Here is a 60948-nt window from a genome sequence, read left to right as displayed (position 1 = left end):
CTATATGATTGTGGTATAATAATTACTTTCGAATACCTCGAGAAACAAACAATACACATGCATGTATTAGAAATTTATTTTTTAATATCAATTTCTTACTCATCTTTTCTTAAACTATCACATATGAAATAAAATATTACCCTTCCCCGCATTTTCGGCGCTTCAATGTGCGTGTGGCATAGGGACTAGGTACGATCGTTCGGGGATCCGGCCCTCGCGGCTGGGTTCATTGGTCTGTTCGCGTGGGTGCCCTGTCCCCGGCCTTGCACGTACGCACCAGGGTTTTATGAGTGAAACCCACACATCCCCTTTGTGCGTGTCCTCTGCCGCGGGGAGGACACGGGTAAAGTCCGCTTGCCGTTCGGCTTCCTAGTTTCTCTTCGGCCATGTACACCCACACGGGCACGGCCGGAGGCACCACCGTGCCGCATGTCAGGGTCGTCATGGCTTCATTGTCGTCTCGTCCTCAGATTAATGGTGTAACAAGAGGGCGTCGTACCGGGTTTTAAGCAGTACTGTCGGTGTAAAGAATAGTAGGGTTTCTTAGCGGGCGGACCCACGCCGGTAAGATATCAGCAGGTGCTGCATGTCACGTTTTGTCCAGAACAGTGGTCATCCCGCACGACCAGACAGTAACCACGCGATCAGCCAGCGACCACACACCTAGAATCTTCGACCAAGCTCTGTGACCAGTCCCTAGTCGCAGGAGCAAACCCCACGACCAGTATCCTCTGGTCGCGGGGCAGGTATGTGTCTAAACAGTCTAATCACAATAAATACTTTTTTCACTTGAGTATTTCACTTTCCTAGGTCCTCTTTCTGGTCATCCACGGCGTGGTTGGCACATAGCTGCCGTGTCTCGTCCCGTAGCATTAAATACTACGAGACAGCCTGACAGGCGTAGCAGGAGGTCTTTTGCAGGTGAGCAGACGACACGTGGGGACGGGACGGGACAGGACAGTCTGAGCGACCGGGATGACGCAGACGGTGGAGAGATGGGACAGGCTCTGTAGCGCAGTAGAGCAAATGTGATACGTCTACTCTTAGTAATGATGGGCCTAGGTAGGAAGCTCTAGCTAGGCCTAGGTCTATATCTTGACTCACGTATAAATCATCTCTTCCTCTGATATATAAAGGGAGGAGTGTCAGGTTTGTAGAAGAAGACGAAAAAAAGGGACCCGAAGAGGAAAGAGGCCAGGAAGAAGTTTGTACAAGAACATCATCTGTAACCAACTTAAATCAAAGAAGAGAATACACAGTATGTAGGGTTATTACCCTAATGAGGGTCTGAAACTGGATAATTTCCGGTGTTCTTAGTTGCACATACATAAACAGATTCAACAGACACTATCCCGAATAAAGATCACACACCCACTGTCTGACATACCTCGAAATCACTATCGGGGATTTACTCTCGACAAGTACCTAGTTCACCGGAAAGTTTTAGTTGCCGAAGTAAGGGTCTATTTGTTTCACTTAAAGATTATGAAAAATAACTTGTAAATTATGAATTATAAGCACAATCTGTATAAGCTGATGAAATATGTATTGCTAGAATGTTACAATTTGATGACTAGATTGTTAAAAGTTAAATTGTACTATCTAACTATTTATTTTAACTTAAAGATTATTATCATAATCCACAATATGCAAGCTCTATTTGTCTCACTGAAAATTATGAAAAACAACTTATAAATTATAGATTATAAGAAATTGAATTACATAATCTGTATAAACTGGTGGGACATAGATTGCTACAATCTAAGAACTAAATTATTAAAAATTAAATTATACAATCTGTTTATTTACTTTAGCTTAAAAATTATGATCATAATCTATAATCTACTTAGCTGAAACAAACAACCTAATAAGCGCTAGCAGAGTACGATCACATAGGGTCGTCTTTCATCAGGATAATTTTTCACACGGAGTGTTGCTTATTACTGTAAGTCGTTTCTTGTAAAGGTAACAAATAGAACCAGCGATAGCCTTAGGCCTTGCTAGTTTCTTTCTAGACGAAGATAAACTAGCAGAAGCTCGTTTTTTTTCAAAAAAAAGAGATAAACTAGCAGAAAGGGCCAAGCCAACCTGGAACTGAGCCTGTCACGTGATCCCGATACAACAGAAACCTAGGTTGGTGGTGGTTACGCCAGAACAAACAAATCACCAAAAAAAAAAAAAAAACCCGTGCCGTGTCCGCTGCCCATGTTCCCCGGGCATGGCAGCGTCATCACCGTGGACGATGCCTGCCTGGGCCCTGCGCCATCCTCGGCCTGGTGCTTAAGCTCAGCCCCACCTGATAACACCCTGCCAGCCGCTCCGATCTCCTCAGAGATTTGGATTTTGTTCTCTTCCTCCTCTCCTCTCGTCTCTCTCTCTCTCTCTCGCTGCACGATCTGCAGAGGTCACGCAACGCCGCCCCCACGACTCGCGACGAGCGGTTGTAACCGGAGCAGCAAGAGCAGTTACTCTGTCCCCTCCTGGACTCCGATCGCCGGTACAGAACGCGATCGATTTGACGGGTGTAACACGTCGTGTCAAGGACACCTCCACATGATCTGATCTCGGCCATAGAACTGTCTGTGCCGTACGTTGCTTTCCTCGGATCTCTAAAGAACGAACGCTCACCAGCTCGTGATCGTGTGTGGACGTCATAATACAGCGATCGAGACGCCGCAACCTTTTCTTTTCTTCAGTAAATGCTCCTGAGTACCAATTAGTGCTGCTGCTGCTGCTAGAGTACTTTGTACTGATGCTAGATATCCTTGGTCTCTCTCACCGAAGAATCTTTGTGGGGGGATTTCGCGTACCCGCGATCATTTTCCCTGGATTTCCTGATGGAAATCCAAATCCTGCCTAGTGCGTGACTACTGATCAGAGAAAACCATTATTGCCCACCTAACAATGCCATCTCGCTTTTTTGGCGACGCCTTTTTGTTTGAAGAATCTGTACCTCCAATCTTGGTGTAATCCGCGGCTGGCCCTACTGTAAGGGTGGCTCAAATCTTTGGCTGCAGTGCAGCAGGGGCCACTCATAAGTCATAACCAAGTTCTTCAAACCCCTTTCTCTGTGGTACACGCATGTCATCCTTTTAGTGCTACAGTGGTAATTGAGCTGGTAGGCTATACCTCGTTGCCTCCGATGCTCAGCTGGCTCCATTGCAGCAGCATGCATTTCTTTGAATTAAAAAGCCACAAGAGATAGTGTGATATGAAGGCAACAAGGTCGCTGTGGGTGCAGATTGTTTTAATAGATTCACAATCGATCAGCCGGTCAAAAGTTTCGAGGGTCAAGTGGAGATCTGTAAACCTTTTTTTTCCTTAGGTCAAACGGCGAGATCTTAAAGCAAAGCAAAGCAAAGCAAAGGTTTTGATGGTGCAGTGCACCTTTATGTGAAACTTTTGGCTCCTCTGACTGTTCATTATCATGTTTTGATGCTGGCTTGACATGTGCCGTCAGGGCCCTTTTGGGGAACAATATCAATAGAAAGGTCTCTAAAGGATCTTTTTTTTACTCTCCATTTCATACGCCATTAGTTCCTATTTAGCATGCGGATCCAAAGGTAGTCCGGGTAGGTTTAGGATTACCCTAGATTTTAGACTATTTCTATTCTAGTTTTCACAATTTTCAAACTTATTTGTTGATTTTTTGATGTTGAGAACTTTTAATATATTTATATTGTACTTTTTAGTAAATTTCATACTTGTATATTGGATTTGAAAGTTTAGAGCTTTTTTTCATGTAGAGATTCATCATTTTCTATTTTGGGAGGAGTAATGCATTTTTTGGCAACAAATTAAGGACCAGGAATCAACAGCACAGGCTAGCATTACTTGTTACCACAGGAGTATATACCACTTGAACAGGCTATAAATCCTTTCCAGGACCTTGAAATAAAAGTGTGTATTTAGTTTCAAGTTATTGAAGACATGAAATGAGATATGATTCTTTTTCGAGGAAAAAAAAGCGGACAAACTAGTCACATTCCATCGATTATGTGATCAGTCAATGTGACTAGTATAAAATTTGATCAGTCAATGTCAGCGCAATATATCTGAGTAGTATGCTTCTTTATCCCCCGCGTTTATATACAAAGAGTTCATTAAATTTTTTATACTGTTTCAAGTAGTTTTTAAATCAAAAGGCTTGCTTATTTCAGTGTTGATTCTTAACGGCTCAATCATTATCCATACATGAAAATTTCAAAACCGGTACTGATACATTTTCAGTCGTGGTTATTATTCAACTAGTATTGATAAGACAACACTTGTAACTAGTTTTGTAGTGTCTTCACTCAAAAAAAATGAAAATAAAAACTAAAATAGAACACGTATTCAGGATTCATAGGCTTACAAGAAGTCAAGACGAATATTTCAAAAAAAAAAAAGGCTAAGAGGGATGTTCCACTGCTTCATGGTCCCACTATTTGGTCCACGCGCACCGTCAACAGGAAACTGACTAACTGAGCGACTATAGGGCAATACGACATATTCCCAAGCCCCATTCCCCACACGGGAATTAATGAAGGATCGATCGATGTCACGAACCATATATGCGTCAATGCGCCTGCACGCAGATCCTCTGATACGCCCCGTGACCGAATTGAAGGCAACGCATCATCATCATCAGCAGCAGCATCAGCTAGCACACGTACAGATACAGCACGGCGACAAGATTGTCCGGCGCTAGCGCCGCTCGAATCGCAACCGGCGCCGCATGTCGCTCGACTTGCAACCGGCGCAAGATCGATTCCACTTGGCGCGTGCGCGCCCCGAGCCCAGCCCCGCTCCGGCCGGCCTGCTCCATCTGCGTTTGTTGCCGCCGTTCCTCCGCCTCGAGTTGAATTATTCACACGGCCAGAGCTTTAAATTCAAGATGCTGCTACGACCGCCTGCGACGGACAAGGCTGCATGCATGCATGCATGCATGCGTCGTACGAGTAGCTGTAGCCTGTAGGTGTCTCTCAGCGCGCGTACAGCGCCGAGCGTGAGCCTGAGCCGGCCAGCGTACGTCTACAGAAGATCTTGTGGGGGCTGAGCTGACGATGCGCGATCGATCGAGACTGTTATTGTCCCTGCATGCATGCAATGCTGTGTTGGGCTGCGTATGATCTAGTAACAGGGTAACATACGAAACAGTAATGTTCAGATGACCCTATTTTTCTAGATCACCGTTCAGCCCAACCGGCCGGACAAATCCAGAGATCCGTATTCAAACAAGCTTTAAATGAACCTCCATCGTACATGCATATACCAGCTCCTTTTGTGTATGTACCTACTATACTTATATTTTGTGTCGTCGAATTTAGTCGGGCTAGTCATTGACGGAATCCGATTTAGCCTATAGTACACGGGTACACCGTCAGAACCAAATGAATACAACAGTAGCAGTCAATAGGGGAACAAAAAGAAACCATGCAGGCGCACAGCGGGAACAACAACGGGAACAAGCCAAAAGGGCTCACCTCTGTCTATCAATAGTTTTGCCTCCGATGCTGTACTCGATCTGCGGAAATAATTAATCAGTTGCTGTTTTAGGTTCATACAAAGAGCAAAGAATAAGTTAACAGTAAAAATGGCTTAATCACAAGCTCTACACAACATCTGATTGAAAGCAGCTTTTCTAATGTCAGATTATTTGGAAGTTACACTTTTCGCAAAAAAAAGAAAGATTATCTAGAAATTGAAACCCCTCTCTCTCAATCTCTCTATAATTAGAAGGGAGTACCCCAAGGTTTAAAGAAACAAGCAAAAGAAAAGAAAAAGATGGCCAAGGAACAACATAAACTATTCTCTACTAAAAAGGCAACCTAAGTGCCGTGCCCCCACAAAATCCCAAGAGATAGCCTCCTCTTTGATCCGACTGACAACACCATTTGCTAGTAGCGTAATTGTTATATCTCAAAATGTTGATCACATAATTAATTATTTATAATCATCATGATATTATATTTATACGTATTTGTTTAATAACTTAAGTTTAAACACGACTAAAAAGTACTTGAAGATAATTTAGAGCCCTTTAGAAATACACTAAATGCCTTAGAGATGAAGAAGAATAGAAAAAGGGAATATAATCAAGTTTTTATTACAAGACTATCCTCGCAATATACCGGGATTCCCCACGGTCTAACCGCCGGGGGGCAGCCACGTAGGCTTGCCACGTGAACTTTCCGCAGTCTGACCGATATTTCTCGCGATCTGATCGCCACAGTGTAGAGATTCCACTTAAGCAAGTCGACCAACTCTCTCTCACGCACTTTCTCACACTCTCACTCTCACTCACTCCTTCACCCACAACAAGAGAGAGACCACCTCGATGCCCACGACGACCGAAGATCGACGGAGGGGACTTCCTCGAGCTTATCCCTTTCACCCTCGTCATCGGTGAGGTTTCCACGCGAGTTCATCCAACTCAAGCTCCAAACCACCCTGGAGCCTGATCTCAAAATCGGAGCTTCCCCGAAGTGATCCCCTCCAATAGAAAGGTTCCTTACACTAAGGTGAGCCATCCCCTACCTTTTTTTTTCATTTCCAAGCTCGAGTTGATCCCCATGTCGTATAGACCCAAGTTAAACCTAGTCTAGGGCTTATCCATGGGGTATTTTGAGTTTAGCTCGATGAATGTTGTCCAAATCACTTTAGAAGTACTCCACTAGTCCTATAGAGCATTTTGGTAACCTTCATTGTCGAAGGCTTCACCGGAGCCTTCGCCGGCGGCCTCGCAAAGTGGTGCCGGTAAGATATCGTGGTTTGGTCGCCAATAGGACCGGTCTGACCGCTAGAGGCTAAAATCTTATGCACGCTGGCGGTCTGACCGTCACTTCAACATCGATCTGACCACCAGCCACTTAAAGCTATATGCACTTAGGTTGCCTTATCCAGGGTTTCAAACTTCGAAACCTAATCATTTCGTAGTCTTTTGTAAATATTTTTGAAACGCGATGCTCTATTAATTTACCATTAAATATATTATTATTAATCACTAAAATCACACACATATATATACCTAAAAGAATCATATTCGTTACTACAATCTGCCTAAATGTGCTTCCCTCAGATGTTGAAGTGTGAGATTGTAGAATTTGAACCTAAAATGCACCACTAAATAAGATCTTAGTGCACCAACATTGTAAGCTGTTACACTTGTGATGTAATATACTCCCACAATTATCCAAGTGAGATGAGCAGCATTAAATCTCCTTGATCTTCTTTCTCCATGTACATTATTCACGGATATGGTAAGGCAGAGGAACGAGGTGGCACCATTATACATGCCTTATTCGACGGCACATCTTAACATTATCTAGAGGATTATTGAGCTGCAGGGGTAGCTGACACCCTCCTCTCAGCGTTGATTTGTTGGAGTTTCATGCACACGAATAATAGAAGGAAAAACAAGTATTCACCATCATGTCCCTCCTCTTCTCCTCCTCCTCTTCAGCGTGCAGCTTGCCTGCTTCTCCAGCTTTACCTGCGTCAAGGTGGTGGCGGCACGAAGAATGCTAAGATTGCATCGTCCTAGCACCACGAGAGTTGTGTGCGCACTAGAGTAGCATGGCACGTTGAATTATGGCGGCGGCGAGGCACCGCCCATGTATATGTACACGTTGAAATACACGATGGGACGATACATTCAGATAGGTAGGATAAAGGTCATTTCGAGCACGAGATTTTTTTTTTCAACTCATACTTGAGTTGAATTGTTTTCAGTGAAATTCATGTAGAACTTTCTACCGAATCCCTGGATTCCTTACAGACTTTGGTACGCAGCTGCCACTACGGGCACAAACACGTAAGTGGATCTAAAAGGCTAAAATTCTCTTTCGTTGACCCAACCATGCGAACACTCCATCTGCAGGATCAAACCAACGAAGCTGTTGGGTCATACAGCAGGATCGATTCCACGTGCTGACTTTTTAAATCCTCCATATCTAGCTACCCGCGAAAAAGAAACCGTCAGGGTCGCCGCGCGAATCAAATCGAATCGGTTCAATTCAATTCAACCCAACCAAATTGGTGTTTCTTATTCTAGCAACCTCAACGGTTAAGAGTAACTAGCAGTCGACTTGATGCATACTAGTACTGTACATTTGTTTTATACACGCAAAATCAATTTAGCAAATATTAGACGTGCAGGTGTGGAAGATAAATAATAGAAAATTGAATGTATTTTTGAAATATATAGAAGACAAATATAAATATATTTTTGGAACGAGAAACTGTGTTTTACTTTGGATGGTGACCGTTTGATAAACTCGAGTGAACGATAAAGATCGATCAGATCTGTTATAACTCGTGTATTTTATAGAAATATAGATAAATCTGATTTTTTTAATGATAGACACATAAGATTAAATTGCAACTATATTTGTCCGCTTAAACTTGTCAAGTGTGGCTTGATATAAAAAAGTTAGCTAATAAATTTTTAGCTATAAGTATTATAAAATTAGTAAACATATTGGGTATATGACATGTGAGAAAAAGATAATAAAATATGATTTATTATAATTGTAACAGTTAATCAAATAGTTATTTAAAAATCTATAGTATGACTAGACGTGACAATGTTATGCTAAAACTAAGCATGTCCTGAATCTTTTGGAAACCAGGAAAGTCAGGAGAAAAGAAACGAAAATGATGAAAAGCGGGGAGGATGAACCGAAGAAGGGGAGCGTGGTGTGGAGAGATTCCCCGACAGCAAAATCTAGAGGAAAAGCAATTCCCGTGCCGCGCGAGCTACCCTCCCCCACACCCCCGGTGGGACCCGCACACGGGCGCGTGGGGCCCACGCGCGCGCTCGTCCTCCTCTCCTCCTCCTCCTTCTCCACAGTCCGGAGTTCCTCTCCCTCCGGCTCGCTCACACTCCGGACACTTATACCTCCCCCTGTCCTGCAGCCGTTAGCGGATTGCCTCCTCGTCTTCCTCTCACTCCTGAGTCTTTTTTCTTGGTGGTGTCACCTGTGGCGTTTCGTTTATAAGAGCCGGCAATCCCCTTTCTTACCACGAGTAGAAGTTCTTGCTGCTGCTGCTGCGCTGGTTGGGGAGAAAAGGGGAGACACTGAAACAGAGGAGGAGAGAGATGGAAGTAGGAGGGGTGGAGGTGGAGGAGGGGGTGATGAGGGTGCTGCTGGTGGACGACTCCCCCGTGGACAGGAGGGTGGTGCAGCTGCTGCTCAACAGCAACTCCTGCGCCGGCTCATTCCACGGTCAGCTTAATTTCTGAGCTCATAGCTCGTCTTTCTTCTCCCACTCACTCTCAGTGGAAACTCGAATGGTACTTCTGCTTCTGCTGTGTACTGGCTCGCCTTCCGTCCGTTCATTCTTTCATTTGTTCCGTTTCTGCTGCCTTTTCTGATTTTTTTTTAAAACGAAGCCTTTTTCTGAAACATTATTGTATGAAAAGCTTGTGTAATTGCAAGCCATCTTTCTTCTTCTTCTTCGTAGAGCTAGCGCAGTGAGCATGACACTGCTATCTGTTCTTCTCCTAAACTCTGCCCTGCAATTTGTCATTGTCCCATGCTCTTTCCCAGTCTAAACGGAGAGGCTTTCCCAAAGTTTTGATCGCCTGAATTCTTCCATGCCGCTGCTACTCTGCTGGAACCTAACTAGCTCAATTTTCACCCAGTTATCGCCGTCGACAGCGCGAAGAAGGCGATGGAATTCCTCGGGCTGAAGGAGGGCAAGGTAAAAATATTTTCTCACCAGTCATCGCCAGTTTCACATCATCTGTCACCGGTGTGAAGAAGAATGCAGATGGAGTTTACTGCAATTAGCAGCAAGCAAGCAAACCCGGCATCGCGTGGTGGCTACTCCACACAGCGAGTTGCATGGGCTCCTGCGCCACCTGTCGGCGAGACGCCGGCCCGGCCGTACCGTACCGTACGACGCGCGCATGCGCGCGTGAGGGCTTCTGTTCTCTCTTTTGGAAGGAAAAGGTCACCACTTTTCATGGTGGCTCAAAGGGGAAAAAATAACATTGCAGGCTTACAGCAGCGTGATAAAAGCTGTCCAGTTTAGTACTGCTACTACCGTAATAAAATGCATTAGTAGAGATTTAGAGGAAGCTTGCGTTAGTGGCATGGTTAAAAACGATATGATTTCTCATGCCCGGTAAAAGCTCAACACAGCATGAGAGTAGGGACAGTAGGGAGTCTATAGTACGGACTCCAATGGAATCCTGTTTCTCTATTTTTTTCTCCCTATATTTTCCCTTGATTTCTGTGTTTGGAACAGTTTCTTAACATAATTGGGCTAAGTTTAACAATTAAAATTTGCAGGAGCAGGCCATCGACATGGTGCTCACCGACTACTGCATGCCAGAGATGACCGGCTATGACCTGCTCAAGGCCATCAAGGTACACACAGGCAGACCAATCACTGCATTTTTGGCGTGTGTTGCTTCATTTGCTCACTTCATGTCTAACTACACTCTGCAAATTTCCTGGATGTTTTCAGGCGCTGAACCCCCTGAAGCCGATACCGGTGATCGTCATGTCGTCAGAAAACGAGCCCCAGCGGATCAGCAGGTGAGCCTCCGTCGTTTTTCTTTTGTCAGTACCAGTTTTTGTGCAAAGTTGATGCAGTTAATTAAAAAGGTGAAGCTGCCTTCGCTCTGAATGCCTGCTGAAACATTTTGGTTAAAGCCCTTGAAAAGCTCACTGAATATATCACAGTGCTTCTGTAAACTGCCTGTAGACTACATTCCAGTACCTGGCTTTCTCCCATTATGAGCAGTCCGTTAAAAATGAGAAAGATTTCGTCTTTGTATGCGCATTCATGCAGAATCTTGACCTTGGATTGTGCAACAGAGTCCTGCAGATGATATTAACGAGTTTAAACTCTTTGCTGCTGAGCACAGATGCTTGAACGCTGGTGCCGAAGACTACATCGTGAAGCCCTTCCAGAGCAAGGACGTGCAGCGCCTCAGGAACTGCTCCAACGCGAGGCCCAAGGACTCCGCGGGGTGCGAGACCGTGTGCAAGAGGAAGCCGACGCCGCCCTCCGCCCACGCCGCCGTCGGCGCCGCGTCGCCGTCTGGACGGCGAGCGCACTTCACCGGGGTTGCCATGGCACGTCACTGCCCTTCCACCACAGCTCAGATGTTTCGTTCATCGCGGCATAAGATTGTTTGCTGATCCGGTTCGGTTGTTGTTGTTGTTGTTTTCTTTTCAGGTCCTGCACTCGTCGAGCGTGGAGCTCTCTCAGTACTTCCCGCTCCTCTTCAAGCTCGGCCTGCTGGTGTACGCCGTCCTGTGCCTGGGCGAGCTCCTGCACAGATGGTCATCAGGCGGCGGCTGCTCACTCTCCCTGTGGTGTGCCTGAGCAGCAGCAACGTTGCAGTGCAGTCCAGGGCAGGAGACTGATCAAGGCTCTTCTTCTGCAGCTTCTGCTGCACTAGGCAGTGACCCCTTCATCCTCTATGTTTCTTCAGCAGCCAATGGAGATTTAGCGATTAGGTAGATTGTTTGCTTTGAGATTCTAACCGGGCTTTTGAGTCGGCGTTGCTTCTTTCTTGGCCTTTGTTCGGTGAGAGATGGAAGAACCCCATGTATCCTTGTATATAATGCAATGCATAATCCGAGGCAGTATCTGACGTCCTTTTTGGCCTGGATCTTGGCTGATACGCTGATGCGACGTTGGGAGTGTCTCGTCCTGCCTTTTTCTCTTGGTGATGGGAACTGCTCACCTGTTTTGTAGTTCATATCCCACGAGAAAGAGGACAACACAAGTTGACTAAATATAGCATTAGATTCTTCTGATGTAAAAAGTAGAACCATGTACCTCACAAGTCACAACTCGACGGTTAGGTTCGTGTAAGTGTCAGCTGTGTGACTGCATCCAGATAGCATTTCTGACAGCAGAGATGTATACTAGAATGCCTGAGTTCAGATGTGACTTTTCAAGCCCACGATTTTAGGTTTAAATGTTAAATATTTACATTCCTAGCAATGTACAAATGTGAGGTTCGTAGACTTCAACAAATATCAGCTCCTTGTGGAGGCACGGGAATGGGATCGCCCGTATTCCTAGTGCTACGCAAGATTCTAGTTCTATGATACAATATGCAAAGCAGCAAGTCCCTTCAGTGTTTTACATGCCATCGTCTTGCTGAGCTGCAAATTCTTTCAGTATGTCTTCCTTGTATGGACCCGAATCATGCAGGACCTTAATAACATGCTTAACCTGATATTGACACAAAAAGGAGCATTAGTTGGAGTTTCAAGAAAATGCAGGAAGGTATGCAAAACCTCTATCAGTATACACTGTATTTCTGGATTTTAAGAAAGGTGAAGGCTCTGTGTGACATAAAAATATGCCACTGGTGTCAACATTCAGGCATAACTGGGAGGAAAAAGAGAACTAATCAACAGCAAGCTAGAAAAAGAAAAGTAAAAGATCACGCCTCATGGATAATGTTAGTGGGTCAATACAGGGTACTAAGAAATTCTTGCTATAGCTAATGCATGTTTAATAAGATGTTCTTGTTTTTAGCAACACCAGCATCCACTATACTCCGTATGAGCACCAGAAAAACATTGATTAGCATTAGCTCCAAAACGTGACACTGATGACGGTAATAAACTCTTTGGTCACATAAAAATCTCGTAGCTGTGCTATGTGAAAGAAGAGGGAGCGACATAAAAACTGCAGGTTAAAGAAATATACGACTTTATAGGTAATAATGCTGTACACAGTGAATATTCAAGAGCACTCAATCTGCACAGTAGAGGCGTATCAGCCATCATAATGTGAGGCCATAACAATGGAACTATTGAGTTGAAAACAGGAAACCAAGTTTCGCATTTAAGGATGCAAGATATAATACTCAATCTGCAATGAGTTTGGCATTTGGGTGGCAAAAAGTACATTAATTAACTACAGATACTATACACTCAGATGGCAGAATTATAAATGTGGATTAGAAAAGATTCTTGTCAGGCATACATAGAAGTGAATATAGCAAGATGGCACGGTAGCACTTAACAGCACACACTTTTGGAATAATTTCTAGAGACCGGTTGAAAATATTCATGCGAAAATACCTGAGCTGTCTCATGGGCAAGAAAATTTCCAATAGCTGCCGCAAAACCAGGATCTGAAAAGTAGTGGCAGCTGTAAGTTGTCACTGGGAGGTAACCACGCTGGATCTTGTGCTCTCCCTGAGCACCTGCCTCCACCTTACTCAGGTTTAACTCTATGGCTGCTTCAATTGCCTGGACAGTATCGATATTCTGTAAGCAAACCAAGTAATGACATTGTTCGCAATTATATAGTTCCAAAGGTGTGTAAAGTAGAAAATACCTGATAATAGCAAGCTTCAAAATGCAAATTGGGGAAATAAGCATCTGGCAGGCATCCCCATAAGCGACCAAACAATGTATCACCTCCAATAAGGTTAAGCGCTCCAGCAACAAGTTTATCGTCATGTTCAGCAACAATAAGCATCACCTTGTCCCCCATCTTTTCTCCCAAGAGGTGAAAGAATTTCCGCGTCAAGTATGGTCTGCCCCAGCTGCAAAGAAAAGGAAGCTATGAGGGAAAAATACAGCAGACAAATGTTACAGCGCAAAGTGCAAACAACAAATACCTGCCACAAATATGCTATGGACAATAAAAAGTGCAAAAAGGCGAGGGGATCATGTGATGTTGTTTCTAAAAACTTTGTGCTTATTATCCAAGTAGAAGTGTATGTGTTAGGAAGTACCAATTACAAGCAGTTTATCAGCTACATCACCGAACATGCTTCAACTTTTTCCCCTCTTATTTTGATTACTTCAAGTCCTTATGTTATTCCTTTAACAAAGTCATTCGTGTCTAATATATTAAACCATTCATGAACGGAGTTGGACTATGATATGTGACAATGTTGTTCACAGAAGATGGACAACCATTTCAAGAACCACTATGGAATTGTACCATGTTACGTACAAAATGAAAATTACAAGGCAAGGGCAATGCAGAACCAAACTGATTATCAGTTGTGTTACGGTAGAAGTTATAGAAGGTGTCCCAATGGCTGCTCTGCAATGCAAAGGAAAAAAAACATGACACGTCAATATAATAAACAATTATTTTGTCACATAAATGTAAAGTCAGGAAGCAATGAAGCTAATGAAATGTAGGTGCAAGAATCTGATGATGTAAAAGAAATGAATGAAGAGTACAAATAAAGAGTTGTCCATGATAATTACCTTTATTTCATCTCCACGAAGTCGCTTCATTTTCAAATTTTGAGCAGTAATCTGGAAAGTTTCATAAAAGATAATAGTCAATTTACAATTACATTTTAATCAACGAATTACAAAGAAGGTAAACCTTTTTGCGTTCTTGTCTGATATTCTTCCGTTTGGGCTGCTTCAAATCCATCAGAAACTCATCAAAACTGAAAAAATGATGAACAAAGAGATACAGGTAAATATTGATATATTACAAGCAATTAAGCATGTATGCTCACAAAGTTTTGCAAAATCAACAAAGTCCACAAATTAGAAATTTCACTGTTTTGAAACGGTGGTTAGCATCCTAGTGCTATGCTTTAGCTGAAATGTGTTCTCTTAGCTACAGTAGTTTGTTCGAGACACTCATTCTATTTTGGTGCTCATAAAGGAAGAAGCTGATCAAAATAGGCAGAAAAGATCTCGTAGCCAAACAAACAAAGTCTAATTAGACTGATATAGCTATCTTGTTCACCACTATTTCCAGATAAACTACCAGCAAAAATGACAAGAGTATATCAACAACCCAGCGTCATGATTTTTTAAGGAACATGCGAGGTTGCTCAAAAAGAACAGAGAAGCCTGGACTGTGTTACATGTGATGGAAACTGTAAATGCACACAAACTGTGAGCTTGTTCACACTCCTAGGTAGATCCACCAAGATTTTCTTAAGACTACATATTCCACCCGAGTATTGAAGTACAAATTTGCCCCAAGTTACAGTATAATATGCACAAGTCCACCTTCAAGCATTGAATATCCCGAGGGAAATGCTAGTAAAACCCTGTTATGTTAGCATACCTTTTGTAATTTCGATTTCTCCAGTGATACTGCATCCCAATTCTTTGCAGCAACCCACTATCCTTCAATTTGCTGAATTCACCTTCGGACGGAAAAGTAATATGTAATGATGACACGCTCATCTGAAATGCAGCAGAAACCAAAAGATATTTAATCGGTTCAATACATCCAAACCTTGTCTCCTCGGGAGCTACACAGCAAAGATTAATAAATAAACAAAAAAAAACTTTAAAAAATTATTGCTACTCAGTGACTTCGCATATACAAAAATCTACATCAGTAAACAGCATGAAGAGGCATGAGTAGTAAAAAGATCCAGAACATTAAAACTCTTATTACTTCGACATTGCCTCATTGCTGGCAGACAGATTCATTAATGACCTAGCACTGACTTGGAAATGTTGTAGCTGCAAGCAGACAACAGTAATTAAATGAAACAGACTTGGTGCCCTTTCATAGACACAATAAATGTCGAGAAAAGTCAAAAGAAAGAAGGCAGGTTACTCAAGATGCATCTTAGTGATATCATAATGCCATATGAAGCAAAGAGCTGATACAAAGCATAATTGATGAACAGCAGTACATAGATATTATAACATGTTTGTTATAATTCTTCGGTATTCAAGAAAATGCTAAACAATACTTTAACCGATACTAGCAATAATTCTAACTCTGATACCTTGGAAGTCAGGCTCTTCAAAGCTTTGACTAACGCATAAAAAACATGATCCTGGTACGATGTATTTCGAAGTAATATTCTTTGACCCGTTACTGGAGTAAAAGGCACGCACGACTGTAGCTTCGGATAGTATTCAAGGCCATAGCTGTAGTAAGCTTCTGCCCATGAATTATCAAATACAAACTCTCCCCTAGAATGGCTGCAAGTTCACATTGTGGTTGCTCAGCCACTGAATAAGATGGTAGGAGTACACTGTACACAGCAAGTAGGAAAACGGGAGATGATATTCTGTTAATGGTGTTAAACCTTTTAAGGTAAAGCGGAACAACACCTATAATATTTTTATCCTCATCCCGTGCAACGACATGGAAAGGTAACCAACCTGTTTCCTGAAATCAGTTGAGGAGATCAAGTTTTGAAGGAGGACAATAAGATGATAAAGTGTAGAACCATGCTAATTGGTACAGGATAAAGGTTAGAGCTAATCGATGTTCAATCTCTGGGAGTAAATTATCATGAAGACAGCAACTGTGCAATTAAGCATCACATCCAATCATGTGGGCGTCATACTAAGCACAACGAAAAAGGAACTCCATGGTCATAGCTAACATATAAATTGTGATGTCTCGATATGCCTAGTGATGTTGCAGCATAAATATTGTTTATTGTTCTGTTGTCAATTAAATGTGGCAAATTTATCACCAACAGCAATGTGCACAACATTGCAAATGCTTGTAATTGAGCTTGAGTACTTGACAAACAAAACTGAAATGTCATTGTATGATTCAACAAGAAAAAGTAACCTACAAAACAAAGGAAAGCGCATAGACCAATGCTTTCATGCATATACAAATGGGTTAACACAAAAAATATTACCAAGTACCAACTGCAAACCATCTGCTGTGAGGTGTTCATTCTTAGTAAGGAATCGACAAGTGATGCGTTATGTGCTTACCTTCACTGCAGAACCTGATTCTTCTAAGCTTGAGAGGAATGCATGGGTAAGAAAAGGGTTAAACTTTTCAGGATCAGCTGGATCACACGCACAGGCATCCCAATCCGCAGCACGGATGTCCATGATAGAAGAAACAACAGAAATAGACACCTCACGTGGTTTTGTACCTACCTGAAACAAATGAATGATTAAAGAAATCATAAATTAGGTGCATATATATCCTGGAAAAAGAGTTCACCCAAGAAACACAAAACACCTCTGAGGCCGATCCTGTGAGCGTATATGATTCAGCAGGAGGGATCAATTCACATGTTGTTGTGTCTCCCCTCAGCCACCCAAAAAGTGCATTAACCTTTAACCGCGAAGCCAAGCTTTGATAACTCAGTTTCGAAGGTGAATGACCCTGCAAACCAGTGTGGACGGAATGAAAAAACTTATGTTTGAGAACAAATTTCTGTAGCAACATGAACAAACATTATACAGAACAGAAAATAGGCAGAGAAAGGAAACTAAACAGATGCCAGAATGGGCGTAAACAATATGGTCACTTTAGAACAAACATATTCAGGAATGGCAGTTCGCAGTGTTAAGCCTGAAATGTTCAAAAGACCCAGACAACCAACTTGCGGTGTGTACTATGATCCATATCTATCCTACTTAATGAAGCATAACCAAAACGTTACATATAGACAAATCACGGTCACATCATCATTATATGCTATATGCAAAAATCACGATATCTGATAGGAAAAACCATCGAAGTGGCCCTTCACTGGACACATTTGATCGCAACTATTGTTTCCACTCAACCTCCAAATCTAACACACTGTAACTCAACTCTAAACTGTTTAAAGTCAATTAGAGCTAGATAATCCAAGAGTAAACGGATTCCCCTAGTTCAGTGAGTGCCCCCGCGTTGCTCCCAGGGGCGACTCGGGCGGCTCCACGGCCCCGGCGCCGCCGCCTGAGCCGGCTGCCGGAAGCTCGTGCAATGGCGATGACGGCGGCAGGGGGTTCCTCTTGACAGGGTTGCTCCTCCTACAGCGACGACTCGTGGTGGCGGGGCTAGAGGTCGTCGGCCCGATCTCCGGCGAGGCTCGTAGCCGGATCAGGGGCTATGCTGGCGGAGGCGCCGCGCCGTGTTGGTGCTTGCCGCCACGACCAGATTGACGGCGGGGCGGGGGCATCTTGGTGGTGGGTTGCGGCGGCGCACGATGGTCGGGGTGGCTGAAGGTCTCCGGTGGCCGTCGCGGTGGTGATGCAGCTTGCGGCGCGCTCGACGTGACTGAGGGGTTGCGGCGTCTGGCACGGTTGAGGCGGCTCGACCTATCCGAGTACGCCGATGCAGGGGACGCAAACCTGCCGCCGCTCGGCGGGGTCACGGTGGATGTTTGGCGGCCAGGACAGCACTGCGGCGGCGCCCCACATGCAGCCATGGGACGATATGCTCCTGGTGTCCCGAGCCAGCGAGTTCGAGGACTGGTGGAGGTCACCGAGTCCGTCGATGGTGACGGCGGAGGCCACGAGTACAGCATGGCGACGGTGAAGGCCGCGTCTGTGTGCAGTGACGCCAACGACGAGGTTGTAGGCGCGTGGTGATTATGACGGCGAGGCTACGTGTGAGGCATTGGTGATGGTGGTAGCCAAATGCGATCATGGTGGAGGCCATGGTGGGCGACAGACCAGCAGTGGCAGACCGCGGATCTTCGCAGTAGAGGGGGTGGGAAGGCTCCGGGCGAAAGCCTAGCCCAGCATTTCGCTGGTGACGACAACAGCGCCCCTACGGTGCTCTCTGGGTGAAAACCTTGTCCAATTTATAGACGGGCGATGACGGTGTTTTCAACGTCGCTTCCTTCCTAAAGGCGTCACCTTAGAGGTCCCGCATTGCTTATGGTGGCTGGTCAGTTGCAGGGCAGGGATGTTCGATGAGGCCTCTGCCCCTCAGAACAGCCTCATGCTTCGCAGTGGACGACTGGCATGGGTGGGAGGAGTATGCTGAGTGAAGTCGGAGCTGCTACGTCATGAGGTGCGACGAAGCTTGGCAACGATGACATGCGACAGGCTCTTTCTCGCGAGTGTCTTGGTGGTAGCTATGTGTCTGAGTGCGACGACGAGGAGATAGAGGCTGAGGTCTGTCTTAGGAAGTCAAAGCTACTTTGTCGCTATAGCGACAAGCCTAACAAAGATGACTCATGCCGAGCTCCATCATTTGTAGGTTGTAAGTGTGTAGTGGTGAGTCACCATAGGTGGTCGTTCGAGCCTTTTTCTATCGTTGTCAGGGTTTTTGCCGGTTTTTCCTTCTAATAAACCGTGCGGTTGTAAAATTTTCAGACCCAATTTTACTTATAAACTGAGTCAACTCCATTCTTCTTTATTGAATTGCAGGAACTCGTTGCCCTTTTCGAAGGTTCTTCAAGGAAAAAAAAACAGATTCCCCTAAAATTTTCCATCGTTTCCCGCAGATTGCGGTAGCTTCAGAACGCGGTGCAGCGTTCAAACCCTACAGTGCAGGGGGGCCACTAGCGGCATCGCTGTGCGAGGATTCCGCTATCGAATTTACAGACTTCCACAACCGAATTACCCAATTCTACCATCAAAGCACAGGAAATAGACGAGGCACTCGATCAAATCGGGTCAGGTCACCACTCACAGTGCGCGGCGCATAGAAATACTACCAATTAGCGCTGAAGCAACAAGGGCCGCGCCAGGGGGTCAAGCGGGATTGAGCACTCACGCGGCGGCGGAGTCGGAGCCGGCGGCGTGGGGCAGAGGCGAGGACGGTGGGGTAAGGGTGCCGCGTCGCCGCCGCCGGCGAGGCCATCGCTTGCCGGCGCGCCTATGGCTCACTCCGAGCGCCGAGGAGACACGGCAGGGAGTGGCGTGGCGCTGACACCTGGGGCCCCCCGAACCAACTGCACGATGCGTGTGTGGCTTTGGGCACCCAAGCCACCAACTGCTGCTCGGTGCCTTGTGAACCACAAGGGGCAGGAGGCACGAAAGCGTGCACGCCCACGCGCGGCAGAGGCAGGTCACGGAACGGGATGTGCCGCAGAAACGGCTGCCATGTGGCAAGCTCCCTGACGATGGAGTGCTGCTGCTTTCTTTTATCTTCACTTCGTTTCCATTTGGATTTTCCTCTTCTTTTGGATTCCAGTTTCTTCTAATTTACGGCTATTACTCCTTCAGTCACAAATAGATATCGTTTTAAAAAAAATTGATTAAATTTTTTTAAACTCTGACTAATAATAGCTTTCAAAATATTTAGTTTGAAAACTTTAAAATCATATATGTAGATTTATCTTAAAAATATTTTCATAATATTACAAATTCAATAGATTTTATAAATACATTATAATAAAAAATAGTGGTCAAATATAAACATTGGAGACCATATTTTATCCAAAATTATACATATTTATGATCGGAAGTAGTACTTGTGTGGAAGGCTGCTCCTCAAATTACCTGTCCAAATTCATGTATGAGCTTTTTAGTTCAAAGTTCAAACAGCTATGAGCTCAAGACCTCTTAGATGTCAACTGACAAGGCACGAGGAATGTATGCCTGAAAGCAATATGCTTGGAGCTTGGAGGACAAATGCATACTCAAGCATCACCAAAACATCCCATATTAGAGTAGAGAAAGTAGTCTGACAACTGAATCTGTTGGCAACGCAATGTTTTACTGGGAAGAAGATCATATTGCAGTAAACCTGTGTCAATAGGTTGTGTTAACCACCACAGAGCTTCATTCCATAGAGGAATCACCAATAGTAGTAGCGCGCAATATGGCATATCAGCCTGTACACCAGTACAGTTACAGACAATTACACCTGAATTATGTATCTGTTCTCAAGCATACGGGATTACAGTTACATCAATACATGTATAAATTTGCTACATTCAAGAAAAAGAAACCTACGAGTTTCCGAATTTTCTATTATTCCCTTCTACTGCCATTCTGATTTCACAGGCATTTATGTTCGTGCAACTGATACAACATGATATAATCGTACAAACTGTCACAGGTTCACCAGTGGCGGAATTTAGGACGCACAGTGAAAACACCAGGCCTCAGTTCATCAAATCGGTACCTGCAAGTGGGGAGCGGTCAATCATACTTGCGTGTTATACTTTGTTGTACAAATTGCATCGATCGTTACCCATGCTCAATGAGGAAGCCCCTAACTGCAACAGGTAGTGAAGCCTGCCCTTTGCTATGCTTGCCAATCCCTGTGAAGTGCAAACAGAAATGAATCCTCAACAAAGCTGGTGTTGCTTACACAATGAATACAAACAGAATAAAGCTTATACTGATTCTTCTGGGCTGTTGAACAAGCCAATCAATGCATTATCTGCTTCTAAAAGGTACATGTTAACAGCGATGCTCTTATCCATTAAATTGCACATTTGCAGATCATAATTCCAAAGAGAGTGGTAAGAGTTAGGAAAATAAACTGTTAAAGCATGATATGCTACCATCAACTATACGCAATAGAAAAATAATGCCTAGAGGAACAGCAGATTACCTGTGATCACATGTAAGATGGCCTGCTTACGACGGCATAATACCACCTTCTCAGAGGCAAACACAACGTTTGAACCAGTGGCTGATTCAGAATATGCATCTCCATACTTAGCTAATTCATCGGTTGAAGCTGCATTATTCCCACGTGGCTGGAACTCTATCATGTGGAGATGCCTCTCCAATACTGCTACAGCCTCTGATGCATGTAGACCATGCATGTCTATCTTCCAGATGTCATTGCTGCCATTCCTGATGCGAAATATTTCTTCTGCTGCCTTATTGTTCAGCTTTTCAGCAATGGCACGCTCTTCCTGAGCTCTGAAGGAAAGTTCCTTGGCAGCAGCATGGTCACCTCTCAAGAATGCATTGCTGGCAGCCTGAGAATGCTTTGTGGCCGCCCTGTGATGAAAAGGGAAAGAAATTGGCTCGCTATTTCACTTGAAAAAAGTAGAATTCAGCCATCACTAAAAACGTACACAAACCTCAGTTGTAAGAATGCAGCAAATGATTTGCGTGTATCCCGGATTCTTTTAACTGATGTCTATTTTTTTTAGTCTTAACATGTTTGTTGGCTCAGTAGTAACTGATTAATTTTCAAGGGACAAGTTAGCACTTCAGTTCATGGTTCTCAAAATTCTCCATACAATGCTGCAGACATAATGACTCTTTATCACGCTCATGCAAGATATGAATTACAGAAGTAACTAAAACATGCACAACGAAAGAGTTGAGGCTTGAATGCATAACCTAATGCAAAGGTTATGCAGAAATATCAGAGAACTAGAAAACCATAGCATAAACAAGGATTATGAGCACACCTCATCATCTTCAATGCATCTTTCCGGTGGTTTAAGTAATCATCGTCAAGCTCTTCCAATTCAGGCTCCAAGGGTATGGAGGACAAATTCACTGGCAGAGGCAACAAATGTGAGCTATCTGGATGCCTACTGTCTGCTGTAGCATTTTCTTTATTCATCTCAGCAGAAAGTTTGCCAGATGCTTTACCCTCTCCTGTTAGCAAGTCAGGAGGGACCATAGCTTTCAACAAATCAGATGCTTGGCCGACATCATCATTCACGGCAGCTAATACATCCTCGATCAAATTACTATTGGCCCAACTGTGAGCATCTTTCAACAGCTTAATTTTATTATCAGATGCAGAGATTGCACCATAATTTACATTATCCACAAAATTACCCGGATGTTTATTTCCGCTTCCATTATTAACAGCTGCAAAATCATCAGAAGGGCGAACCACTGATGCAAAAGGCTTAGACTTCGGCCTATTATTTTCTGTAACAGAGCTGCTAGAAGAATTGGAGGCTCTAGAATCTGAGAGAGCTGGAAATGAACTGACATCAGTTTCATCCCTTCTGCCATCTGTGCCACGCCACCTGCGATCAAACGCAGCCCACCCGGAGTTCGGGATCTTCTGCTTATACATTTTGACAGTTGACCGCCTTCTTAAACAGTCTTATTTTGGTGTAAACTTAAGAAGCCCCCAATGGTGTGATTGCTGTCACAAGGATGCAGAGCCCCTTTTGCTTTATTTCCCTCAACCACTCGAGAAAACCAGCAATGCACTCCTGTAATGCACTAATGCGGGCAAAAAAAGTCAGCTCACTTAATCTGATACAGGATCTTCATAATAAAACACTTAAAAGTGTCAAAAGGCTGAAATATGACACACCACTAACACTACTTTTTTTGCCCCAAGACATATATGCTCCACTTTTAGCTACCATGAAATTAACCACTATTATTTAATATTGAGTTTTGCAAAGTTTATACAATTCTCCGCATTAGATCATCTTCAGATGGTGCAGAAGCAATGATGAAGTAGTTCAAATAAACAATCTATTGGTTGCGACTTGCGAAAGCCAATACCAGGTTAGCAACCAAGCCCGCTTAACCAAGGCCAACAAAATTAACAGAAACAGAACATCCAATCCACCCCAGAAATTCCTATTTCACGTCAAAAATTCACGATTCCTTCACGTGATGCTACCCTTCAACCGAACCGAGGGAGCGAGCATACCTCTCGGAAAGCCGTTATTTGGAGGCGTTGACCCGCAGCCCCCGGAACCACGGCGTGGCGGTGACCGAGAAGGGCAGACCGGAGGGGCGGGAGGTCGCTTCGGACGTCAGGGCTACGGCGGCGGCGGCGGCGGAGGATTTGGTCCTTCCGAAATCCATCAACGGCGGCGGCGGCGGCGGTTTCCGGCGAGCAAAGAGGAATCTTTTTTTTAATTCGCGCGGCGCGATGGGGAACACTTGCGTGGGGGCGGGAGGTTATTATAATAGTACGGCCGAACGGTCTTCCCCGGGTTGGTTGGTGACCTGTTCAGGCTCGGAATTTGTTAGGCGCGCAGCGGCCACCGGCCAGGGGTATTTATGGAAAAACGCGTGCCGCGGGGGTTGGTGTTCGTGGTGGATTCGGGGTCCGTGACTGCCCACGCTTGAGCTCTGCTTCCTTCTCAACCTCCCGTTCTTTTAAAGATGCAGCTGAGAAAAATCTGCAGCCGGAAGCAGTTGGTTCTTGCTTTCGTTCAACTGGAAGGCTATGAGTGAGTGCTAACAGCAGTTCTTGCTTTCGTTCAACCGGAAGAACTTGCTGTTTTGGCATAACCGGCTTGCTCTTTGAACTGGATCCAGCAGCTGATGATCAAATTCAGAAATTCAACCTGGGGCTTCCAAAAGAATATAAATCCTGAGTTACCCCTCTTCTCTGATCTGATCCTGAAAACGAGATTTTCGGTTGGTTTGTTCGGCGGTTTTCAGAATCCTAAGATTAATAGCAATGTAGCTTAAATACATATAGCGACACATAGGTCATGTTTGCTTTAGCTTATTGCTGACTTCTGCTTCTCATAAGCTAAAAACTGATAAGCTGGTTATGAGTGATTTTTTTTTTGTTTTTGGTGTGCTGAGAATCTAAAAATTTCTCGTAAAAACCAATAGCCAAAAGTCATAAACAATTTTTAGAAAATCATTTTTTCAGTAAAAACCTATAAATTTCAGCTGTACCAAATATGATTATAATAAAAAAAACACTTCAGCATATATCCCAAAAATTGAGCAATGTATTTAACAAAGCATAACTTAATTCGTAACAAGTGCAAACTGGATTTGTCAGGTGCCGGGATCACTGTTCATCAATGCACTGTTCATGCATGTACTGTTTGTCCACTATTCTGGTTATATGTGTGTACTGTAGTACATGTGAGATTAGTTAGCGATAGAGGTAGTTAGATTGGTTTGTTAGTTTGAATCAGATTCAGTTAGAGATAAGATTAAAGATCGGTTAATTTAAATTAGATAGGAGTTAGAGTTAAATTTAAATAAGATTTTTATAAAGCTATATAAGGCAAGTGGTTGAGAAACCAATAAACTTACCAAAAAGCTGAAGGAAGTTCTTGACCATAGAAGGTGCAGGAGTCTGCATGCTTAGGCTAAGGGGTTTCCGGTGTAATTGGATTATTAAATCTGCCATTGGCATTTCATCCAGATGATGCGATGCTTCAAAAGGGTTATCGACGACATGGAGCTAAAGGATCTTAAACTACACGGTCGATGTTTCACTGGAGCAATGACCAAAAGGAGCCCACCCTCACAAGAATTGATCGCCTCCTAGCGACAATCGACTGGGAGAGTCCGATCATGCGCCGCTACTTCTAACAAGGGAAGCAATGAAATTGGTCATCTGTTCTTTCCGTTTCAAATCCTTTTGGATGACCATACCCGGTTTCATGGACACCGTCAGTCAAAACGGCTTCGTCATAGCTAGTCCTTGTCTCTAATGCCATTTTGTGTTTTTACATTAAGCTTAATGGAACGACAAAAGCTATCAAAATTTAGAAAAAAGAAAACATGGGAGACATCAAGCTTCGTATGACAATAGCTCGTGCGATGATGTTACTGCTTGATGCAACCAAAGAACACAGAACTCTGTCCCAAGAGAAGCTGCACCTCAGGAAACATTTGAGACTCAGATTGTAGGCTCTTGCGATATTAGAGCGAATGCGAGCCCGTCAGCACTCAAGATATGTTCACATCAAAAGGACATATGCAAACACGAGTTTCTTCCACATAAAAGCCAATGGTAGGAGGCGCCAAAAATTCATTCAAACGATGCCAACAGACGAAGGCATAATCTCCTCGCATCAAGAAAAGGAAGCAGTGTTACACAACTTTTATGTCCAGCAGCTTGGCACAAACATTCCCTGCTAACTCGCTATGAACTGGAACGTGCTCGGTTAGCAACAAAGAGATCTATTAGGCCTTGAATCTCCTTTCGATGAACAAGAACTACAAGACACAATCACCTCCTTGAACCTAGAAAAAGCCTCTAGTCCTGATGGATATATCAGCCTTTTCTAAAAAAATGCTGGGACATAATCAAAGATGATCTTATGGAAGCAATCTAGACTTTCTACTATATGGGATCGGACAAGCTACATTTGGTTAACACTGCCAACATTGTTCTCCTTCCCAAAAAGATTGAAGTTGTGGTTGTCAATGACTACATGCCTATTAGCCTTATTAGCAGCTTTGCAAAAATCATTACCAAAATTCTCACTAACCGGCTTACACCACATTTGAAAGATCTTGTTCATAGAGGTCAAAATGCTTTCATTAAGAAAAGGTCTGTTTATGATAACTTCCTTTATGTGCAAATGTGATCAAGGATCTGCACAAAAGAAAGCAACCGACTTTGTTTATCAAACTGGACATTTCAAAATCTTTTGACTCCATAAGTTGGCCTTACTTACTTGAAATGCTCCATCATCTCGGTTTTGGTCAGAAATGAAGAGATTGGATTTCCTACCTTCTGGCCACATCCTCCTCGCAGATCTTGCTGAAGGGAAGCCCGGGTAAACCTTTTAGACATGCTCGAGGGTTAAGGCAAGGAGATCCTCTCTCGCTAATGCTTTTCATCCTTGCCATTGACCCGCTTCAAAAAATCATTTCTCAAGGCGCACAACAAAATATCCTAACGCCTATTCCGTTGAGATCGGTGAAATTCAGGTGTTCTTTGTATACTGATGACACAACTATTTTTGTAAATCCAAACAGCAAAGATTTGCAAGCCCTGCAACAAATTCTTCATGTGTTCGGACAGTGTTCAGGCTTGATAACAAATCTTTTGAAAACTGAAGTCTATCCTATACGGTGCCAAGGTTTGCCTCTTCCATCAATCCTTCATGGATTCCTAGAGAAAATTGGAAGTTTTCCTTGCAAATATTTAGGAATGCCTCTCCACACAAGAAGACTAAGAAAGATTGATGTCCAACCTCTCATCGACAAGATTAACAACTTCTGGGATGGAAAAATGTTCTCTCTAACTGGTCGCAACACTCTTGTTAAATCCATCATCTCATCTCAACCAAATTATCACCTAACTGTGCTGCCTTTACAGAAATGACTTCAAAAGAGGATTGACCGAATATGAAAAATTTCCCTTTGGAGAGGGGAAATCCCTGAGAATGTGAAGGGGGGGGGGGGGGGCATTGTTTTGTTAACTGGCAAACAGTCACAAAACCAAAATCTTTTCGCGGCTTGGGTACACTAGAACTGGAAAAATTTGTAGGGCCTTGAGGCTACATTGGCTTTGGTCCGAATGGCAAGACCGACCAAGAACGCCCATGGAAAGATATGCCGGTGTAGTGTGACGATAAAGACATGGTTTTTTTCATCGCTTCGACCTTGGTGTCGGTTGGAAATGGGGAAAAGGCCAATTTCTGGCACTCCAGTTGGTTGAACGGGAATGCCCCGTGTAACATTGCCCCTCTCATTCTTGGCAAATCCTCAAGAAAAAATTTCACAGTCAAGATGGTTGTGTTACATTCAGATGATTGAAACAGACGAAGAACTACAACAATTAATTGTCTTATGGCAGCTTGTGAGAGACATTGATTTGCAAGACGAGATCCAGGACTCAATTTCATGGAGGTGGACAACAGATGGACAATACACCACCAAAAGTGCATATGAAATTCAGTTCTTTCGATCCATTAAGAGATGCAACATGCAGAAGGTCTGGAGGGCCAAAACAGAGCATAAGTGCAAGATGTTCTCTTGGATTCTCATGCAAAATAAAATCCTAACCGCAGACAACTTAGCGAAAAGAAACTGGCCCCGAAATCAAATATGCCGGCTGTATGAGCAGGAGAGTGAGACTGCCGTCCATCTGTGCAAAGATTGCGTCTGCACGAAGGAAGTCTAGATGCACATTTCACAGTGGCTGCACTTCCAAAACTTGCCGTCTCCAATCAATTTCAGAGTTTAACAAGCTGGTGGAGAGCGGCTTCCAAGATGATTGACAAACATCTCCAGCGAGAATTCAATGGAATTGTGATCACCTTTTGGTGGCACATTTAGAAAGAGAGGAATCGAAGGACCTTCCAAAACAAAAAAGAGGACGCGCTCCGCGTCGCACAAATAACAAAAGAACATATCGAGGATTTCTACAGAGCCTTTTCTTCCTTTCCCTGAGTTGTGTTCTGTTTTACCTTTTAGGCTGTTGTTTCCCCTACGTTGTTTTTTTCGTTTCGAGCCTATTGTAGTCTCAGGCTTTGGTCTATCTACCTTTCCCTTCTCTTTTTTACTTTGAGTTGTTCTCTTGTTTACTCCTTGTCTAATAATACAGCATATCTCCTGCCGCCTTTTCAAAAAATTTCATCCAGATGAAAGCTCATCCACTGAACCTGGAAACAGGTACAATGCAAAATTCAGATCTGGAAGATAAACGATAGAAGTGACAATAGTTACCGTGAGCATTACGCAGAAAACACAATTCTAATCCAGTCCTCAAAACTCCATGTTTTGTTACCTTCGGATATCCAGTGAGTCCGTCTATGGAAATGCTAATGACAGTGTTGACACACGACCGATACCAACAACACACTAAACATGTCAAGTTTTTTTTTATAGCAAGTCACAAGTTATATCTTTTTTTAGGACCTCCGTTACCTTGAAATTCCATTTTAGAACCTCATTCAATGGATATGGTCCGCTCCTTGGCCTCATGATACTTGTCAGTGCTCAAAACAAAGTAAGATCAACCTGCTCTAGAAACAAAATGGAAGTGCATATAAGTTTTTTTTTGTCTCATTTTAGAAAGGAAATAAAACTCGCTTATGTTAAATCCCACTACAATCACCATAGTTGGTTACATTAGTAAGAAAGGAAGGATAACCGGAAAAGGTGAACTGTAAGTCATCCATGCAGGATTTAAGTTCAGGTATTGAGCATAAGGATATAGGCTATAGGCAGTTTTTAAAAAGCGGTCCTAGGCGATGCCTAGGCGCTAGGTGGAGCAGCACCGCTTCACCTAGCACCTAGGCATTTTCTCTAGGACTTTTCCCTATTATCTCTATTTTCTATGTTAATTTGCCAATATATTTCCCTGTTTTTCTTTGTTAACATGCAAAAAAAATCCTCGAGCCTAGGTGACGCCTAGGGGTGCCTAGGCTCTAGGAAGAGCCTGACCACTCGACTAGCGCCTTTTGAAGCATTGGCTATAGAGGTCCAGTGAAATAGAATTCTTTATCATACCTACAGCAGAGCAAGCAATGCATTTTTGCCTCTGGATCTAAGTAAAATTAGCAGGGACACCATTATCTTATCTTTTAACATTATAACAGAAGATGACAAGGTGCCAGAAACAAAAATTCATGAATACAATGAAAATTTATTAAACTGGGTTTGTAGAAAGCCAAAAAGAGTTGGAATGAAGATGTCATGGGATGCAATTGCCGTCTACTAGGAAATGAAGATGCATACTGTTCCTTGACAGATGACAAGCTACTTATCTGCCTTCTGAGCAACTGAACTGCCTTACACTAAATTGTACATCCTCATTCTCACCTCTGCCAATAGGTTGAACTAGTTAGTACAACTGTACGGACAATGAAATAATCATTAATGCCTACAAAATATTAGATTCGCCCACAGATCAATTGCACCAGCAGTCAGGAGACAAACGAGAATGTATCATAGGCACACCTTACATGCTTAGACTACTGCATACCTCAGCAAGAAAAATCCACGATCTTCACTGATTTGCAGGCAGCAAGTGGAGTCCGCAATCAGAGTCAGACAAGCTAACGAGCACATCTTGGATAAAGAGAACTCCACTTCAAATTTCACTATTTCAGCAACTCGTGGTCAGATGGATTGCATAATTGTTACATTCTGTGTCTGTGTATCTTTGATCTGCTGATACAAACTTCCTAACATATCGTAGATACAAGACCTATCTTGGTGCTTAATATCACTGGCTACGAACAAATGCCTGGTCTTCTCAACCTCAATCCAGCTGCATCCTGCAGGCTTCTTCATATCTTTGGACTTCATCAGTTTCCTGACATGTTCAACACCATCCCATTTCTCATAAACTGCATAGATATTTGACATAATGACGTAGTTCCCAATGCCCCCCCCCCCCCCCCCCCGCCTCCATTGAGAACAAGTGATCAGCTGCGAGTTGGCCAATTTCGACCTCTCCATGAACCTTGCACGCCCCTAGCTGGGAGCCCCATGCATTGGCATTGACTGTGTGAGGGGGCATATCCAAGGCAAACCCATATGCATCTTGGAGACGTCCGCTACGGGCAAGAAGGTCAACCACGCACGCATAGTGTTCTGCTGTCGGTTCAACTCTGTGAATCTCCCTGATGGACTTAAAAATATTGATTCCTGCATCAACCAGCCCTGCGTGACTGCATGCTGACAGCAGTGCGGTCAGAACTACATGGTCCGGCTTGATGTTAAGTTCAAGCATTTTAGAGAACAGCTGTACTGCCTCATCTGTCATTCATGCATCACATAACACCCTATCATGGTAGTGAATGTGACAAGGTCCTTCTTTGGCCTGACTTGAAAGATGCTGTATGCATTGATTATGTTGCCGCACTTTGAGTACGCATCAAGAAGAGCTCCTTCAAGATGGATGCCTTCTAGGGATGCTCTGAGCATGTAAGCATGGTATTGTCTCACAAGTTGTACAGAACACAAATGGATGCAATACCCAAGAATACTTGTAATGCTGACAATATCAGGTTCTAGTCCTTCAGACTGTAAGTGATTAAACAGACTGAAAGCTTGATCATTCATATCATTTTGTGCATACAGCTGGATCATCAGATTCCATGAAGTCAGGTCTTTCTCAGCCATATGGTTGAAGATCACCTCAGCATACTCTACACAGTTATTTCTCAGGTAGCAAGAAATCATTGTATTGTCAGTTACAATGTTCCGCCTGTTAGAGTACGTAACAAAATATAGTTAGCGTAGAATCCATCGGAGCTAACAAACTCTTGATCTGTTGAGATACGATCTGTTGTATTGTCATACTATAAATACAAGCAAAGGCCTGCGGGCTCATTACGCCAAATATTTCTCTTCTTTCTTGGTACCAGAGCCTGAAGCTTTCGATCTGATCCATCTTCGTAGCCATGTCGTTCACTTCAAGTCCGCAGCTATCTGGTGTCGCCGGAGCACTTGTTTCCTCGCCTTCTGCCATCGCGTCGCTATCTCCGAGCCCGCTTGGCGTGCGGCCATGGAGGATGAGTTCTCTGCACTTTGTAAGAACCGTACGTGGACTTTGGTGCCTCGTCCTGTTGGCATCAACATTGTGGGCAGCAAATGGATTTTCAAAACGAAGTATCTTCCGGACGGCTCGGTTGACAAGCACAAGGCTCGTTTAGTTGCTCGCGGGTTTACTCAGCAGCATGGCCTCGACTACACGGAGACTTTCAGTCCAGTTGTGAAGCATGCTACTGTTCGGCTTGTCCTCTCCTTGGCACTTTCTCACGGGTGGTGCCTACGGCAGGTTGATGTGAGCAATGCTTTTCTTCATGGTTTCCTCGACGAAGACGTCTACATGCAGCAGTCACCCGGCTTCGAGGACCCGCGCTATCCCACATATGTGTGCAAGTTGCAGCGTGCTTTGTACGGTTTGAAGCAATCTCCTCGAGCCTGGTACGCTCGCCTCAGCGACAAGCTTCATCAACTTGGCTTCACGTCATCCAGAGCAGATACATCTCTCTTCATCTTTGCTCGTGGGGGCATTACCATTCTTATGCTAGTATATGTTGACGATATTGTCATTGCCGGGTCCACTCCTCAAGCGGTTGATCATCTTGTTCACTCTTTGTCCAAAGCATTTCCCATCAAGGATCTTGGCAGATTGGAATACTTCCTCGGTCTTGAAGCTGCTTACAATTCAGGGGGCATGTCCTTAACCCAACGCAAGTATGCACTTGATTTGCTTCATCGTGCTAGCATGGAGAATTGTAAAGCAACGTCAACCCCGATGTCTATGACCGATAAGTTGACGCGGGACTGCGGCCATATCCTCAATGCCGATGATGCTTTCAAATATCGCAGTATGGTGGGCGGTTTGCAGTATCTCACATTGACACGTCCTGACATATCTTTTGCTGTGAACAAAGTGTGTCAATATCTATCGCAGCCAACTAATGTGCACTGGGAGGCGGTCAAGCGCATTTTGCGGTATGTCAAGGGCACAATTAATACCGGACTGCATTTTCGCAAATCTCCATCAACGCGCCTTAGCATCTTCACTGATGCTGATTGGGCCGGGTGCACGGACGACAGACGGTCGACGGGTGGCTTTGCCATCTTTCTTGGTCCCAACCTTGTCTCCTAGAGCTCGAAGAAACAGCCCACTGTCTCAAGATCGAGTACCGAAGCCGAATACAAGGCGTTGGCAAATGGGACAGCTGAAGCTATTTGGATTCAATCGGTTCTCAAGGAACTAGGCGTCGTCCAAACTCTACCACCAGTGTTATGGTGCGACAATCTGGGTGCAACTTACTTGACGGCTAATCCGGTGTTCCATGCCCGCACAAAACACATCGAGGTTGATTTTCATTTTGTGCGAGAGAGGGTTGCCCTGGGAGCGCTTGATGTCCGGTTCATCTCATCAGATGATCAACTTGCCGATGCCTTCACCAAGCCAGCTACCCGGCAGACCCTTGATCGTTTTCGACGCAATCTGAACCTTGTACACAGCGGTCCAGATTGAGGGGGCGTGTTAGAGTACGTAACAAAATATAGTTAGCGTAGAATCCATCAGAGCTAACAAACTCTTGATCTGTTGAGATACGATCTGTTGTATTGTCATACTATAAATACAAGCAAAGGCCTGCGGGCTCATTACGCCAAATATTTCTCCTCTTTCTCCGCCCTGCAAGGTTTCTGAAAAGTATGCTTGCATCCTGTGGGTAGCCACACTTAGCATCCAGTATAGCGTTTGCAACTGAAGCTTCACCTGTATAACCGACTCGCAAGGAATATCCATGGGCTTCACAAACCATCTTAATCCCGCAGAAGGTACTCACGCATATAACATTCAAGAGTGTGACCGAATCCCACTGATTTACCTCACAGCACATTTGACTCAACAATGTAAAGAACTCCTCAATATGTTGTTCGCTGTTAGCATAAGCAGACAGAATTGCATTCCATGATATTGAGTCTTTGTTCAGAATATTGGTGAAAGCATGGAAAGCATCATCAAACCTGGCACACTGGCTATAAAAGGTGGCAAGTGCATTCATTAAGGATTTTTCTTGAAGAAGTACTGCCCTTCGAAAAATATATCCGTGAAACCTCATCCCTGATTTGACATCACCTACTTGAACACAAGCAGTGAGCAGGCTGATAAAAGAAACAGAATCAGGAGCAATTCCTGTAGACAGAAGCCCCTTGAAACAGGTCTAATGCCCTACAGTGATACCTGTTCATCACATATCCTGCAATAATGGTATTCTATGTAACAATATCCCTCGCATCCATTCTTGTAAATATTGACTCCACAACCTTCATTTCAAACACTTTGGAATAATGTGCCATCAGTGCATTACAAACAGGTATATCCATTTCCAAACCATGCCAGACCACGAAACCGTGCACTTCTTTCCCATACCACCTCCCGTACTCCATGAAGGAACACACAGGGAGAATATTAGCCACTGTTGAATAATTAGGAAGAAAGTCATGTGAGATCATCTGACAAAACAGTGCAAATGCTTCTTCAAACAACCCATTCTCGATGTACCCTGCAATGACTGAATTCCATGAAACAACATCCTTACAGCCAATTGAAGAAAATGCTCTGCGCCCATCATCTATTGCCCTGCTTCCGCCACATCGTGCATACATCGACACCAATGCATTTCCGCACAGTGTATGTGATTCCAACCCAGTCTTGACGACGTAGCTGTGAACGCTCCTGCCAGCCCTCAAATGCCTCAGTGGTCGGCATGCTCTTGCCCACGCCGTACGCCAGCATCGACCGGAACAAACCGAACGCGTCGTCAAAACGCCCACCGCGAGAGGACGCGGTGATGGATGTTCCAGCACACCGCGTCGGGGCGCGCCATTTCATCGAACACCAGGCGGGCGTCTGCGAGAGCCCCCGACCTCCCGTACGCGTCCACGACCGCCTTCGCCACCGCGGCGCTCCCAGCCACGCGCCCGGCCTTCACGGCGAACCCGTGGAGGCACCTCCCGAGGGCGCCGAGGCCGACTTGACCACCGCGGCGAGCGCGAGCGCGCCGGGCCTTGGGCCCTCACCGAGCATCCACCCAAGGTGCTCCCCGACCGGCGCGCCGCCGCGCTGCCTGTTATCGGGAGCGGGCACCACGTGCAGCGTGCGGTGCGCCGTGCGAGAAGCGTAGGCTGCTGCATAGGTGAGGCTGGAATGGCGCGCGCGCATGGGAGGCTTTTGGCCGTGGGAACGATTCGAATCTCAGGGTCGCGTTTCGGAGGAGTGGCCGGGGCGAAGGGGCGGGCCGCGGACGCCGTGCGTGGCTATGCGCAGCGGCGCAGGCACCATGCTTACCAACTAGACATTTTTTTCATAAACAAAGTTTTATTAACTCATACAACTGTATTTCCACAAAATAAAAGAAAAAATGAGTATCAAACCAGAACACTGAAAAGATAAACAATAGGAGTGGGCAGGCTAAAAGGGCGGGTGCTCGATCCAATGTCTTGACCACTGATCTAACCTCGTACATGTCGCTATTACCGTATCTCTTAGTGTCGACGGCTGAAGCATAGACTAAAAACAGAGTCGATGCATACATTAATATATAACATGCAAAGGAGGTGTATGTCTCTTCTCTCCTATCTTAAAAAGAACGTAAGGCATGTATGATCTGCCAAGAATATTCCTCTGCATTCACCAGATTCCTCTGTGATTCCTACCCGCCCCCATCCTCACCGCGCTCCCCCACCAGCGTTCCGCTCCCTCTCCTTGCCTTCCCAATAAATCCCGCTAATTCCGCTCCTCCGCCTCATCCCGCCGCCCGCTCCATCGCCAGCCGCCTCCTGCCCCTCTGCGTCCGCCTGCACACCCTCCGCTTGCCCGTGTGTGGGCCTCCTCCCTCCCGGGCGCCTCTACCCTTCCGCTCATCTGTGCCTCCGCCCGCACCGCTCGATCCCCTCCCCTGCAGCTCCTCCGCCACCTCCAGATCCCCCCTCAACGCTGTTCTCTAGATCCCCCTCGCCGCCGCTCTCTAGATCCCCCTCGCCGCCGCTCTCTAGATCCCCCTCGCCGCCGCTCTCTAGATCCCCCTCGCCGCCGCTCTCTAGATCCCCCCCCCCTCCAAGAGGCGCTCTACCTCGGGTGCAGGGACATCGCCACCTGCCTCCTCCGCGCCCACCACCTCACCACCTAGGCCAAGCTCCGGCCCAGGGCGCCCTCGCTCTCCGCCGCGCTCCGCCGGGTCCAGGACTTCTACCTCGAGGTGGACTTCCACTTCGAGAGCTCCGTCGTGCCGCTCCTCTCGCGCGCCGCGCCCTCAGACACCTACCGCATTTGGAAGCGCGGTGCGGACCTGCACACGGACACCACGCTCGCCGGATTCGACGGCCTCTGCATCCGCCGCGCTGACCACTCCTTCCTCTTCTTCGGTGAGGAGGCCAGCGCCAGCGGCCGTCGCCTCCCCCTGGGCTCGCTACTCGTGCTCCACTACGGCCGGCTCGAGGTACACGACGCGTTCGAGGTGTCCGCGGCCTCCGGCGACGAGGACGCCGCTACCTCAGACGCGGCCACTTACCGGCCGGGGCTCAACATCACCTTTGCGAGGCTCGTGCCAAGAACCACGTGGCTGCAGAAGGAGAAGACGGAGAACGTCGGGGAGTGGAAGGCGCGGGTGTTCGACGTCCACAACGTCGTCTTCTCTTTCCGCACCCTCAAAGCCGCGAGTATCGGGCGTAAAGATTTCACCTTTGAGCTTGCGGGAGACGAGGGCGACGACGAAGATGAGTTCCTGCCGCTGGAGATCCAGGATGGCGACGAGGACGGCGACTTCTTGGTCACCAACATCCCGCCACCAGCGGCGCGACGCAGCTGCTACGTGCCTGGCCGATGCAGCATGGCAGGCCCGCCCTCGCACTTTGGGACACCGCAGAGGCGGAGGAACAGCGTGAACGTGCCGCAACGGCTGCCGGCGTGTGCGTCGGTGGGGTGCGGCGAGGATGGAATTTTTGGCCGGCACATGGCGACTACAGGGGGAGCCAAGTGGAAGGAGGAGGAGACGGTGAAGATGCTGCGGCCGATGGTGTGGCTCACAGAGGACTTCCCGCTGAGCATCGACGAGTTCTTGCCGCTGCTGGACATCCTTGCGAGCCGCGTGCTTCTCACCATCAAGTTCCCAGCAGGGACGTTCCCGGTGAAGGTAACAACGCTAAGTCCGCTCTCCTGCTCACTTAAGAACACAAATTATGGTACTATTTCTTCGTTCTGAGTTTCAGTGGTTGTCCTATTTTGCCTAGGATTCATAATGCCTTGGTAATTTAGGCAAGTGTTTGGATCATTTCTTGCAATGGTAATGTACTTGCACAAATGAATGTGCTTATATGAACTCAACAAAGCATCTGTGAACAAGGCAGAGTAATTGATGTACCATCTGTTATTTACTCCCCATCTGCTTGCAGATCCTTGTCTTTTGATCAGGGGGTTATAATGTTACTGTATGGATCAGTGATTCTTCATTTGCTACAATTGGGACAACTTCTAGGCAAAATCGGGTGTATTGGTTTGGACAGCCTGTGGAGAATGATAGTTTCAAATTTGACGTGAGTAAATGTGAGACATCATGTATGACAAAAATTGAAGCAAATTTACTCACTTCACATGCTCATCTGCATAGTGCAAAGTACATAGACAAGGAAAGAGGCAACTTCCGGTTTTGATGAATGCTAGGGAATTTGTAAGATAAATGATAGCTGATAGGAATAACTATCCAGCCGTGATAGAAAGTAGAAACTGATTTCATATGCAGCATGGAGTGCTTAAAGTTTCCTCCATGATTTACAGAAGTGGTTTCCATTGGAGTGCACACACAGCATCACTTGCTGAAATATAGTAGTCTGCTAGCACCTTTTGCTGCTTAGTGGGCTGAGGTGCATCATTTTGCTTATTCAGTACTACAATTTTTTGGAATTAGTTTGTTGCACGTGATAATACTTGTGCATTCAGCTATGTTTTCATTGTTGCCATTCGTGCAGGTTGCGATCCCTGTTGTTCCTACCGTGAGGGTGGTCATCACCTTCACCAAGTTCGCTCCTCTCATCAAGCCAGAGGATTTCTTCACTGTCAAAAGATTTGGTGAGTTGAGACAATTTCCTATTTGATCCCACTATCTGATTCTGTCTGAGCATCTCTGATTAATTTCAAAATATATTTCATGACAATGATTGACTGGAGTTTCAAAGGACACCAAATTATCCATTATGTCCAATTTCACATTGGATTGCATCTTTCAGTTCTACTGGATCTATGGTATATTTTTTGTGGTGTATATGGTTGGCTATTGCATTGATGCAATTAATTCTCTTTATACTCTGTAGGACTGTGGACAGCCAGGATTCACCCTATCAGAGAGACGGCGCTTTGGCAACACATTGACCCAGTAGGTGAAAACTAATACATTTGTACCCTCAAACCCTTTTTCTTTTGCCATCTTTGTTAAATGATAACGAGTTACACTGGTGGTGTTTTTAAAACTTGTCAATTTGTAAAGTTCTGTTCTGGTACCTATTAACAGAACATATATTATGATTCAACTGATGTTTTAAAATAAAATTACATGTTTAGTGTAGTTACCATTGTGCGCCATCTATTATGGTTTTTTAGTAAAAGATACATAACAATATTGGTTAGTTTCCCTTATGGCAATGAATTATATTTTGTTCAGTTCACATTGAATACGCTTCACATCCTCACCTTAGTCACAACTCTGGAAAATCTTCATAGTTGCTTGGTTCACACTCATCCTAGATTCTACCTCATCCATCCTGTTTGTGGCTTTACTGAGGCCCTCAAATTGATATAAGCTTGAGCATTAGCATATTTGTATATATCAACATCAAAATGAGCATCGCAGACGTGAAAAGTGACAAACATAAACATATGATTTTTTTTTTAGCATTTCAGTAAGCCAATTACCTTCAGTTTTGGAAAGAAAAATAATACCTACCGCTGTCTCTGTCATTTCCATGCATTTAGTATTAATCTTGCCTGAAATTGTACCTGATGCTTCCATATAAGATTTGGATGGAGCATGAAATATAGTGTAGTATTGAATTAAAGCACAAAGACCTTATATATGTTGAAGTTATGTTAGGATACCAAATATGGATGGAGTGTATAAATGCAGAACTTATATAACTAATCTGCAAACTTGTAATTAAGTATTTGATTGCATTTAGAAATTGCAGTTAAGTATTTGGTACACTAGGGCTGCAGTTCAAAGGCCAAGTTGATGCAGCAAATGCGTCTGCGCAAAAACTTTGGTGTGCGAATGATGCAATGGCAATGGCAAAAAACAATTTGGGAGGTGTTAGGAGGACATGCTGCATCACATATTCATCTAACAAAGTAAAAAAAAATCCTTAAATGGCATGTAAGCCTGATAATTTCAGAGATAACAATCTATTTCGATATTTAGTACTACTGCGATCTCTTGGCCACTGCTTGTAGAATTGTTTTGCAGTTAGTTGTTTTTCTGAATTTAGTGTCGTGTATAGATATAGATTAAAAAAATAAGGTAAATTTTTGTTTACTTACTGTATAAATTGGGTGAATGATACCTTTCAAATGTTCATCTGTTGGATTCTCTCGATTATATGCAGCTGCAGGGTTATTTACCACTAAAGAATTATTCTCACTTCATGACATTGTCTAATTGTTTGCATGGCCTACATTGTTTGTCTTTTCCTGTTCATTGACTGAATTTATTTTTTACTGCATAAGTTTTAGGGAGAAAAAGGAGAAAGAACTCAGGAAGCTTTACCTAAGTAATTGTTTTAGAGAGAACTCAGGAAGCACCTGCCCGATAGGAAAGAAGGTAAGGTTCGTTTCTCAACACCTACATTGCTGGTGCTGCTTGTGGTCAGATTGTTTGCTTTATTTCAGTTGGTTTCTGTTATAGCTCTTTTCACGGTCAAATATTTTTGCTCGTGTGCTCAACTGTGATGAAAACTGGTTGGTTGTTCAGATTACCTCAGGACCTAATGTTTTGAATTTGAAGCCAGCAGCCCTGTTCTGGTATGGTTCTTTGGTACAATCAAACTTTTTTTTTTCAGTTTTCAGTTTTGGCACTAGGAAGGATAATGTTGTTGACAATTTTTTTTATTATGCTCACTTCATGATATTGTCTAATTGTTTGCATGGCCTGCATTGTTTTCCTTCTCCTAATCCTTGACTTCATTTATTTTTTTACTGCAGCCAGTTTTCATTCCAAATACCAGCAAGGATAACACATTTCTTGGTATTTTCTATAGCAGTCGGGATGCAAGGAGACGGCTTTGGGGCTGAGAAGGTCAGTTGCTTAACCATCAAAATCAGCCCATGCCCACACCATGGCTAACCATACATGAATGAAGAGAGTGAAGTTTCTAAATAAACTTTGGAAATGATGGTTGATTAATGTTCTGCTTTCTGGTTCCCAGTTTGGTACATTATATGTTTCGTAGAAATTTTGGCATTTGCAAAGCAACCAAGTGCTGCACTTATTCCCCTTCTCCCTTCTACCAGAGCGAGCGAATATCAGGATCCTCGTCGTCCCAGCTGATGAAAAAAAAAAGTGTTCAAAGCAAAGTGGGACATACACGAAGAACATCTGTCTATAGAGAGGTTCTTACGTCATAGGTGAGGTATTATTTGCCAATTACCCTTCACTACTCATGCTTTGCTTTTTTTAATTCTATTAGCTCCTTTCTTTCACCCATTACATCATATTATGATAGACTATTACATGTATATAATTGTATTGCAGTGTAATTCATATCATTTTCACATTTAAAGCCTTTATCATTTCAATCTGATATATTTGACCAACTATATGCAGGAAAGCTCAAGTTGAGCCGTAGTAATTATTGTGGATACAGATCTCAGTTAGATGGAATCGAAACATAGTTAAATCCTCATGTGTTACAATGGGAATCGAAAATTTTCACGAGATAGTACAGATGACCAAAACATTCCAAAATAATATAACGACGTTCTTGTTCTTTTTTTTAATTCAAATGCATCTTGAAGCATAGTTAAATGCTTGTGCATTACAACGGGAATCGAAAATTTTCAGACGATAATACAGAGGACCAAAACATATTTCAAGATAACATAACGATATCCTTATCCTTTTTATCTGAATTAACATGAGTCAAATTCCTGCTATAGCATTAAGCCTGTGATTTTACTCCACACAATGTTGTTCTATGAGATCACGACTTTCATCCTATATGATTAACTATGAACTAGCTATTTTAGTCATATTAGGAGTATCCTTTTTAGCTTGTAGGGATTAACAATATTGTAATTAAACTAGTATGGTTTGATTTTTCTTTTTGTAGGGTTCATCTCTGCTTTCACCACGGACAAAACATGAATAGTCATCTGATTTCGTTGGGTTGAGAGCATTATCTATTATTGGGGTTGGTGCTTCTGGACTTTGAAGCTTTGCTATGATAGCATCTGCATCAGATGAGATAGAGCATCGGTTGGAAGTCCCAATCTATCTCTGGCCTCATGCTGTCATTCTTAGCTCTTATGATCACACATTGTAATTTAAACAAATAGATATTTTTTTGTTCAACATGGAGTGTATATCATTCAGCTGTTGTTGCATCCTTTTAATATGCTAATATTCTCTTTTTTTCTGGAAAAACATATGAGCACTTGATCATAATAAGGTGTGGACATCAAGTTTATCAACAAGTGTACTGTTTACCATTTATTTTGCTTATGATTATTGTACCGTTTGTTAAACGTCGTCTCGGATGCACTGTTTGTTTGTAAAACATGAATATTGTGTAGTGTAAGATAGTTATTGTAGCTCGTCATCTCACACTCAGTCAACTATAATATCTCTGTGAAAATTTTTAGCTCCCGTTGCAACGCACAGGTATTTAACTAGTAATTAAAAACAAATAACAAAGTTATTCCTACATAACCTTAGCGAGTAACAAAGAGCGAGAGTCGCCGTTTCAACAAGTGCATAGTCTTTCAATTGTTTACTAAGATCCTTAAGCCAATTTTACATCATATAAGAAACATTATGAGGCAGTTAAAGGTTTGAAAGCACTAGATAATAAACTGTGCAAAACGGTAAAAAGAGAAGTGATTAATCGTCTTATTTTTTATAAAAACAACACTTATAACCAACGAGGGATGACGGCACTCAAAACGAGACAAGAGAAAAATCGAAATTATAGTAAAAATTTACAACCACATTCCAGTACGTTCGTCAATCAGCGCGACGGAGTTTGTAGGCGGACTAATGATATAATTAATCTAAATCCACTAAGTAACAGTAAATTTACCGATTCTCTTGCTGGTAAACTGAAAATTGAACTCTGCCTCCGCTGCTCTTTAAACTGCCACGAGACGAGCACGAACGGAACGGGGTGGCACGTATTTCTCGGACGGCTGGCCGCTGTCACGAGTAGCAGCTCCTCGTTGTCCAATCAACGACGCTTTGTTGGCGATCTTCACGCACGGGAACGGGCTGAAGATGAATGAGAACGAAACTGGATTAGTTCGAGCGGGCAACATACAGCGAAGACACATGTGCACATTAGCGCCAAAACGAGCGCACAAAATGTTGCAAGGTGATCGAATTCGAGTCACCAAAAAAGTTCAATTTGCCATTTATCAAAGTTCTAGTTTGCTAGATGCGAGTTCAATAGTTCGATAAGGGGAAAAAACTCACCAGCTGTAGGGAGGGAGCGCGTCGACGATGCACGGGCGGTATGGGAACACGCCCTCGACGCGGTCACCGTCGCCCAGCGACATCACACGGCCCAGGTACTGCACCTTGGCGCTGCCGAGATGGTACGCCACGACGTGGAACGCTCCGGCGGCGAGGTAGATCACCTCCTTGCTCGGGTGGCACCCCAGGAACGAGAACGGGGGCGGCGAACAGGCCGCGCCGCCGAGCAGCTCGCCCTCTCCAACCTCCACGTCGAGCAGGCTGGCGTCGTCCCAGTTCCATCGCCCGGGGCACCCATCGCCCTTGCCGCCATTGGCAACGTCATCGCCGTCCTCGTCCGAGAACCAAACGCACTTGCCTTGGCCTCCACCTCTTCCTTCGGTGGCAAGCTGAACGCAATTGGACGGCGCGTCATGCAGTAGGTCCAGCATGCGCGCGTACGCGGAGAGGTCCTTGTCGTGCGTCAGCGTCCACCCCAGCTGCCCTCGTCTGTCGATTCTTGTAACGCCCACACCTTGACGCGGAACACGTCGACGCTCGCGTACCGCAGCAGCACCCCTTCCTCGGTGCTCTGGAAGATAAGAGTCCACGGGAAGGTGCGACAAGACGTGCTCTGCTGCGTAGTGTGCTCCGTCGTTGGCATCGGCGTCGGCCGGCGGCCTGACCATGTCGTACGTCCCCTCCGAGCAGCGCAAGACCACAAGGACGTGCTTCTCGCAGTGCGCGTACAGAGAGCCGTGGGAGTGCACGGCCAACCGCCACGTCCGCACCCACGGGTCCACCTCCGAGCTTTGCCTGCGCCGCCGCATCACCTTGTCGTAGAGGCGCGCCGGGGCGCACCGCCCCGGCTCGAATAGCTGCCTGCTCCACCGCCCGGTCGCCGACGAGAACGCGAACAAAGGAGCCAGCTTTTCGTCTGGCTCTTGCTGTTTCCCAAACGATTTTGGCACGAACATGCCCAGCGTCACTCGCGCAGGAGCCTCGGGGACGACGCTGCCTTGCTTCGTCCCTCGACGAGGTGGCACCGGGAGGAGGAGAACCTCGTAGTCCAGCGATACCGTGGGGTCGAAAGCGAGGAACTGGCCGTCGTGTCCGGTTGGCCACCACGTCGGCGGGGGTGGCAGGCGCGTCCACCGCTCCTCGTCGGATTGCACACGGAGCCCGCCCAGGGCTTGTCGAACAAATCGTCCTGGAAGCAGAGCACGAGGCCGTTGCAGTGGTGTTGCACGACGGCCACACCGCCGCTGTCCGGGAGGTACGGCCGCAGGAAGGCAAACCTGTCAACGACGGGAGCCCGCGCAGCTGGTGGGGACAAGAAACCGGAGAACGCGAGGGGGAGCGCGTGCGGGAGGAGGAGCCTTCGGTCGTCCACATGATCGCGCCACGCCGTGCAGACGCACCGGCACTTGACGAGGGAGTGGGCGCGGAGGCAGCCGAGGATCTCCGAAAGAATGTCATCGGGGAGGACGGCGATGACACCGGCGCCGCCGACCGCGTCCATCGGACCCGCCCGCTGTGTTTCGCCGAACACGTTGCCACCCAACCGCACCGTGCGTATACCTCCCGTTATGCTTGCAGACGTGCACGTGCATCTAGGGGCGCAATTTATGGTATATCATATATGACACAGATAATAACGTGCCTCGGACACAGATAATAATGGATGATGCCGATAGTCTCAGTTAGTGTGTGATAAGTTGGATACAGACAATATCGATTACGAATATTTTTTAGATATTAAATTAAAACAGCAATTATATTATCACATATGTTATTATTGTATTTGTGTCGAATATGTGTACAATGATTGATTACAGATAGATTTGAGTTGTAATTGGGTGAGACGGTAAATCGAGTCGGACTCCTATTTCCAAAACTATATGAACTAGGTAGAACAAAAGTTAATATAAATTATGTTTGATCAATTGGATGATGATTTTAATCGATCATGACCCCTTCATATTTAAAGGACGACAGGTCTTAGCCGTACAAAATCAGAACTTAATTCAAACTGAACAAGACTTATAAATATGATTCGGCTATGCTTTCTGATTTTCAAACTTTCTATAACTAGCATATATTTCCTATTCAACAACGTAAATTCTCATATATCTACCTGAATATCCTTTATTGCAATTCGGTCTTCTTGGATTCGATTATATACTCGACTCGAACATCTGCTCGCATACTATCTTCTCGATCTAACTATATCCTTAGAGACACAATGCTCGATGTATCCATATGCTCGAATCTGACCAGTTCTTTCACCTGTTCGAAGACTAACTATTAAAATTCATCGTGTTCGGATATCACCGTGGCCGGTGGTCATGGTCACTAGTCAAGGTCACAGGTCGTGATCACCGATCGTGGTCATTGGTCACTGTTCAGTCACTTTCATACATTCGAACATGTCCAACAATATTCTATCAAATCGATCATCATTATAATGACCACTATAAATATCAAATCTTATCATCAATACATGCCCCCTGTTTTTAGTAAACAGACATGTTTGACAAAAAAAAATATTCTCAATTGTTCCTCCAGATGATGGTAAGCAAAATATCGGCCATATCTTATCTAAGCACTTAGCCGCATACTAGGATAATACTTCTTCAATTATGGTCCGTTAATAGCTATATGTAATTTCTCACTTTGCAAGGTTTCTAACAAATAAAAATTTTCAAAAATGATACTTACAACTCTGTATGGATCTTTTCAGCTCGGAGACCACTTGCTAAACTTATTGTCATTGGACCCAACCGACAGTATAGTCTTTCATATAAGATATCTAATTTGAAATGACTTTGCTCTCACCTTCTTATTGTAAACTTTGGCTACTCTTAATTTGAGTGTGTATTTGTGTCTCGATACATGCATGCATGGTTTGTTGAATTACGTTCACTTTTGTGTGTCGTTTTGGTTATTCCTCCAGAGTTGAAATGGGGACATGGTCTACATGCTTGCCTGAAAGCTTGAGTGGAGCTGACGATTTGTGGGATGCCCTGTTTGATGTTGAAACAGAGCTAGCATGGATTGATGTTGTGTTCTGATTGTTGCTAGGATATGTTGCTGAAAGCGAATACAAGGCAACCGTCCACGGACGCACCAACTCAGAATGATCTTTAACTCTTTGTTTTCTTTTCTTTGCATGGACATATGTTCAACTATTCCGGTGTTAAGTGAGTGTGTCACATAGATGAGATGATGAAGCATGTCGCTACTCTCATGAAGAAACAAATAGTTCATGCAAGATTTCCATCGAGCATATAAGGTGGAAAGGCTGATACATTGTGGAGTAGGAGTTATCTGAACAAAATTATTCAAATCAAGAGCCTGGAACGTACCCAGCTGCTAGCTTAAATAAAAAGTCGGTCTATAACTCACTCGGATCGTTTCTTCCCCTCCCCACGCTTGATTTTTTACACCCTTAGATCAAGATCTAATGGCCACGAGATTGTATCCTCCTCTCAATCAGCTTGCCGACAAGCATCTACACCGCATTATACCCTCGCCTTGCCCTCTTGCTCCCATCTGCAGCGGCTCCTCGCTACCGGATCCGCCACCATACTAAGCCAATTTCTCTAGGTTGTCTAATGCCTCACCCTGGCACCATCCAACCGGTGATCCTCCAACTCCTATAGCTGGCGATGTCTTTGACACCTCATCTCTACATCCATCGCTATTTTACCAACTTGCTTCTTTGGTATCCCTCTAAGCCTGAGAATTGGAGGAAGTTTACTGGAGTTATGAATCCTAAGCACAACCCCTAATCCTTAACCTTAACTACTTCGGAGAATCGTCGAAGTCGAAGAAGACTCACCTGAGTGCAAATAGCGATGCAGATCGGGTGGCCCAAACATTGAGTGAAGGGGGCTAAAACACTCGATTGAGAAATATCGAGTGATGGGGCTAAAACAATGATTGAGAAATAGGATTCCCGTAAATAAATTAAACAAAGCACAATAAGGTTTCCATCCATCAAGAGTTTTGATGTTTTGAAGCAGGAGCTCACCTCTTTCAAGTTCCATTGTACGGAGATTTATAAAAAGGCCAAAGCACACTGGTCCATTGCTCCTCAAGCGATCCAAAAGCACCAGTCAAAATGCACACATATGGACTCATCAAGCAATAACCAGCACAGAAAAAGGACATCACAGTCGAAGGTGGAACGCTAGAAGCACAAAATTACTTATTAAATAGCAAATTATATACACATGGCTTCCGCAAGGTTGTTACTGAAAGAAACATACATTCACACCACCTCCTCAAGGCTGTTGCTGCTCAAGATAACGGCTGAACCACATACATATGCCCGAACCTCAATACCAGGCATCCTAACGATAATATATATACATTCATACATACATAGCCCTAATTACTAAGCAATTGAAGGAGGGGCAAGGCGCCGTCCATCTTGCAGTTGATCGGTCCTTGCTTAAAACCAGGTACCTGGCAAGAATACCATGGCTGATGGTTCCTACCAAACAGTGCAAACAAACAGGAAATGGACACGACGCCAGAATGCCTCTTCCAGGAGGCTCATGCTGGCCTGGCAATCCAAACGCCCCCAAAATTCAAGGCCAACCACGCCTTCGGCCCACGAAGCAATCATGAGTAGCTCTCAGCAGAGCAAAGGATCATGGGCATTTACCCCCATAACCGACGGAAGAAACAGAATTAGAGCAATGTTAGCACTCAGCAGTCTTTGTTGGTACATGGGAGTCAAGTTAGATGACTCATTCAGGTGGTGAATTTTGGGTCACTGTTAACTGGTAGTTTAGACTTCGGTGCCGGCTGCTTCGCCTCCTCATATGTGTAAATGTAAATTCTTTTCACCATTCTGCAAAACTCACTGCAGCACCACGCATTACACAGGGATTAGGACATCAATACTGAAAAAAGTACACTCATTCATATAGAGATAAATGTAAGGGCTCTTACTTCCAAGGATCGTCCCCAACAAGCATCATATCATCCATGTCATCAGTGTAAACCACCTGCCATTTCTTGAGTGTGGAACCTAGCTCGCCTTGGATATCAAACATCTCCTCCAACTTCTGGCAAAGATCTTTGTATCCACCAAGCTTTGTCAGGTCAACAGCCCTTCCAACTGCCATTCCTTGCATAATTACCTATGGGCGGAACATTAATCAGTTACTCTGTGAACCACAAGCAAGAAAAGAACATCTTGATATGAAAAAGTGTGACAAACAATCACCTTGGTGCAGCTCCTCACTTGCCGGCTTTGGGATTCAAGAGGAGAAGGCTCACTGCTAGCTGCTGGGGCATCAGAATTGTTGATATCAGATGGCTGTGAGAGCTTATCGGAGTTCAGGTCTACTGAGGCAGCAGTTTGGTCATAACCAAGACCTGGAGCAGTAATCACAGGTAATGCTTCTCCCTCGGCTGAGCATATCTCAATTCCAAACAATCTGCAGCCAGTAGACCTTGATTCTCGCTTCTTTTCAACTGTGACTTTGGTAGTGCTAGCAGCGCAGGAGTCAGTTCTCGAGTCCCTTACTGACCAGTACAACTGATTGTTTAGCATGGATGAATCATTCTTTGAATTGAGTCCGGCGTTTGATGATGATGAGAAGGTAGAAGTGGGAATTGAATGAAATAACTCCCGAGCCCATTGTGGATCCGAAAATGAGAGAGTCCGGGTTGTTTCGGATGGGGATTTCCACAGTCCTAACATGAATAGCACAAGAGCTTAGATTCACAATCATATCCATATCCAAGAATGCTTATGGTATCCATGAACTGAACATTCAGTGTCATATTCAAGAAGCAGGCCCATATTTTGTAACAAGTAGTGAGGGCTCCTTACCAAAGCCTGAAGGCAGCTCTGGAACCATAGAAGGTGAAGCTAGGGGCCGTGCACGCTTATTCCTTAATGGAGGTTGAGGGGATTGCGGATTAGCTGCATCCATTGGTTCCACTTCCCACGGAGAGATTCGATCTGGACGAAGAATGGATGAAAGTTCATCCCATTGGACCTGGCAAGAATTACAACATAGATTAATATATGGAATACAGACAAAACAAAAGACAATGGATCACCCTGAACTTGCAGATAGCGCACACTTCTAATTTAACGGGAAAAAACAAAAATCTTCATTACCTTCAGAGATCTCCAGTCAGAATCTGCCCATAGAGATTTTGACATTGCTGGCAAGCTCCCAATATCAACAATTGTTCCACTGAACCTGTAACCAGAGAGAGAGATGTTTATTTTGCTCCCACTACCAATAAAATGGTTTAAGTGAAAGCAACACCAACTTGTTGAACGCAAGTCAAAATTATACCTTCTTTCAGGAGCTTCATCACCTTCAAATCTCATCTTGAATCTCATTCCAACGGATATGTTATGTTTCTTAGCTTCAAGGTACTTCTTAACACTCACAATAAAATCAGAGCGGCTAATCCTGGAAACAAAATAAAAGGTGTATAAAGTTTACTTGGTAAGACTATGAAGGAAATAAAACGTGAGCATACCAATGCTAACTAGTATAACCATACTAGGTCACTTTTGTGAACTGAAAAGGGTAAGGGATAAGACATCACTCAATGCATGACGTAGCTACAAGCATTGAGTTTGTTTACACCTAAAGCAGAACGTGCAACTAGTAATTGACTTTGAAACAGAGTAAAATTAGCAAATAACAAGTACACAGTCCCTTAATTTCTCCTTTAACACTACAACACAATGCAAAGGATGCCATAAATAAACAGCGCTATACAAACAAATGTATAAATAAAACAAAATTTTATCAAACCTGGGTTTGTAGAAGACAGAAAAGAGGGTTCCAGTTGAGATGGCATGGGAGGCTGTTGCCAGGACTCCAAGATGCATGTTGTGGCTTGATATGACAGATGACGGCATGCTATTTACTTGCCTCATGAGCCTCCTTACGCCAACACGTAGCTCACCATTTTCACCTCTGCCATTCAGAAGAATAATAAATTAATAAATAGTAAAAGTAATCAGTAGTGACTACAAAAGATATAAGGTTCATCCTCAATTAAACCAAAAGCCCGGAAACAGATGCAAATGCACCAAACATCTCCAGTAAATGTGCTAAGGGTTATTGTACCTGATGAATATAAATGCATCACCAGCAACCAATCTTTTTGAGCTAACAAAGACACTCCAGCCGGTAGTAAGGAGATGCCTCTTAGGTTGACCTGAAGAAACATGGAAAGGCAGGCATGAGACCCAAAATATTGGAAAGATATATATCATGGATCATGAAGCAACTGCATCAGTAGTTGCTGTATGTTTCTGCAATGCTGGAAGCAGATTTAACCGAAATTAAGTGCTACAATGATACAATAAGAATGGCAAGGTATTTTCAAGCTGACTAGTGAGAGTGCAAACTCACCTCGAAAAATGTGCCGAAAATGCCATTCAGTTCCATGGAGATCTTTGGTAACCAGTTCTTGGTAAGGTGGATTCTGAGACATGTCCTGCAAAAGAACCATATCATTTGATAACTAAGAAACTGATGTTACAAACAATAATATATCTGATATGGTTATCAAGAATCTATTTAAGTCCTATAGTGCTTTTGATGCTAACCAGCTGAGGAAGGCATTCTTCAGCATGCCTCCGAAGAACAGAGAAACCACCATGAGTGCTCGTATCTGAAGCTGTCAGTGTCTTGCAGAAGGAATGGACGGTGCATTTCTCAGGTTCTTGTGGCTCAGGGTCCAGGCTGGTGAGTTCACTTTGCTAATCAAGCATAATCAGGGAAATAAATCAATGTATGTACATGGAAAAAAGGTTCTGTTAAAAGCAAAAATGAAAAGAGAATATGCTTTAAGAGCTACATTGCAAAATATAGCACTTACATATTGTCAAGAGTAAAATGATGCACACTTACATTGGCTTCTGGTTGCAGCATAATTTGAGCATAAACTTCATCTGAATCAGCTTCCGCCTGAATTGCAGAGTTGAGTAGATTGAGAAAAACTATGCAGAGTTGAGTAGATTGAGAAAAACTATAAGATTTCTCGCTTCAGTAACTAGAGTAACCAATCCCATGATACACACATGCAAGGAGGTTACACCAGACAGATTTAAATAATACACTGACCCGTAGTTCTACGTTGACCACACTGCATAGGATCTTGGATGGTAGATTGAACATTGGCAGGTACTGGTCAAGCTGCTGGTGTGTAGACGCCTCCAGCTATAAAACAAATCATGAACAGTTTGAGGAAAAGAAACCACACAATCAGTTAATCCATTTGGATAAGGAGTCACCACAAAATATAAGGAGATCGAACAATGGAGGTTGAAAGAAAGATATAAACCGGTGAGTACCTGTTCCATATGGCCCTGGGGGAAGTAATAGACACGCTCGCCTTGTCTAGGTACTGTGACCAAAGGACCGGCACAAGCATGCCATAGCTCTCGGTACAGCGCATCGCTAGACATTCCTACACGGAAGCAATCAATTTACATCAATGGGTTATCAGACAAAATACAGAATATAGAAAACTCAGCTGTTTTTCTCCATTTTATCGTGTCAAAGTTGTTAATTACAAATCATGAGCTATCTGAAACATAACCAAGAGTATGTAAACTGAATTAGAGCACATGGATCCACCACATCAATTTTTCCCATTTGAAAAGCACCAATACTGAAGCTAGACCAGACGCATATAGCAAAAACTAGAAATCAAAGTAACAGAATTTAGCTTTATTAGGTCCACGATCCAAACTTTTTCTCATTTGACAAATCGTGATTCACATGAATCTGTACAAGGAGAACAGTGGACAAAAATGAAACTAAAAAAATCAAAATTATACGAGCACAAAATATTCTGTTGACAGAGAACAATTTTAACGAATCAACAGGAGCCATGGCGATTGGCGACCAATAATTTCAAGCAAAATGCCTCGTTTCCCTATTTTTTTGTATACTAATACCGAATGAAATTATGAGAATTTCGCTACTTTTTCTACACAGCCCAGTCAACTACTGAAGTCCACCCAATGAACTCGACCCTATCCGGCATCCAGTACCTCAGTTTCCGACAAACCAACTTAGCGAAACCGCAGCAAATTCAACGAAAACTCGGTTCCAAAAGCAGGGCAATTGCAGGAACGAAGATTCGATTAGAGGCGCGAAATCGTACCTGAGCCAGCAGCCGCTTCAGGGTTCGCCACGTCCATTGCCGCGGCCATATTCGCCCAAGCCAAACGCCCAAAAAACCTAGCTAGCAATAATACAACAAGCCCGGACGCCTCGCGATCTACCGCTATCCACGCTGCGGCCTGCTGAGCTCCATGGATCTGCCCCGACGACGCCCGCGGGCCCGCACAGCCACACCTCCACACAACTCACTAGGTCCCCACGGGCTGGGCTCCGGGAGGCGGAGGCCTCGCAGAGGGAGCTAGCTGCCGACGCGGCGGCGGGGTCCGGGTCGTCGGGTAAGGGAGGCCGGGCGTGCGTGTGTGGCGAGGAGGACGAGGAGGCTTGAGGGGGGGGGGGGGGTTGAGCCTAGGCGGGTGGCCTTGGACTTGACTACTCCTCTGGCCTCGACAGCGAGCGGCAGTCGCGGTGGCAGGAGGCAGAGGAAGGCAACGGAGGGCGAGGGCGAGAGGCGGACCGAGAGTGGAGTGGGCGCGGTGGGTGGCTACTGGACAGGTTGGTGCGTGCCCGTGGCTCGCTTCGTGCGCTTGCTCGCTTCTTTCCCCAGTAATTTTCCCAAGTTTTTGCGTGGCTTTGGGTGTTTTCCTGCGCTGGATCAGGGGGAGGCCGGCACGGCTGCCCCGGGCTGGCCGGCTGGCCGGCTGGGGCGTCCCCCACCCCGCTGCGCGCATCGCCGTACGCGGCTGCAGCAGTGCAGCGCCACGGCGCGAGCGCGAATCTTTCCTGCTGGTGCTGTGTACTGGTACGTACCCGTACGAGCGAGACCGTGCTCCGTCCTCTCGTCTCGTGCTGTCACCTCCGCGTCCCTGTCGCGGGGGTCGGGCCACGCCGACCAGCTAGAAGACCAAGACAGGAAGAGCACTGTCCTACTAGCTAGGTGGCATGCCACGTTGGCTGCCTAGGAAAGATGTGAAGATGCAGGGAACGTTGGCGTCATTTCATGATAGTAGCAAGCTGCAGCTGCATGATTTGAGCCTGACCGATCATCGATACGGAAAGCCTCTTTCATCGCACAAACGTTCGCGCCCAAACACCACCCCAATTGACAATCAACTCGAGTCACCGATTTAACCGTCCATGTCGCTGATTAGCCGCGGCAAGGTGCTCGACCCTTTGTCCCTCGACATCTGAGACCCCTTGCAGGCATGGACGGGCCCACTCAGGGTGATAAGTGTGTGTATATATACATATATTCAAAATTGTATGTAAATTTTTTTTCTATGTATCAACCTAGTACAAGTGCCCAAAATCCAAATCAGAGCTAACACCACCGATACTCACAACAAATCCGTCCCAAAGCCGTCCCAAAGGTGATCCAGGATGGTAGAAGATAACTCTGAGAAACGTGCCTCTAAAATTTTTCCCTCCATCGTCATTGCTTCCGTTGGCTCATTCTACAAATAGTAGCAATCCTGATATCGTTGAGACGCCACGTCGCCACGCCCCTTTTGCACGCAGTGTCAAGTTGTCACGTGACGAGCTAGCCTTTTCTTTTTCTACTAGGTTATCTCACACATCCGAAAGAGTCACTGAATCAGCACAATGCCGCAACGCGATTCGCGGTCGATTGGTGCGACGGGTTCTGGATGGCTTCTTTCACAGCCAATGCCGCAACGCGGCGGCAGCATTTGGGCGGCGGTAGGGGGATTTCGGCGGAGGGGAAGGGTGCTGCTGATGGTGGTCACCGCGGGGAAAGGCAACTCCGGTGGACAGACGGTTAAAAATATACTCATGCACGACAGTACATGAAAGATATGGCAACAGTATCGTGCATGAAAGATATGGCAACAGTACGCGCCGCGTACTGTTGAGCCTGTCTTTTACGTGTCGTCCCGTTGGGATCCTCTGCGCGCCGGTGCTACGGAGCCGTCCGGCACGACAGTAGCGACCCTGCACCCCACATGGGCGCATGGGTGACGGGCCTCGCGCCGTGAGAGCCAGGGAAGGACGGTACCAGAGCCTGGAGCCACAGGTACTGCCTGCCACTACGGTCGAGAGAACGAGCCGTGTATAGTCGCTGGTCACTGTGACGGAACAGCAGCATGGCCCGTGATGGTGGTGCGACCGACGCGGCCGTACAAGGGGTAGACGTCGACTGCTCTCTCCCGACGCCGTCAAGCGCCGCCGTGAGGTCGCCGCGCCCACTGGCAGGTGGGCTCATGCGCCACGGTCTAGGCTGTCTACTACCTGCGTCGCGCGCATCAGCGTGTCCCTCGCCGACCCGGCATGCAACCGCGTCCCACCACAAAGCCAGTCATGCCGCGGCAAGCAAAGCAAAGAGCCTCTCCTCTGCCGCGCGCAACGCTAGCTGCATGCGTCGTAGCAGCCAGTAGGAACGGACACGCGTGCTGTGCCAGCCATGTGGTGTCATGTGATGTGTGAACGGGTGAGCGACTGCGAAAGTCCAACAGGGGCAGCTGGTGCAGCGGTGTCCCGTTGTTTCCTTTAAGAAGAACGGGAGCCTCCGAATTTGGGGAAATCTTCGGTGTAAACAATCATTCGGTGTTAAGGTGCAACACCTCTCCGAATCTGGAGCTTGGGCTTCTCAACTCAAATGATGTCAAATGTTCTCTAGCAATAATTAGGCAGATTGGCTTTCTACACCTTGCCCATTCATACTTCAGTGTAAATAAAGGTGCATAGAGAAAAATTATATGCTAAGGTAATTGAATAGTAGCATAATATACATCTTTATTATCTAAAATTATTATTTTATGGGAGATATGTAGCACAATACAGATTAATAGAAGTACTTAGTTTGAAAAATAAGGTCGCGATAATTTTTTACCAGTGATTGGATTTTATGGAGGGAGATGCTAGATTTCTCTGGTCTCGGACTCACACTTACGAGAAAATAAATGAGCGAGGTGTAAAAAAAAAGTTACATACAGAGGTAATTGAATAACAGCACAGCACACATGTTTATTGTCCAAAATTATTGTAGAAAATAGGTAAAAAGTACTAATTTAAAAAAATAAGATTGTGAAGATTTTTTAAGCCGGTGACTAGAGTTTTCAGAAGGAGATACTAAATTTCTCTAGTACCACATATATGAGTGAATAAATGAACAAAATATTTTTGTTATTTTTATAATGGAATAAATATATTTTTATTTTTAAAAAAGAGCCGGGAACATTAGCTACAGTGCTATACAGTGATGTTACACTAATAAACGAAATCAAGCGACAAAGAGACGTGGACAAGAGGGGGAGAAAAGAAGAGGAAAAAAGGGGAGAAAAGAAGAGGAAAAGGAGGACGGGAACAGGAATAGTGGACCGCGGGCACTGAGGCACGTCCTTGTCGACCCCCACGCCCGCCCCCGGTGTTTTTGCGTACGTTTGCTTCTCCCCGCCGATTCTCGTGAGAAAACGAAAGCGAGAGCGACGTTTTGGTCTTGGACTCGTGGTAGTGGTTGCTGCCTCCCGGAGCTTTGCTTATTATTCCATCTCGTTTTGCAAGCTCTTTAGACCCTGCTTGTTTGAACTTGGCTTCTAGCCAGATTCTATGCAAGAATGGTAATGGACACAGTTTATCTTTGTACCCGTAGGTAAAAATCTTAATGCGTGTGGGTTTTTTAGATCTATTCTTTATCGGTAGGTCTTTGTAAGGATTTGGTATTAAATTCAACGAATAGGGAGAAACAGATATGAAGTAATGGTATATGTGCTTGCTTCATCCGTGTATCCGTTCTAAGTATCTAATATATAGATCTAAATTGTTTGATATATATAAATTAGGACCTACACGTGTCACCACTGTACGTCCTACAACAATCGTCACTGCCCCTGTCAACCCCACCACACTACTTGCCACCACCCTCGTCCACCTCACCGTGCTGGCCGCGGGTGTTACCGTCCGCCCCATTATGTTGGACTCCACCCTTCACCTCCACCTTGCACCCAAGCATGCCCGTGGGTATGTGATGCTGGCGAGCGATGGGTGTGGATGCCAATTCTTACCCGCGGCAATTAATAGGTGCGGAAGTGAGTTTACAAATTAACTCACGGATACGAATTTGTATAGCATATACCCGTGGGTATTATGCCATCCCTATTCTTTCCCGTAGATGGAAGCCTAAACAAACAGCTTGAAGCAGCTTACGAGAAACAAAAACTCTCATTCAACTGTTAGGTAATATCCAACTAAGAAAAAGGATGATGTGACAAATAATTTAAGGATAAGAGAGAATGAGTTTGTTTCTTATAAAAAAAAAACTAGCTCTTTGAATAATTCAAAATGATTGTGAGACAATAAATTATTTTGAAAGACCTCAAAAAATTAGCAAAACACATATATCTATTAGAAAGTTATTTCTTAACATCAATTTCTTAATCTTTTTATTTTCTTAGACATCATAAAAAAACAAAACATTGAGAGTGTCTTTTAAGCCGGAAACCAGAAGCAAGTAGAAACATGCTTTTTGTGGCTTTTGCTGCTGGATGAAATAAAGTAGGCACGGATTTGGTATATATTACAGGCCATATAACGGTGGATTAGATCATCTTCAACTATATTCCTTTTATTTCGTTTTTTTTTCGATTCCTTTCCCCGTTCTTATTTCCTTTATTTTCTCTTATCTCTCACAATTTTCCTTCTAAGGAATCGCGAAAGGAAAGGAGAGAGAATCACGTCCTGGAAGGAATGGCCTTGGAAATCCCTTCGTGACGAGAACCGTGAAGAAAAACCATTGAAATGCTAAAGAAAACGAAATTCTTTTAACGACGAGAATCTGGATCATTAAAGGATTCTCTTGAGCTTAGTCTTACATGCCATCCAGCCGAGGTGAGGGTCTGCTTAAAGAACCTGTTTTTATTTATTTATTCTCTAATGTGTTTTTATGAGCAAAATTAAATGGAAAATTTCATCGGCTGCAAGATCACATATGAGTCCAGGGTTCACATGTCATCCTCACACTGATAGTATTTTTTAATTTTTATAATTTTTACGAAGATACCTAACAAATTGATTTTTTTCATGTGATGGTTTCAATCTCTATATCCTGCGTGGTGGATCTATCCTAGACGAGGAATTTCTTGAATTCTGCTCAAGTAGTTGTCCTTGTTGTAGGCTTATAGCAAATTCATCATGGTTTTCTCTGCTCAAGTAATTGTCCTTGAATTTCTTGAATCTATTGTTAATTTATAAAAGATTCAATTTGCTGTTCCCCTAGCTAAAGATTCAAGTTTTGTTTGGATGTGGTAACAGAAACTTCAGTAGAAGTAATTTTCCTAGTTTAAGAATTCTTCGTTCTTTGAATTGGCATGGCAGATGGAATTTATAATCAAACCAATACTTCCTCTTCGCTTTTACCCCAAATTTCCTATTATTATCCTTGAAAGGGAAAATTACTAACTGTTTACTGAATTTTCCATGTTCTTCACAAATTTCCTCCCTAATCACACTCAGGAATGTTTGGACAATCGTGTAAAAGGGACAACAATGAGCTCAGCTCGGGGAACATGCAGGGGTGTGAGGGATGGCAGGTAAAACCTGGTCTTATTTTCTTTTGTTAAAGAAATCTTGGATTATAGGATGCCAGATTGATGAGCATTAGCGTAGACATCTTGACAATCTGGGGTTTTGACCTAGTTTTGCTAGCTCTTGATGAGGGTAGTTGGGATCAGTACAAGCAGAAGAATTCGTATGAGCTTCATCTTGTATTAGTAGCTGAGGATACAGTTCAAATTCTGGTGATACAACACTAATGGAGAGATTTTAAAAACACATACAACAATGTGGAAGATTCTCCTGGCCATTTCATGATTATGGTTCTTTACGCTTTGTTTAACTTCTGATGACCTGGTTGTCAGTTTTGTACATTTGCTTTAAGATGACTAATATTTTAATGGGGCTTTGTTATCTTGGTAATGCCAATGGTCCAATGCTGACCAGAACCACATTTATTTTATTTTATTTTTGTCTGCGACATTGTATATTATGGAATTCACTGTATACGGTCACATTTTGTATTCCTTTGCTTCCTGCTTTGGAAAACTATTTTGGTGGTACTCATGTATCTGTTTCTTGCTGACAGATTGCTGAGCGAGCTTGGCACAAATGTAACAGAAGATTTGGCTGTGCTGGTAGTTAGAATATACGGTAGAATCTAGTTATTATAGTATAGTTAGATTAGAGTATTATGACTAACGGAGATTTGATAGAATTTGTTAGGGTTATGATCCTATGTTTTTATTTTTTTAAGGCTTCTGGCTCTCTAAGTCTTGTAACTCTATATAATTTGTTCTCGAGGTTCAAGCGATATATCGACCACATTAAGCTAATTTTTTACTTTTTCATGTTACCAGTTTAGGTTTTGGTTCTAGCTCCAAAATCATCGCTTACGCCATGCTTCCCTGGGAGATCGATCTTCATGTTCTCCATCGGGGACTGCGCAACCTGTAGCTAGGGTTCACACCGCCGATCATATCGATCGGCCATCCTAAAGAGTCTTTTACCGATCTATTGATCGGGTTTTTCTCTCTCACCGGTTGTTGATTGACGTTTTCTCTTTGGTTTTTTTTTTATCAGAGATTGATTTGTGTCGCTCACCGTCGTCTGTTGTCCTCGCACGCCTCTACTCCAATATCGACATCGACTTCATCGACAGGCTCCTTGTCTCCAACCATGCGGCAAGACTGGGCACTCGGAACCCTAGGAACGCCTTCACGCATCGTTGCCCAACTACTTTGTCCGCGTGCCTCCATGTCAGGTCGTCGTTGTCACCATGAATATGCGCACGATGTTACTAAGAACCAGGGCTGCCGCTGCGTCATCTTCCTCTCCAGTCTCATCGTCTGCGATGTTCCCGATATGATTGTGGGGGGATATTAGAATATATAGTAAGGATCTGAAATGATTCAACTATTATGGTAGGATTATTAGAGTATCACGACTGACCGAGATTTGGTATGATTTATTAGGATTACGATCACATGTTTCCATCTTATCTCAAACTTGTTGCCCTCCAGATTTTTAACTCTATATAATTTGTTGTTAAGGCTCAAACAATACATTGACCACATTAAGCCAATTCCTTACTCTTTCACTGATGCCAAATTTGCTGTCATTTTTGAAGCATGATGATCCTGCGGTTGTTAAGCAATCTATAGCTAGTGGGACAAATTTATTTGCTGCTGTATTGGGAGAAATGGCATTCAGGTTGTTCTTTGTAAAACATATATTTATCAATGAATAAATCCATTGTTCTTGTAACTGCCAATCGTTGTGATGTTGTTATTTGTTATCATTGGAAGAGTTTCCAAGCTCCCATTACGAAGTATTTTGATTGCAATGCATGTTCTACTTGATTTGTTGAAGACAGTGCATAGATCCAGCACTTCGTTATTTTCATCTGCTTCAACCATTCATTCATTCATCTGGCACTCATCTCCCCCCCCCACCACCCCACACCGTTTTATGTTGTTTGCTTCTCCACACGAAGAAAACTTGATGTTATGTTCCTTGACCTTTTTTACTTTTGTAATCAAGTGAATGATCACAACATATTTTAAGGCTTACATATGTTTTGGAAAATTATAATATATGGATGATTCACTATTTACATTTCCAATAATACTAGTTACATACATCTTATACATTAGTTTTTCTCCCCAAATATTAAGTCACTAAAATAATTTACAGAAACAAATACACTCACTCTAAACAGTCAAAGACATTGCAGATTTACACAATTCATTTAGCTCAAAATTCATCAACCAAGCCATCTAAAAGCAGAATTACCAAACAAACATAGTTTTTACATAAACAAACATAGTTTTTACATAAGTATGTTTAGAAAAACTAGGTTCTTTAGAGCCACCAGCCAAAAAAAAAACTTTTGAAAAACCCACAGCCTAAACAAGCAAGCAGCTTCTCTTGTGAGTTTATGGGCGTGTTTGGTTGGTTGCACAAGTGCTAGCCTGGCTCCATGCGTATAGGCTCGACGTGTCTAGTTACCTAGGCACGTGGACTGGCCAGGCCTCACTTGTGCAAAACCGTTGTGTCGGCCAGGCTAACGGGAACAGATTTTGATAGCGTTTCTCGTGGGCCTGGCTCGCTCAGTATAGTTGGTGTACGTGTATATTTTTTTATTTAACTTTTAATTTTATTTAGGATACAAGAGTAGTCTAAATGTTTTAAATATTTTTTGAGTAAATTAGCGCTATTAGCAGCCCATTTTAATTGGTTTGATCCAAAAGGCTTAAGCTAATATTTAATTAAAATTCTCCAAATAAACATACTTTTATAACTTCCAGTAATTTTTGATACTTAAATAAATTTTCAAAAATCAAAAAAATTTATTAATATTCTTATCACGTGGTATACTAATTTATAAAAATATTTTCAATCTTATGTTATTTGATAAAAAATGAGTTTTTTATAATACAACATATACTCATACAGACAACCAAACACAATATCCTCTCGCACAATCTAAATACACATAAACAACCAAACAGACTATACTGTACGTCCCCAAGTCTCAGTCTAGGCTAGCTCACCATATAGGAGCTAAGCTGAGCCATGCCAACAACCACACAGGCCCTATATGGCCAGTTTGGTCTGGCAGGTTGGTTGCGTGGAACAAAAGCTGCAACAAGAACCAGCTAATAGCTCAGTGAGTGTTTAAATTCCCAGGTAATTTGTGTGGTTAGATTCAAACTTGCCGGTACTCAAGTTGCCAATTAAGTAACAAAACGATTTTTTTTCGCCGAATGAACTCAACTTGCATGCTGCCAGGAGCGACGGTTAACAGCCAGGATTCCAAAGTCGCAGAACGTGAATCCTGGTCAGAAGTCAGGTTCAGAAAGCTAAGAACAACACAGGCCAATGATTAGTTAATCCGCTAAACGAAAAGGCAGCTAGCGCCCAGTACTTAACGCTCCATTATTGCGACTAAACTATACTGATCACGTTAAAATAACGGAAGCGCATCCGATTGGTCGCCGGCGGGGAAGCTGTGGTGGGGATGGAGCAAGGCGCAGGAAAAGGTCGCCGGCGTGGAAACCGAACGGGGACCGCACCAACCCAACAGCTTTTGCGCTCGCGGACTCGTCCGCTGGCAGGTTGTGCCTCAAGCGTTACATTCTGCGCCACTAAACAAGTGGTAATCCATGCATCCTTGGAACGGAAACTACTCCATATGCCGATGCCGGCGGTCTCCTCGTGATCGCCAAGGGCCAAGATCCTCACTGATTCCCTCTTTGATTCTGCGCTTCTAGTATATATACTCGCAACTTGTTGATTAAAGTGGTGGTATCAGTCGCATGAAATAGGATGAAGGACGAAGCTGTACATTGGCCACCCTTGCAACTTTGTGGAATATTTCCAAGTCCCTGTATGCCTAGCTATTATTTTGGGACTTGACAAATGCCAAGAAACACAAGTAAAAAACACAGTTTGTTCGACACACCTTTTTATTTTATTTTATTTTGTGATTTTTTTTTCTTTCTATACAGCTACCATGAGCATTTCTTTTTTTTAAAATGTTATAATACATCTTCAAATACACATCTGAGATGACACCTACCGAAAGCTTACTACTGGTAGTGCATTTGTCAGGCTTGTATAGTCAGGTATTTTTCTTGGTTTTCTTATTCCCTGATCATCCTTAGCTGCTCAAGCAATTTAATAGCCGGATGCTCGGTATAATATCTTGTCAAGAAGGAGAAAAGCAAGAGCAAATCGTAGATGATGCTTAACGCGTGCATGCTATGTACGCAGTGTCAGTTCAATTCAATCTACACGGCTAAGAAATGCAGGAATATCTCACTTGATAGTTAGTGCTTGCTAGGCATCGACAAAGAGAGCTACTGGCCACTTACTGTTTAAACAACTCCGGAGGATAAGATGCTATGCTTAACCCAGAACTAGTGAGCCGAGCCACAATATAATGGCGGCATAATTAAACTTGCTTTGCTCACAAGCTAACGGAAAAAGGTAGAAAATGTACGCGTCGCATCGCATCGTATGCATGTTGAGACTGCATTATATTGCCAGCGAGCCGCATGATTTGACTAGTGGAATGAATCTCTCACATAGTCTTGTGCATTGTTGATGATCTCACTAGTCAAGTGCTCATTTACATTATAAATACTCTTGATAAGCCATATTTGAATATAAATATGTGAAAATTTCTTTTACATGAACCACGAGATAGAGAAGGAAGAAGCAAGAGGAAAGACAGGTGCTCGAATCTCAAAGTGCATTGGATTATATAGGTGGAGAAAAAAAACGCGTCCTGATGCTATCATCTTGTTACTGGCTCGAACCGTGTGATACGTGCAGCGACAATCTGATCTCCAGCGCCATCACTGGAACCGGCTAGTCTCATTCTCTTTTTAAAAA

The 60948-nt window shown here is 44.2% G+C and overlaps 5 protein-coding genes and 2 pseudogenes across 8 annotated transcripts; 2 read left to right on the top strand and 5 right to left on the bottom strand.

Annotated features, from left to right (window-relative positions):
• Positions 1 to 8773: 8773 nt before the first annotated feature.
• LOC133924278 (two-component response regulator ORR1-like) lies at positions 8774 to 11594 on the top strand. Of its 2 annotated transcripts, none has more exons than XM_062369742.1 (6): positions 8774 to 9209; positions 9629 to 9687; positions 10287 to 10358; positions 10459 to 10529; positions 10862 to 11072; positions 11176 to 11594. In XM_062369742.1, exons 1-6 carry the CDS (start codon positions 9083 to 9085, stop codon positions 11323 to 11325), a joined length of 690 nt encoding a protein of 229 aa, XP_062225726.1. In that variant the 5' UTR covers positions 8774 to 9082; the 3' UTR covers positions 11326 to 11594. The 2 variants fall into 2 exon arrangements, with proteins under 2 accessions (XP_062225726.1, XP_062225725.1); XM_062369741.1 differs by having other exon boundaries at positions 8782 to 9209; positions 10281 to 10358.
• Positions 11595 to 11869: 275 nt separating this feature from the next.
• LOC133924277 (uncharacterized) lies at positions 11870 to 19660 on the bottom strand. 2 transcript variants are annotated; one of them, XM_062369739.1, is made up of 12 exons: positions 19390 to 19659; positions 16912 to 17058; positions 16656 to 16826; positions 16007 to 16089; positions 15701 to 15899; positions 15022 to 15143; positions 14320 to 14386; positions 14196 to 14246; positions 13973 to 14025; positions 13306 to 13516; positions 13047 to 13217; positions 11870 to 12186 (listed from the first exon to the last, which is right to left on the bottom strand). In XM_062369739.1, exons 1-12 carry the CDS (start codon positions 19474 to 19476, stop codon positions 12094 to 12096), a joined length of 1455 nt encoding a protein of 484 aa, XP_062225723.1. In that variant the 5' UTR covers positions 19477 to 19659; the 3' UTR covers positions 11870 to 12093. The 2 variants fall into 2 exon arrangements, with proteins under 2 accessions (XP_062225723.1, XP_062225724.1); XM_062369740.1 differs by lacking the exons at positions 15701 to 15899; positions 16007 to 16089 and having other exon boundaries at positions 19390 to 19660.
• Positions 19661 to 20468: 808 nt separating this feature from the next.
• On the bottom strand, positions 20469 to 23550 carry LOC133924276 (uncharacterized). 2 transcript variants are annotated; one of them, XM_062369737.1, is made up of 5 exons: positions 23218 to 23550; positions 21998 to 22775; positions 21181 to 21578; positions 20815 to 20884; positions 20469 to 20745 (listed from the first exon to the last, which is right to left on the bottom strand). In XM_062369737.1, the coding sequence occupies exons 2-5, from the start codon at positions 22621 to 22623 to the stop codon at positions 20682 to 20684; spliced, it is 1158 nt and encodes a 385-aa protein (XP_062225721.1). In that variant the 5' UTR covers positions 22624 to 22775; positions 23218 to 23550; the 3' UTR covers positions 20469 to 20681. The 2 variants fall into 2 exon arrangements, with proteins under 2 accessions (XP_062225721.1, XP_062225722.1); XM_062369738.1 differs by having other exon boundaries at positions 21998 to 22765.
• Positions 23551 to 28783: 5233 nt separating this feature from the next.
• Positions 28784 to 33778, bottom strand: LOC133924275 (putative pentatricopeptide repeat-containing protein At5g08490; annotated as a pseudogene).
• A 717-nt stretch (positions 33779 to 34495) lies between these two features.
• Positions 34496 to 40448, top strand: LOC133925502 (uncharacterized; annotated as a pseudogene).
• Positions 40449 to 40981: 533 nt separating this feature from the next.
• Positions 40982 to 42390, bottom strand: LOC133925501 (uncharacterized). Its single transcript, XM_062371410.1, has 2 exons — positions 41435 to 42390; positions 40982 to 41230 (listed from the first exon to the last, which is right to left on the bottom strand). Exons 1-2 carry the CDS (start codon positions 42388 to 42390, stop codon positions 41095 to 41097), a joined length of 1092 nt encoding a protein of 363 aa, XP_062227394.1. The 3' UTR covers positions 40982 to 41094.
• A 3213-nt stretch (positions 42391 to 45603) lies between these two features.
• On the bottom strand, positions 45604 to 51216 carry LOC133924274 (auxin response factor 9-like). Its single transcript, XM_062369735.1, has 14 exons — positions 50585 to 51216; positions 49767 to 49882; positions 49537 to 49632; positions 49324 to 49380; positions 49020 to 49172; positions 48823 to 48907; positions 48535 to 48625; positions 48217 to 48381; positions 47746 to 47865; positions 47562 to 47646; positions 47268 to 47436; positions 46656 to 47128; positions 46379 to 46569; positions 45604 to 46289 (listed from the first exon to the last, which is right to left on the bottom strand). The coding sequence occupies exons 1-14, from the start codon at positions 50631 to 50633 to the stop codon at positions 46178 to 46180; spliced, it is 1962 nt and encodes a 653-aa protein (XP_062225719.1). The 5' UTR covers positions 50634 to 51216; the 3' UTR covers positions 45604 to 46177.
• Positions 51217 to 60948: the final 9732 nt, after the last annotated feature.

This window comes from Phragmites australis, chromosome 7, assembly GCF_958298935.1.
Source record: "Phragmites australis chromosome 7, lpPhrAust1.1, whole genome shotgun sequence".
NCBI lineage: Eukaryota > Viridiplantae > Streptophyta > Magnoliopsida > Poales > Poaceae > Phragmites > Phragmites australis.
This window is presented reverse-complemented; position numbering and strand designations above follow the sequence as displayed.

Bases quoted from the DNA above. Each gene is read 5' to 3' on its own strand.
- LOC133924274 (XM_062369735.1), bottom strand. From the start codon at position 50,633: ATGGCCGCGGCAATGGACGTGGCGAACCCTGAAGCGGCTGCTGGCTCA. The intron at 48,382-48,534 runs GTACAATAACCC...TCTGAATGGCAG, and splicing joins GATGCATTTATATTCATCAG to AGGTGAAAATGGTGAGCTAC. The intron at 46,290-46,378 runs GTAAGAGCCCTT...GTGGTGCTGCAG, and splicing joins GTTGGGGACGATCCTTGGAA to TGAGTTTTGCAGAATGGTGA.
- LOC133924278 (XM_062369741.1), top strand. From the start codon at position 9,083: ATGGAAGTAGGAGGGGTGGAGGTGGAGGAGGGGGTGATGAGGGTGCTG. The intron at 10,359-10,458 runs GTACACACAGGC...GGATGTTTTCAG, and splicing joins ACCTGCTCAAGGCCATCAAG to GCGCTGAACCCCCTGAAGCC. The intron at 10,530-10,861 runs GTGAGCCTCCGT...TGCTGAGCACAG, and splicing joins GAGCCCCAGCGGATCAGCAG to ATGCTTGAACGCTGGTGCCG.
- LOC133924276 (XM_062369737.1), bottom strand. From the start codon at position 22,623: ATGTATAAGCAGAAGATCCCGAACTCCGGGTGGGCTGCGTTTGATCGC. The intron at 21,579-21,997 runs GTGTGCTCATAA...TTTTCATCACAG, and splicing joins GATGCATTGAAGATGATGAG to GGCGGCCACAAAGCATTCTC. The intron at 20,746-20,814 runs GTAACGATCGAT...CCCCACTTGCAG, and splicing joins GGCTTCCTCATTGAGCATGG to GTACCGATTTGATGAACTGA.
- LOC133924277 (XM_062369739.1), bottom strand. From the start codon at position 19,476: ATGGCCTCGCCGGCGGCGGCGACGCGGCACCCTTACCCCACCGTCCTC. The intron at 17,059-19,389 runs GTGAGTGCTCAA...ACTGGTTTGCAG, and splicing joins GGCTCCGACTCCGCCGCCGC to GGTCATTCACCTTCGAAACT. The intron at 15,900-16,006 runs GTTTAACACCAT...GTGAACTTGCAG, and splicing joins GTTCCGCTTTACCTTAAAAG to CCATTCTAGGGGAGAGTTTG.
- LOC133925501 (XM_062371410.1), bottom strand. From the start codon at position 42,390: ATGTTCGTGCCAAAATCGTTTGGGAAACAGCAAGAGCCAGACGAAAAG. The intron at 41,231-41,434 runs GTGAGTTTTTTC...ATTCATCTTCAG, and splicing joins GCGCTCCCTCCCTACAGCTG to CCCGTTCCCGTGCGTGAAGA.